The sequence below is a fragment of the Grus americana genome, chromosome 27, assembly GCF_028858705.1.
Source record: "Grus americana isolate bGruAme1 chromosome 27, bGruAme1.mat, whole genome shotgun sequence".
Lineage (NCBI taxonomy): Eukaryota > Metazoa > Chordata > Aves > Gruiformes > Gruidae > Grus > Grus americana.
In genome coordinates, this window is record NC_072878.1 from 3,843,016 (window position 1) to 3,913,869 (window position 70,854).

The 70,854-nt window shown below is 50.9% G+C and overlaps 3 protein-coding genes and 1 pseudogene across 3 annotated transcripts; 2 read left to right on the top strand and 2 right to left on the bottom strand.

The window, feature by feature from the left end:
• The first annotated feature begins 868 nt into the window (after positions 1–868).
• LOC129196976 (olfactory receptor 14A16-like) lies at positions 869–6,279 on the top strand (annotated as a pseudogene).
• A 7,973-nt stretch (positions 6,280–14,252) lies between these two features.
• On the bottom strand, positions 14,253–14,840 carry LOC129196977 (olfactory receptor 14J1-like; the record flags this gene model as incomplete). Its single annotated transcript, XM_054804943.1, has 1 exon — positions 14,253–14,840. A coding segment is annotated over one exon (588 nt), but the record flags the coding sequence as incomplete, so codon positions are not given.
• A 6,698-nt stretch (positions 14,841–21,538) lies between these two features.
• Positions 21,539–22,528, bottom strand: LOC129196978 (olfactory receptor 1013-like). The gene has a single exon (XM_054804944.1). It carries the CDS (start codon positions 22,526–22,528, stop codon positions 21,539–21,541), a length of 990 nt encoding a protein of 329 aa, XP_054660919.1.
• A 13,347-nt stretch (positions 22,529–35,875) lies between these two features.
• LOC129196980 (olfactory receptor 14J1-like) lies at positions 35,876–36,844 on the top strand. Its single transcript, XM_054804945.1, has one exon. It carries the CDS (start codon positions 35,876–35,878, stop codon positions 36,842–36,844), a length of 969 nt encoding a protein of 322 aa, XP_054660920.1.
• The last annotated feature ends 34,010 nt before the right edge of the window (positions 36,845–70,854 follow it).

Sequence of the window (70,854 nt, forward strand, 5' to 3'; positions counted from 1 at the left end):
AGCAGAGACATGGGCAGGGAGTGGGAGGAAACTGCAGCCAAGCCCTGGGCTAGGCTGCCTTCAGGCTGCTCTCTTGTGGTCCCTCACTCTAGATGTCTGCTGGGCGTTGTCTGCTGAGCAATGAGCTGACTCTGCCTTTAGGACATCCCACCTTCAGGACATCTGACTGTCTGCTTTGCCTGTGCTGCTGGGCTTGGGAGCTGCCCCAGAAGAACATGGCTGTGCTGTAGGATCCCAGGGAGTCCTGAGCTTTCCCTTGGAGGAAAGAGTTGTTTTGTTCTATTTTTTAGAGAGTAATTTATGTTTCTCGTCATCTTCAAGGCAACAGAATTAAAAGTGCAGGGTATTTCATTAGCAGTCTAATGGACACTGCAGCTCTTGTGACTCTGCACTAAGCTACAAAGACCTCAGCCCTTTTGCCTGAACTGTCTCAAGACTCTTCCCATTTTTGATCAGGAAATGAGTATTTCTACCCCTCAAAGGAAAAATCCCCTGATGTAATAGTCGAAAATGAAAAACACAGAAAACATCCCTATAAGGAGATGCTACGCTTCTCTTGTGCAGCCCGCACTCTTCCAAATCATGAGTGCAGAGATTTAATTTCTCCACTGAAGGTGGATTACATCCGACATCTGTTGTGAACATTGGAGCTGTCACAAACCAGCTCCATGTCCCCACTGCAGCTGAGCACAGCTGACTCCTCAGCTCCTCACAACACACTCAGCCAGCAGAAAACAGACAAAGGAAATGCATTTTGATTATTGGGTATTTCTATGAAAAAGTGAGTAGCTTTGCTCAGAGGAGACTATCCTAACTTTCCCCTGTCCTTTGCTTTTTTTCAACCAGCCCCCATGCCAAGAAATAGCACATGTCCAACAGCAGCTCCATCACTGAGTTCCTCCTCCTGGCATTCGCAGACACACGGGAGCTGCAGCTCTTGCACTTCTGGCTCTTCCTGGGCATCTACCTGGCTGCTCTCCTGGGCAATGGCCTCATCATCACTGCCATAGTCTGTGACCACCACCTCCACACCCCCATGTACTTCTTCCTCCTCAACCTCTCCCTCCTTGACCTGGGCTGCATCTCCACCACTGTCCCCAAAGCCATGGCCAATTCCCTCTGGGACACCAGGGCCATCTCCTACACAGGATGTGTTGCACAAGTCTTTCTCTTTGTCTTCCTGCTTGGAGCTGAGTATTCTCTCCTCACAGTCATGTCCTATGACCGCTACGTTGCCATCTGCCAACCCCTGCACTACGGGACCCTCATGGACAGCAGAGCTTGTGTCCACATGGCAGCAGCTGCCTGGGGCAGTGGGTTTCTCAATGCTGTGCTGCACACGGCCAATACATTTTCTATACCACTCTGCAAGGGCAATAACCTGGACCAGTTCTTCTGTGAAGTTCCCCAGATCCTCAAGCTCTCCTGCGCACACTCCTACCTCAGGGAAGTTGGGCTTCTTATATTAAGTTGTTTTTTAATTTTTGGGTGTTTTGTTTTCATTGTGCAGTCCTATGTGCAGATCTTCAGGGCCGTGCTGAGGATCCCCTCTGAGCAGGGACGGCACAAAGCCTTTTCCATGTGCCTCCCTCACCTGGCCGTGGTCTCCCTGTTTGTCAGCACTGGCCTATTTGCTCACCTGAAGCCCCCCTCCATCTCCTCCCCATCCGTGGACCTGGTGGTGGCAGTTCTGTACTCGGTGGTGCCTCCAGCAGTGAACCCCCTCATCTACAGCATGAGGAACCAGGAAATCAAGGATGCCCTGTGGAAACTATTTGAATACAATCTACTGCAGATTAATAAGGCATCCATTATCCCACTAGGGCTTCCTCTGTATTTCAGGAAGAGCCAGGACTAACTTTGCTTTATATGTGTCTGGTTTTTTGCTTTGTGTTTGTTTTTTAGGGGGTTTTTGGGTGTTTTTTTTTTTGTTTAGTTTTCTTTTTTTGTTTTATACCTGTGATATAATTTTTTCGTGACTCAAATACATCTTTGTACATATCCATCCAGGCTGCCTGTTTAGATAAACTCCATGGAGAAAGCAGTGGGAAGTTAATTCTCTCAGCTCCCATCTGTGCACATCTCCTCTGGAGCTGGGGGAGCAGCCCCAGCATGCAGGAGGGTTCAGGAGCCAAATGCCCAGCTGCCCCATGGAGTAGCAGCCTGGGTTGCCCTTGGGGCTGCCCCTCGCTGCCTCAGCGGGCACTCCCTCTCTGCTGCCTTCACGTCGGGGCTGCTGCTGCCCTGGAGCCATGGCCAAGGCCAGCAGCAGGAGACGGCCTGGACAGGGCTGCTCTCTCCTCCCTTCCACACTGTTCTGCTGTGTCCTGGCATTGCTGTTACCCCCAAGGTCTCGTGTAACTTGTGACAGTCCTGCTGTCTCTACAGTGGCATCCCTGTGCCTGAAGGCGGGAGCAGGCCATGTGGAGCAGCGTGCCAGAGCTGGCCTCTCTGCTAGCACCACCATAACCAGAAGGGCTCCTCAGGGCACGGCCAGAAGGCTGGACACCCCTTCCAAAGCTGCTGTCAGGAATACACCCAAGAAGCTGCTCCCTCCAAAGGACTTTTGCTCTTTGGGGTTCCTGATGGATTCAGGGGGACAAGCTCAGAGTCCCAGGGGGATCTGTTAAGGAGCAAGGGCTGGATGAAGACCTTCCTTCTTGGTTGCACATGTCCACTCAGACAGCAACTGGTCTTTGGCTTATCTACCTGGTGCTGTCCCACCTGCAGTGGGGCTGATGGCAGATGTCATCCTGGAGAAGAATGGAGATCTGCCAGGAGAAGTGAGGGGATCTCCAGGAATAGTGTGTGAGTCTGAGGTGGCAGTGAGTGGCACCTCATAAAATGAGTGACAATCCAAGGAGGAGCGTCCCAGAGGAGAAGGCAAACCTGAGGAGACCATGGGCTGACGAGGGCTCTGCAATGCCAGGAGAGGCTGTGAGGAGCCAGAAGGCAAAGGGACATAAGTCTAGACAGTGGGTCATCACACCATCACGGAAACCCTGTGGGCTGGACCTAGTGCAGCCCTCCCCTGCCCTTTGTGCCACTGGAGACACACCATGGTCCTACCAAGCACTGTCCTTGTGCTTAGAGGGCTCAAGGAGGAGGAGAGCAGGTATTGAGAGGAACCTCATGAAACCCCCCAAGGACAAGTGCCAGGTTCTGCCCCTGCAGGGGACTCACGCTGGCAATGGCACAGGCTGGGGGCTGCCTGGCTGGGGAGCAGCTCTGTGGGAAAGGTCTTGGTGGGCAGGGAGCTGGACAGGAGGCAGCCGTGTGCCCTGGCAGCAAGGGAGGACAGCAGTGCCCTGGGCTGTGTGACCAGCAGCATGGCCAGGAGATGGAAGGTAGGGATTTCCCCTCTCTATGCGGAACTTTCTAGTCCACATCCAGAACACTGTGTCCACTTTTGGGAATCCCAAGAATGGAAAGGTGTTGACCATCTGGAGTGGGTTTAGTGAAGGGCCTTGAGATGGTCAGGGGGCTGGATTAGTGTCTCTGTGAGGAAAGGCTGATGAAGCTGGGCTCCTTCAGCCTGGAGAAGGGATGGCTGAGGGACACCTCACAGCAAGGGGAGGCTCACCTTTTTCACCACGAGGCTAGCCAAGCATTAGAACAAGCATTGGTCACCCTGAGAGACTGTGAAGTCCTTCATCCTTGCAGGTTTTCCAAGACCCAGGTGGACCAAGGCCTGAGAAACCAGGTCTGACCATATACCTGACCCTGCTTTGGTTAGAGGGTTTTCCCATAGACCTCTCAATGTCTACTCTGAAGCTCAATGATTTTATCATCCTCAAATCTCTTGTCCAATATCTTATCAGCAGATGAGAGAACAGATGTTTGTAGGGTACTGCGGAGTAATTACCGGAGGTGGCTTATTGAGACCAAAGCAGTGCTGAGAAGACTTCCAGGGTGAATATGCAAAGAATCCATTCCATAAGCAACATGGCCTGCAACCTTAGATTCTGGCAAGCACCAGGGGAGCTTGGTGTGCTGCCGAGTCTGAGAAAAACAGCACGGAGGGTGGAGGGGAGTGGAGACACCTTGGCCAGGCTCTGTGATAACACCACAAGGACGGGAACTGATAAACTGCATAGTTGTTACCCTGAACCAGCCCTGAACCAGCAGTATTCCACTTTCTGTCCAAATCATGTCCTTTGGTTGAACCTTGTTCATTATAATCTCATTAGAATACTAAAACACGCCTCCACCCCAAAGGCTACCCGCCTCCAAGGTGCGACCACCCCTCCCTGAACATGCGCTCTGAATTTCTTTAAGTCTGTAACTTTAAAAGCAAAGCGAGAAGGTTTTACACCAATCATAACAAAGGTAGGTATGACTAGAGTCACTCAAGCTCCACCTGAAAGTACGAAAATAGTATAAAAATGGCTTAAGAGAAGGGGATGTTAGGGAAGATACCATCACAGACAAGTTGGGAGAGCATCACTGACTTCTGGGATCAGTCGATGGGCTTAATCTCTCTTCCCCCGCATAGGGATGTCTATTGGGTGAGATTCGAACACTCAGCTATACCAAGTGCTTCCCCGGGAAACTTAGAAAGTCTCTATAGAGTTGTTTCATAATTTAATATACTTGCAGTTCATAATTTAATATACTTAATATTCTTGGTACTTGCATGTGCTTTGCAGATGGTGTATTTATCACCGGCAATCCAAAAGAACTTGTACTTCTGTCGCTTCAATAAACTGCACCATTCATTAATCTAGCCGTGAGAGTTCTCATTGGACATGACCAAACTCCTTACGTATGGCCGTGCTAGTTCATTGAACGTGACTAGCCAGAGGGTGCCTTGCACTATTGATGTTTCTGTGATCATGATACTTCAATGTATTGAACGTGACCGGACCTATAGTGTAAAACTGGGTATCACTCAGAATCTAAGCCCAACCGCCCCTCTGATATCTGAGGACAAGCTGGAACTCAAGGGGGTTTATTTTCTGCCAAAACTCTTTAACCCTTTAAATGGAAGAGTTAGGTGTCTCCGTCCAGCCCATGCCAGTGGGATCAGGGAGACACAGGGCTGTCCAAAGCCATGCACAAGCAGCAAGGGCCAGGAGATGGTGCCTCAGCTGTTCCCCCACCAAAACCACCTGCAACCCAAATGGGACATGAGACATGGCCTTTTACTGCAGGGTGCCCAGTGCCCCCCAGCAATGGTGGGCCCAAATTCAAAGAAATAAGGTATAAAAGTGAAGTACAGAAGAAGGGCGGTGGGGTGGGGATATCTTCTGAACACAGGATGTTTGGTGCCAGTATGGACACTGAGCTGCGGACTCAAGCCGCCCCAGGTGGGGACCAGGGAGAAGAGCCCAGTGTCTGCCCCATGCCACCTCCCTGCCAGCTCTGCCCTCCCCCAGGGGTAATATTTCTCCCTTACTCTGGCACCTGGCAGAGCTTTGCCTCCTCCTCCTCCTCCGGGAGATGAGCCACAGAGCACAGGGGTGTGTGTGAGGGGGCAGCACACCTGAGCAGAAAGAGCCCGTTTCAGGGCATTTTGGGGCCTGAACAGTCTGGCCCTGAGGGCTGGGTCTGTTCTCTGCAGCAATGCGGGATCATCACTGTACTCCAGATCTGTGCTTGCTCCTGCAGCAGCTCCCCAAGACGCAGTATTCTCTCTCACTGTCATGTCTTATGACCGCTACGTTGCCATCTGCCAACCCCTGCACTACGGGACCCTCCTGGGCAGCAGAGCTTGTGTCCACATGGCAGCAGCTGCCTGGGGCAGTGGGTTTCTCAATGCTGTGCTGCACACGGCCAATACATTTTCTATACCACTCTGCCATGGCAATGCCCTGGACCAGTTCTTCTGTGAAATCCCCCAGATCCTCAAGCTCTCCTGCTCAGATGCCTACCTCAGGGAAGTTGGAGTCCTTGTGGCTGGTGCCTGTTTATACTTTGGTTGTTTTGTTTTCATTGTGCTGTCCTATGTGCAGATCTTCAGGGCCGTGCTGAGGATCCCCTCTGAGCAGGGACGGCACAAAGCCTTTTCCATGTGCCTCCCTCACCTGGCTGTGGTCTCCCTGTTTTTTCAGCACTGGCATGTTTGCCTACCTGAAACCCCCCTCCATCTCCTCCCCATCCCTGGACCTGGTGGTGGCAGTTCTGTACTCGGTGGTGCCTCCAGCAGTGAACCCCCTCATCTACAGCATGAGGAACCAGGAGCTCAAGGATGCTGTGAGGAAAATGATGACTGGATGTCTTTCAGCAGCCATAGACTGCCTACGTTCCTCTGCAACTGATTCCCTGTGTATGTCGTGACAGGCCAAGTCTGCCTTTCCTTCTTTACATTTTTTTTTCTTTATTCCACTTTTCATGATGTTGTCTTCAAATACTTATAATTATTCCTCCTCTTAAATACCCACAGCAACTTCTTTGTCTAAGATCCACCCTCAGCATAGCAGAAATGAAACACTTTTCTGGCTGTACCATCTTGGGGCTGGCTGCTTTGTCCCTGGGGGATTAGGAGCTCTTGAGGACCCCAAGGGCCAGGGCTCTTGTGCTAGCCTGGGGAGACAGGATGGCACGGAGGGGCTGCAGACCTCTCAGGATATGCTGGAGAGGAGAACAGGGGATACAGGGTGCCACTGACCTCCTTTCCCTTGTGCCCACCCATCTCTGCCCCCCAGCAGCTTCTCTGCCCTTCAGAGGGGCTGGGGCTCTGGGGTGAGTGCCCAGAGCTCTGCAGCAGCCTGCGGCAAGTACTGCTGAGGGGCCAGAGCAGACAGGGCTGGAGAGAGGGCAGGGAGGAATGTTTCTGGGAGAGAGAAACATCAGTGTATAGCTTGTTCTGCATGACCGTGCAGGGTGAGGGCTCGCATCAGGGGGACTGTAGTTCAGAGACAGGGCTCCTGGATGGGAGCTGAGACAGGCATGTGCAGGAGAGAGGAGGCCAGTCTAGGTCCTTGGTAGCATGGACAGACTGGGAAGGTGACCCAGGGCCTTTGTCACCCCCCAGCCTCTCTCACCAGCCATTTCCAGCCCTGGCCGTTCACCCAGGTTATGGGTAAGTCTCGCTGTGCGGCCATCTCCATCCTCCTGCTGGGCTGAGTGCCTGCATTGGGGAAAATGGCCAGCTCTGGCCAGCTTCTTCTGAAGAGTGAGTGGCCCTGAGCAGCAGTGACTGGCCGTGTGTAGACCTGGGACAGAGGGTCAGGGGATGTCAGTGAGAACAAGGTGATGGCTGATGCCTTTGGCAAGTCCTTACAGCCACATCTGAGCCCAGAAATGGAAAGCAGTGGATCTGTGTGGGTGGAGGAGGAGGAGGAGGAGGAGGAGGAGGAGGAGGAGGAGGAGGAGGAGGAGGAGGAGGAGGAGGAGGAGGAGGAGGAGGAGGAGGAGTTGTTTTTTGCTGGGAAGGTGGCAGGAAGAAAGTCCCTTCTTGCGCACATCAAAGATAAGGAAGATGTTTCCATCTTGTGTGCGTGCCTCAGCCTGGCAGATAGGGAATGCCTGCTGCTGGGGGTGGCTGTGCTCAGTCATGCCTCAGGAGCTGACCTTGCTCTCTTCCCCTCCTTCACTCCCCACACTTGGATGGACCACAGGAAACATCCATGATCCTGGAAAATGCATGACCCTCCTGGAGGGAGGTTCCACAACTGCAGGGGAAACGGGAAGGGCTTGAGAGATGCATGGGGGTGCAGGCAGAGAGAGGGGTATGCATAGCAGTGAGTGTGTTAAAGGCAGGAAGAAGACTTGAAGTAGTGGTGGGGCTGCGGGGGTGTCATGCTGATGGGAATCAGGCTGAATTTTGATTTGAAGGCAGCAGCAGCAGCAGCAGGAGGACATGCATTTCAGTGCTGGGATATGGCGATAAGTACAGGAGTCAAGCAAGTCTGGGACTGGGCTATTTTGGGTGCCAGAGGACATTAGCAGGGCATTGGAAGATGCCCGAGGGGTTGTGGGGAACTCACAGGCACTGTCAAGTCCTCAGTTAACCACAGCTTTGTCTTTGCAGGCACAGGCAGTGAGGCCAAAGTGGCACATACAAGTCCTTCATTTGCTGGCTGGGGAGGGAGACAAGGAAGCTTAGCATAGAATTACCAAGGTAATTTATTCTCTTATTCCAGCTGTGCAGGCAGTGGTGCCTCAGCCTAATGGCTGGAGGACCCCAGTACAGAGGAAAGCAGGGTTTGTATCTGTTACAGTACAGTTGTGTAGACCAATGCAATCACTCACATTAAGGGATGGGCTCATCAGTTCCTACATCCTTGTCCCACTCAGGTGGTGCAGACAAACGGTCAGTGGTATGTTAATTCTCTTTGTTCTAAAGCGATGTCCCGCTCAGGTGGGGGGATTATCCTGGATGCTGGTCGGTTGCTGTTCTGGCCGTGGTTATACACCCGGTTTTTTGAAAGGTAAATCTTCCATGGGTTTATCATTGACATGGGATGTTCTCAGCCAGTAAGAGCTGGCTTAGGTTGGGTCTTCAGGTCACATGGACCCTGAGGTAAAAGCTCATAGTCTCAATTAGTGTTCATACTTCTAAGCAAGTTGTACCGCAGTTAGCATCTTGTCTTTCACCGGCATCAGTAAAGCTTGGGAGATCCCAAGGTCAGAGTGAGATGAGGAAGCAGGAGGAGGTAGCTAAAGTCCTCAGGAAAGCTGGAACAGGCACAGGACAGTGTAGGACCATCTGTGGTGCAAACAGCTGACGGCCTTGGTGTGGCTGGGCCCTCCTCCAACACCAGGACAGAAGTCCTTGTGCTCTCCACAGTGGCTGCTGTCTCTTCCACTGAGTCTCATGAGAAGGCACCAGTCCCTTACAGTCCCAGGGCCTTGTTGCCTCCTCACCCACCCCCCATAGAGCCTAGGAGGTGTTCTACCACTGACCTGCACTTGGCATCATGCACCCCCCCATCACACTGCTCCCAGGAGGAGCTGTAAGCATCTCATGAGGGAAAGGATCCCCTCTTCAGGGAGTGGGGGTCAGGGCTTGGCCATCCTGCTTGGTGAAACACATTTAGGGCTTTCACAGCCACCTCCACATTTGACTTTCCACATGTGACCAGTGCCTCTGACTTCCTGTTTTACCATCTCCCAGGGACAACCACAGAATCATAGAATGGTTTGGGTTGGAAGGGACCTCAAAGATCATCTAGTTCCACCCCCCTGCCATGGGCAGGGACACCCTCCACTAGACCAGGTTGCCCAAAACTTCATCCAACCTGGCCTTGAACACTTGCAGGGAGGGGGAATCCACAACTTCTCTGGGCAATGTGTTCCAGTGACTCACCACCCCCATAGAGAAGAACTTTTTCCTAGTATCCAGTCTAAATCTACCCTCCTTCAGCTTACAGCCATTACCTCTTGGCCTATCATTACATGCCTTTGTAAATCTCCCTGTCTGGTCATTCCCTCCATGGTCTCTTGAGTGATGGTCCTCCCTGGGGCCCAGGAACACTCTCAGAAACTTGGAGGTTTGCTGCTGACTTTTACTTCTTTAGACACTTGTTCAATCTTTCAGGACCTGCAGTTCAGGAACTTGGCACCAGGGGGCTAATTAACATGCAAAACGCCCTAATGAGCCAACGCTCTGTGCATAATTTTCCTTTAGGTCTTCAATTCTTATGTGGTTAATTGGAGAGATTTCAGGAGTCTAGTCAAAGTCAAAAGATTTCAATACTAAATAGTAAGGAAGGATTCTTTTTTTTTTCCCCTACAGTTCTTAATTTTTCTGCTCACACATTACGTGATATGAGAAATCCTCAGTTCATATTGATCCTGAGTGTCTCCTAATGGAGTTTGAATGTATATTCTGTAAATTCTCATGAGTTTTTTCATAGGACAGGGACACGGACCAGCAAGATGATGACCCTTTCTCTCCCTCTGTGGAAAGAGAGACTTATACAGCCATTTCCAGAAATATATTTCCTGCCATCACTTTGAATGGGGAAACTGTGTTCTGGTGACACATTTATATCGTCATATGATACATCTGCATTTCATAGCTAAAGGGAGCTTGGAGCAAGGAAGGTAGGAGGAGTTGGATAGATCACCCTATATTTCTTTGCCATCAAGAAATGGCCACACCTGCTATCACTTCCTTCATGGCATCCCTTTCTCTGAGCTGGCCACATCTTTATGGGATGTCCCATGGCATAACACCATGACCCGCCAAGTGCCAGACCTCAGTCGATACACACAGCCCAGAGCCCAGCCAAATAAAGAGGCCCAGAGCACAGATGTGGAAAACAAATGTCACTCCTGTCTTCAAGCAGGGAAAGAAGGAAGACGCAGGGAACTACAGGCCAGTCAGACTCACCTCCCTTCCTGGGAAGATGATGGAGCAGCTAATGCTGGAAACCCTTTCCAGGCACAGGAACGATAAGGAAGTCATCAGGAGTCGTCAAGGCCCAGGGTCTTATGGATGTCCAGTTTGCCTGAGTATTCCCTGATCTGATCCTTTTCCAGCAAGGCACTTCTCCATGCTCCAGACTTTCCCCCTGGTCTCTGGCACCTGGGATTCCCGAAGGCCGATCTTGCTGGCAAATACTGAGGCAGTGACGGCATTCGGTGCCTCAGCCTTTCGCATGTCCTGCGTCACCAGGTCCCCAGTCTCACTGAGCAATGGGCCCACAGTTTCCCTAGTTTCCCTTTTGTTCTCTGTCTACTTACAGAAGCCCTTCTTGGTTTATTTGGCATCCCTTGCCAAATTCCATTCCATTTGGGCTTTAGCTTTCCTACCTTTCTCCCTCCCTGCATGCTCAATGTCTCTGTGTTCCTCCCAGGCTACCCGTCCTCACTTCCACCCTCTGTATTCTTCCTTCTTGTGTTTGAGTTTGGCCAGGAGCTCCTTGTTCATCCACACAGCTCTCCTGGCATTTTTTGCCTGACATCATATTTGATGGGATGTGCTTCTCTTGAGCTTGGAGGAGGTGATCCTGGAATATGAACCAGCTTTCTCGGGCCCCCCTTCCCTCCAGGGCCACATCCCATGGGACTCTTCCAAGCAGATCCTTGAAGAGACCAAAGTCTACTCTCCTTAAACCCAGGGCTCTGAGATTGTTTTTACCTTCCTGTCTGCCCTCAGGAACCTGAACTCCCCATCTCATGGTCACAAGGCTGCCTTTGACCTTCACATCCCCAAGAAGCCCCTCATTGTTGATGAGGATGAGGTCAGGCAGAGCACCTCTCCTCATTGGCTCCTTTGCCATTTGAGTGAGGAATTTCTCATCCAGGCACTCCACAAACCTCCTGGATTGCTTATGCCCTGCTGTGTTGTCCTTTGAGCAAATATCGAGGTGGTTGACATCCCCCATGAGGACCAGAGCCTGCCAATGTGAGGCTGCTCCTATCTGCCTGTTGAGGGCCTCATATACTTCTTCTTCCTGGTCGAGTGGCCGATAGCAGACATCCACTGTAATGCCACCCTTTCCTGGTCTCACTTTAATCCTCACCCTTAAGCTCTCTCTTGGCTCCCTACCCATCCCCAGACAGAGCTCCATGTACTCCAGATGTTCTGCCACATAAAAGGCATCTCCCCCTCCTTGTCATCCCATCCTCTCCTTCCTCAAGAGCCTGTATCCCTCCATTGCGACATCCAATCATGGGAGCCATCCCACCATGTCTCCATGATCCCAAGAAGATCATTGCCCTGCAACTGCACACCGATCTCTAAATCCTCATGTTTATGCCCCATGCTGCATGCATTAGAGTACAGACACTTTAGAGAGGAACCCCAGCATGTTGAGTTCTTGGAGAGGGTGTGAGAGATTTCTCCATCATGGTGCTTTGTAGGCATTTCCTTGCTTACATGCAAGTGCTGAACTTGAGCCCCATTTTGTTGATTTTGTGATCCCTTCCCACCACACCACCCCATGCCCTTGCTCATTGATCCTGTCACTCCCTTAGAGGACTGCTGGTTACTGTCTCCCTCCCCCATCATTCTTAGTTTAAAGCCCTCCTTATGAGGTCAGCCAGCCTGCTGGCAGAGATGGCTTTGCCCTGCTTAGTGAGGTGGATCCCACCTCTGCCAAGACGATGCTGGTCTGCAAACAGGGTCCCACACTCGTTGAACCCAAAACCCTACCCCAGTTCCGCAGTTAATTATTAACTTGTCCTAGTAGTGCCTTTCTCCTCACCAGCGAGATTGAGGAGAACACCACCTGGGCCCCCATGCCCTTCACTGCCACCCCCAGAGCTTTGTAGTCACTTCTGGTACTGTCCAGGTTGCCCCTGGTAGCGACATTTGTGCCCACATGGGTTAAGAGCAGGAGGCAGTAGTCAGAGAGCCAGATGAGCTTTGGACGTCCCACCACAACATCCTGGATCCTTGTCCCCAGCAAGCAGCAAACCTCTCTAGATGGTTGGTTGGCCCAACAGATGAGTGCCTCTGTCCCCCGCATCAGGTAGTCACCCATTATGATGAAAATCCCCCCATGGCACTACATCTGGTTGAGGCTTGGATATCTCCATTGTGGAGGTACCACAGCCTTTCGGAGTGCCTGTTCCTGGTGCCTGATGGACCTTATAGTGCAGCTTCTTTTCTCTTAAGTCTAGTCAGAATTTCCCACATCCCAACTTTTTCCCATGGCTTCTCATCCTTCCACTGTGCCTACATGGGAAGAGTCTGACTCCTTCTCCTCTGCACCATCCCATAAGACAGCTGTAGACAGTGACAGTATTGATATCTGTCAGGTAGAATTTTCCACTTGACAGGGTGAGGAATGTGTTTGGGTTAATGCTTAGACACTGTCTAATTCAGGGTTAAATACACTGCGTTGCTTTGCTAATGACTGGACCCTTGAAGAAGAGGGACAGACTGATAAATGCACGCCTTGCTAAGGACTGTCCTCGAAGAGGACCTGAAAGATTGATAACCTGATAATTTTTCTAATCCTGCAACAAGATAAATATGTTGTAGTTTCTGTGTGCAGGGTGCTAGCTTTGTGGCATTACCACCCTGCAACCATCTCTGTGCAGCCATGAAATAAATAAAATACCTCTGCTCTGTGTGTGTATTGGTGTACTGCACATGGGGTAAACGATCCCACTTTTGGGAAAACACCAGGACATCCCATGTCTCTAAAGAGCCTTTCCGCAAGGTGGGCACATCTGTGCTGGCCTGGACAGCCATTCCTACACCCCCTGCCCATGCTCTCCACAGCCCTTGAGCTGGGGGAGCTGCTCTGCAGAGCAAGTGGGCTGTGGGGCCTGGGGTCACAGGGGGACTCTGCAAGGGACGTGCTGGTCAGGCTGGGAGGCAGACCCAGCTCAGGGACATCACTGCCACTGACTGCCTCCCACAGAGGCTCTTATGTGGCCATGGAGGCTGCTCAGAGGTGACCTGCCTTATTGCCAATGCCATGAGATGTGTTTGGGTGCTGCACCGCATCCAGTCTATGGAAGTCCACTGATGGGAAAACGAACCACTCACCAGGCTCCTTTCCCTGTGCCTGCTGTGTCCCCTGGCCTTGCAGAACCCTCACTTGGTGGTTCACACCCACATTTAGCACTTGATCTCTGGGTCACTTCACCTTAGACAAGCTCGTGCTCAGTGGGCTCCATTCCCTGCTGACCTCCTGGCACGTGCTGTCCCTGCAGATCCCCTGTGCCCTCCTGGCAGCTCCTGATTCCTTCCAGAAAAACACTCATCTGCCATCAGCCCTACCACAGGCTGTTGAGCCCCAGGCAGCTTAGTTGGAGTCCATTCAGCATCTGTGTGGGTGCTGTCCACCCACAAGGAACACCTGAGCCATTCCTCAGTCCCTGGAAGAGCACACTGGGACCCTCATCTCATCCCTCTGCGCCCATGCAGAAACAAGCAAAGCAACAGTTTTCTTTAGAGTCTCTTCCTTGGGCATGTTCTTGAGAGCAAGATTGGAAAAAGACGTAAGCCTTTGGGCAGTGCCCTGAGGAGATTGCCTTTCCTGGTGGAAATGCTGTTACAGAGGCCAGCTCTGTCAGAGATCTGCTGTGCAGGGACTCTGTACACAGGAACGGCCTCTGCAGCTCCAGAGAAGGTCTTTGGGGATAAAATCTCAGTCAGAAATGTCACTGCAGGTTCTTTTTTAATGTTTAAATCCTCAGAGAGAGGATGTGGAAATGTATTTAGAATTCCTCTGGGTCAAATCAGAGAGGTAGATAATGAATTAGAATTGGTATGAATAATGAAAATTCTTTGTGAACAACATTATGAGAAGTTAAAAAAAGAAAATTAAAAAAAAAAATCAACAATAACATGAAGAACTAGAAAACATATGAAAGACAGGCTGGGCTTGCCATGAGTTCTGTTAGAAGTGATAGGTAGGAGGACATGGGCAGTATATTGCTTCTGAAAAACATCTAGTCATCAGTTTCCGAACTGCACCCTTGAGCTCCTGGTTCCTCATGCTGTAGATGAGGAGGTTCACTGATGGAGGCACCACCGAGTACAGAACTGCCACCACCAGGTCCAGGGATGGGGAGGAGATGGAGGGGGGCTTCAGGTGAGCAAATAGGCCAGTGCTGACAAACAGGGAGACCACGGCCAGGTGAGGGAGGCACATGGAAAAGGCTTTGTGCCGTCCCTGCTCAGAGGGGATCCTCAGCACGGCCCTGAAGATCTGCACATAGGACAGCACAATGAAAACAAAACACCCAAAGTATAAACAGGCACTAACCACAATAAGCCTAGCCTCCTTGAGATAGTCTGAGTCTGAGCAGGAGAGCTTGAGGATCTGGGGAACTTCACAGAAGAACTGGTCCACACCATTGCCCTGGCAGAGTGGTATAGAAAATGTATTGGCCGTGTGCAGCACAGCATTGAGAAACCCACTGCCCCAGGCAGCTGCTGCCATGTGGACACAAGCTCTGCTGCCCAGGAGGGTCCCGTAGTGCAGGGGCTGGCAGATGGCAACGTAGCGGTCATAGGCCATGACAGTGAGGAGGTAAAAATCTGCTGAGATCAGAAAGAAAAAGAAAAAGACCTGAGCAGCACATCCTGTGTAGGAGATGGCCCTGGTGTCCCAGAGGGAATTGACCATGGCTTTGGGCACAGTGGTGGAGATGGAGCCCAGGTCGAGGAGGGAGAGGTTGAGGAGGAAGAAGTACATGGGGGTGTGGAGGTGGTGGTCGCAGGCTATGGCAGTGATGATGAGGCCATTGGCCAGGAGAGCAGCGAGGTAGATGCCCAGGAAGAGCCAGAAGTGCAAGAGCTGCAGCTCCCATGTGTCTGTGAATGCCAGGAGGAGGAAATGGGTGATGGAACTGATGTTCCTGGTCATTTGCTGGTTCTTGGCAAGGGCTCTGGTTGAAAAAATGAAAGGACAGGGAACAATTGGGACAGATTTCTCTGAGCAAAGCCACTCCATTTTTCATAGAAATAATCCCTATTTGAAATGCGTTTCCTTGTCTGGTTTGTGCTGGCTGAGTGTGTTGTGAGGAGCTGAGGAGTCAGCTGTGCTCAGCTGCAGTGGGTACATGGAGCTGGTTTGTGACAGCTCCAATGTTCACAACCGATGTCAGATGTTATCCACCTTTAATGGAAAAGCACTCCTGATTCAGAAGAGCGCGGGATGCAGAAAAGAGGCTGAGCATGTCCTTAGAAGAATTTTGTCTGTGGTTTTTATTTTTCACCATCATTTCTGGGGAGTGTTCTTTGCAGGAATAGAAATACTCATTTTATGATGGAAAATAGGAAGAAACTTGCAATAGGACAGACAAAAGGGCTCAGCTCTTTCCAGCTTAGTGCAGAGTCAAGAAAGCTGCAGTGTCTGTTAGACTGTTACCCAGCTGCCCTGCACTGTTGCTTGTGCTGGCTTGATGATGACGACAAACAGAAATTACTCTCTAAAAGACACTACAAAACAAGACTGTGATGAGAGCAGAGGAGTCCTGTTTTAAAGGAGTCCAGATCTGCAAACTGTTCTGTTTCCCAGCCCAGAAGTGGAGTTGTGATGGAGAGAGAAGGACACAGCCCCTCTCAGAGAGAAGCAAAGGCCTCTGAGAGGAAAGAACTGACCTCCAAGGGAAAGCTCAGCACTCCCTGGGATCCTACAGCACAGCCATGTTCTTCTGGGGCAGCTCCCAAGCCCAGCAGCACAGGCAAAGCAGACAGTCCGATGTCCTGAAGATGGGATGTCCTAAAGGCAGAATCAGCTCATTGCTCAGCAGACAACGCCCAGCAGACATCTAGAGTGAGGGACCACAAGAGAGCAGCCTGAAGGCAGCCTAGCCCAGGGCTTGGCTGCAGTTTCCTCCCACTCCCTGCCCATGTCTCTGCTGCCTGGAGCTGTCCCTGCCAGGAGCTGGTGCTCTGCCCACACCTCTCCTCCCTGTCCCTGCTCACAGAGCCCATCCCACCCTCTGCGTGCTCAGCTCTGCCCTGCAGACACCTCCTGGCACCAGGGCACTGCCCAAGGGGATCTCAATGGTCCTTGAAAAGTGCCCCTGCAAATGTCCCAGGGGTGATCTGGAGCTGTGAACAGCCCTGACTCAGGCAGCACCCTCTCAAGAGCAGAAGGACCCTGCCCTGCCCTTCCAGGGGGTCGCTCCTTCCACCCACAGCTTCTCCCTGCAGTGCCCTGGGCAGCTCCCCGGGCAGGCTGAGGGCTGACCCTGGCAGGTGGCAGGGTCCCTGCCCCGGCACACAGCCCCTGGGCTGCAGGGACCCTGCTCTGAAGGGCACAACTGGGCACCCCTGCCTGCACACCTGCATTCCCAGCCACTCAAACTTGCCTCTGCACAGGGAGTCCACCTGGCACATCCCAGCAGCTGTGGGCTCTGCCAGCTTGAGGAGATGCCTCAAGGAACCGCAGCGGCATTGCCCTGCACCCAGAGACTTCCCGTGTCAAGGGCTCTCAAGATTTCTCCTTCCCTGAGCTCTCAGCAAGCCTCCCATTTCCAACTGCCTTTAAGCTCTCTCTGCCTCGCTGTTCTCCCCTCGGTGCCTGCAGGCAGAGCCCTCAGCCCTGCTGGGCTCTGCAGAGGAGCTGCTCCTGGCCAGAGATGTCTCTCTGCAGCACAGCCCACTTGCCATGAGCTCCCTTTGTCCCAGGAGCCTGGAGCAGCTCAGCAGCAGAGGCCCAGCCCAAGGCGGCATGTTAATGACCCCTCTGGTGGGTTTGGGGATGAGTCCATGAAGCTCCGACCCTGAGAGGAAGCTGATGAAACCTCTCCAGAAGTCACAGTCCGATGCAAACTCCACAGTTTCTTGGAGCATTAATGGGTCCCCCTGAGGGCCATCCCTGACAAAGCAACTCTGGGGCTGGTTAGAGCAGGCAAGTGGAGGCAGTGATGACAGGTAGGCAAAGGCAATGGCAAGGTGGCTCTGATGCTGAGTAAACCTCGATGTGTTTGATTAAGCCAAAGGGCCAAGCCCTGGTCCCCAGCCCCTGGGAAGGGAGGTCCTGTCCTGCACACACAGCTCAGGGCTCTTCCTCATGTCCAGTCTCAACTTCCAAAGCTTCACTTTGTGCCATTATTTCTTTCTTGTGTTGTTTCCCAGTGTTAGGAAAAACTCCACCATCTCTAATCCACACTAATCTCAAGATAATCTGAGTGGCCATGCTTGTCCTAATGCAGACCTGTATGTATGTGGCCTTGTTCATGGTGAGCGTGCACCACCGACTTGTATGCTGTCCCGCGTAGTGCCCGGGCCCTTCTCCTCAGGGTCACTGCACAACCAGTCAGTTGCAAGCCTGCCCTGATGAACAAGGTTATTTTTGCATCTAACGAAGGACTGGCCACTTCTCCTTGTAGACTTCAAGGGGGTTTGTGCTGGCCAGAATCCCAAAGTTTCTCAGGGTTCCCTCAACTGAATCTCCATTTGGTCATCTGGTAATTAATGCCTATTGCAGATAGCTGACCGTGATGGTCAAATCTTTCCCAAGATAAGAGCATGAGGAGTTTCAGGGCTCTATAGACCCAGGAAGGAATTATCATGAACACAATCTCCAAAACAGCACACAAGATTACAAACCCAGCATTTACTCGTCTCTGATTTTATTTGTAATAAATCAAATTAATTTTCCCAAGTTGAGTCTGCTTTGACTGTGAAGATAATTGTTTAATGATCTCTCCCTGTTCGTATCTCAACCCATGAGCCTTTTGTTATATTTTCTCTCCCCTGTCCAGGCGAGGAGGGGGAGTGACAGAGTGGCTTTGGTGGGCACCTGGCATCCAGCCAGGGTCAACCCTCCACAGTGGAGAAAGGGTAAATGAGGGTTGGGTGTTTGTATGGTAGGCTATGTTACGGGAAAATATATACGTATATAGACACTCAAACAGTAAGGATGTCTCCAGAAGCTAGTCTTAGGTCCTCCAGCTGTCTGGGCGTTGGCTCCAGGATCTCCTCATCCCCCCCAGCTCCCCCATGCACAGACAAACAGACACATGTGCAAATGGCTCCCTCCAGCACAGAACCACAGAACCATTGAGGCTGGAAGGCAGCCACCTTCCACCTTCTCTCTGCTTCCTCTTCACGCTTGGTTTCTGGCAGGAGCTCTGTTCTCATCCATGCCAGCCTCCTGCCACCCTTTCTTGAATTCCTGCATGTCCGGGTGGACCGTTCTGGAGATTGAAGAGGAGATTGTTAACCATCAGACAGCTCCCTGCACCCTTTTTCTCTTCAGGGCCATATCCCAGGGGATTCTTCCAAGCGGGGCACCCAGCAGGTCAAAGCCTGCTCTCCCGCTGTCCTGATGTCCTGCTCCTTGCTTTTTGGTCTCCTCTCAGAATCCTCCACTTCAGTCCTGCCTGCCTATGTTTCTGTGTTTCCTCCCTCAAAGGCTAGATCACACACACAAGCTCCAGGATTTAAAAAGAAACTAAAGGGTCAGAAGTGCAAGCCAGGCCAACAATATCTATTTTTCAATGTTCAAACCACACTGAACATGTCAAGCAGCAGTCATACACTGGGATCTAAGACATCCTAGATTGGTCGAGGGTATATCATATAAAGGATGTTTAGGGATTTGTATTGGGTTTACGTGGAAGGTATAGGTAGTGGGGAGGGTGGTGTGCAGGGGCGGCTTCTGTGAGAAGATGCCAGAAGCTGCCCCATCATGTGAGACAGAGCCAGTTCCAGCCGTCTCTAAGATGGACCCACCACAGTGATGGTGATAGCACCTCTGCAGTAACATAGTTAAGATGGGGAAACAACTGCTGCACAACAGCAGCTGGAAGAGAGGGGTGAGACTATATGAGAGAAAAACCTCTGCAGACACCAAGGTCAGTGAAGAAGGAGGGGGAGGAGGTGCTCGAGGTGCCGGAGCAGTGATTCCCTTGCAGCCCATGGTGAAGACCACGATGATGCAGGTTGTCCCGCTGCCACCCATGGAGGACCACAGTGGAGCAGATATCTGCCCTGCAGCCCATGGAGCACCCCACACTGTGGGAAGGACCCATGTTGGAGAAGTTCATGAAGGACTATCTCCTGTGGGAAGAGGAGTGTGAGGAGGAAGGAGTGACAGAGACAACATTTGATGAACTGACCGTGACCTCCATTTCCCTAACCCCTGTGCTGCTGCGGAGGAAAAGGCAGAGAAAATTGGGAGTGAATTTGAGCCTGGGAATAAGGGAGGTTTCCAGAGAAGGTGATTAAAGATTTGATTTTATTTCTCATTACTCCATTCTGATTTGATTGGCAATAAGTTAAATTAATCTCCCTGAGTTAAGTCTGTTTTGCCCATGACGGTAATTGGTGAGTGATCTCCCTGTCCTCATCCTGACCCACAAGCTTTTTGGTGTGTTTTCTCCCTCTGCCCTGTTGAGGAGGGGGAGTGGTAGAGCAGCTTGGTGGGCACCTGGTGGCTAGCCACGGTCCAAACACCACAGATGGATAGAGGCTTTCAGGAGACACGGGCTGGGAGGATCCAGAGTGAAGTTTCTTCAAAGTAAAGAGGCTACTTGGATGTATGGAGCTCCTCAATGGGGAAGGGGACACGTTGGGTCAGCCCTTGTGCATGAGGGTTGAAGGAGAGGCCAGTAAGGGTGGCATCATAAATGGATAGGATGGGATGGGATGGGATGGGATAGGATAGGATAGGATAGGATAGGATAGGATGGGATAGGATGGGATAGGATAGGATAGGATAGGATAGGATAGGATAGGATGGGATAGGATGGGATAGGATAGGATAGGATAGTTCAGTTTGGAAGCACCTACAATGATCATCTAGTCCAACTGCCTGACCACTTCAGGGCTGACCAAAAATGAAAGCCTATTAGGAAGGGTATCGTCCAAATGCCTCTTCAACACTGACAGGCTTGGGGCATTGACCACCTTTCAAGGAAGCCTGTTCCAGTGTTTGACCACCCTCTCTCTAAAGAAATGCTTCCTAATGTCTAGTCTAAACCTCCTCTGATGCAGCTTCGAACCATTCCAGGCATCCTGGCACCGGATCACAGGGATCGGCACCTCCCTCTCCATGTCCCCTCCTCAGGAAGCTGTAGAGAGCAATCAGGTCACCCCTCAGCCTTCTTTTCTCCAAACTAGACAATCCCAGAGACCTTAGCTGCTCCTCAGAGGACATGGCATCCAGCCCTGTCACCAGCTGTGTTGTCCTACTTTGGAAACATCCAAGAACCTTCACATCCTTCTTAAATTATAGCACCCAGAATTACACATAGGAAAGAGGAAGAAGGAAGAAGGAAAAACCCACCCAAAAACCCCAACCCCAAAATAATAAGTGATGCCAAAGCAATCACTCCCCAGCTTCCACAAGTACACTGGTGCCCAGCCAGTCCCCAAGCAATGGCTATCCACTGAAAAAAGCCCTCCCCTCCATTTTTGTTGCTGAGCATGATGCTATATGACATGGAAGATCTGGTAAGTTTGGATCAGTTGTCCTTGCTGTGTCCCCTCCCAATTTCTTGTGCACTCTCAGCCTGCTCACTCTAAGGGCAATGTGAGAAACAGAGACGGTCTCGATGCTGTGCAGACAATGCTCAGCAATAGCTACACATCTGGTGTGTTATCAACACGGTTTTGGTCCCCAGTCCAAAGCACAGCACCTTACAGACTGCCATGAAGAGAATGAGCCCCCCCCCAGCCCAGTACAATGGGTCACAGCTTTCTAGTGGGGAAGGAGGGCTGAGGTGGGAAGCCTGATCCTCCAAGGATGAAGAGACTGGGGCAAGGGAACGGCTGTCACGGTCTCTGTCCAAGATGTAGGGTGAAGACAGAAGAGAAGCTTGAGCTGGAGCCAGAAGGGAAAAGCTGGAGCAGGGACTTGCTCACTTCTGCCAGGAACAGGGGAGGGAAAGGTGTGTGTGTGTGGGGAGATCCAGGCGATGACCTTGTTTCAGCCCTCAGACAGAGGAACTGCTCCCCTCGCTCCAGCCTCTCCACCTCCCCTTGCAGCAGGATAAGCAAAGGCTTCTTATTCAATCCTGATACTTCAATAGTTCCCCACATAAGACCACCAAGGTGTTTATTTTCAAGGAAAAAGCAAACCCATGACATTTTCAACATTTTTTTTAAACAATGATATTTCTCTCCAAGGACCTTTTGCTTTCTTCCCTTTGCCACTTCACAAGAGGTCTCAGTGGCATGTGCTTTGGAAGAGCCAGCTGGTATCCAGAACTTCCAAAGGAGCTAGAAGCATCTTTTGCCTGCGTCACCAAGGGAGCATGAGCTCTGGGTGCAGGCCAGGGCTTTCCTGAGCACTTTCCTGATGGCCTCCTTGACCTCCCTGTTCCGCAGGCTGTAGATGAGGGGATTGACCAGGGGCGTCAGGATGGTGTAGAAAAAGGAGAACACTTTGTTGAGCTGCCTCAGCGGGCCTGTTCTAGGTAGCATGTAGACAACAAAGAGGGTGCCATAGTAAACAGTGACAATGGAGAGGTGAGAGGAGCAGGTAGAGAAGGCCTTCTGTCTGCCCGTGCTGGATGGGATCCTCAGGATGGCAGCTATGATGCACACGTAGGAGGCCAGCGTGAACAGGAATGGAAACATTAGGTCCAGAAAGGCAAAGACAAACCCAATGAGCGTGAACACCTTGGCGTTACTGCAGGCAAGCTCCAGCAATGGGGTAAACTCACAGAAGAAGTGGTCAATCGCCTTGGGGCCACAGAACTGCAACTGGGATAAGAACACTGTGACTACCACCAGCAGCAGTGAACCCCCTAGCCAAGATGCAGCTGCCAGGTGTAAAGAGACCTTCCAGGTCATGAGGCTGGCATAGAGCAGAGGCTGGCATATGGCCAAGTACCGATCGTAGGACATGGCCGCCAGAAGGTAACACTCAGTAGTTGCAAGGGAAGCAAAGAAGTAGAACTGAGCCATGCAGCCGTGAGCAGAGATGCTGCTGTCCCCAGACAAGAAGCTGGCCAGCAACCGTGGCAGGATGGTGGAGCTGTAGCAGGTCTCCAAGGAGGACAGATTGCCCAGGAAGAAGTACATGGGGGTGTGCAGATGCCGGTCTGCCACCACCAGCACAACAATGAGGATGTTCCCAATCATGGTGACTGAGTAGATCATAAGCAAGAGGAGAAAGAGCAGGTACTGGAGCGTGGGGACATCACGTATTCCCAGCAGCACAAAATCCATGGATGCTGTCCCATTGTCCCTTTCCCCTTCGGCCATGCAATGTTGTTTGTCTTTTATTTTCTCAGTTGTCACAAAGAGAGGCTACGAGAAAGAAACACATTTCAGCGTTTACCTTCCACATTTTTTTGTGTAGGACATTTTTCTGTTCACGCTAGCTTTATGTATGTCATGCCTAGTGAAAGCATAAAATAAATGTTCTTCCTGAAGGGTAAAGAACACTCATCCCACAGAGCCACTGCAGACTCTGGAGGTGAGCTGCTCAGTGGAAGTTCTTCTTTCTCACTACAGAATAAATCCATGAAGTGCATTTGCTCACACAGAAACAAACAACGGTCATATGCCGCTGGGTATGCCCTGGAAAACACGTTATAGTTGTTGAGGATCGACATCCTTCTGCTCTCAGGAAAGAGAAAGTGTGCCAGAGAAAAGGAACCCCTCTCTCCAAAAAAGCCCACTGTGTGAAACGTCACGCCAGACACCACCCTTCCTCCAAAGCAAGGGATGGGCACATCGCAGGGTGAGTGGCCACAGCTCTCTGAAGCACCCACATGAGAAGGAAAGGATTCCCGCCCCACTCCTTCCCATCTACCCAACAGGCCAATTTCTTCCAACTGAGAAAGGGCACATCAGGCGTTACTGGCTCAGATGACCAATGGACTGTGCTGTGGGACTGCCAGAGAGATGCTAAAAACCACACTGTAGGTCAAAATGCAGCATAAAAAGTTAAAAGGAAGTGATCAATAAAAAAAAAAAAGATAGGGAAGGGGTAACTGGGAGTCAACCAAGCCGCATGGGAGAGGTTGTGCAGAGGAGAATAATGGGAAGGTTTAAGGAGACCAATCCAGACATTTTTCAGTGGTGCCCTGAAGAAAGGACACACTGAAATACAGGAAATTCCATTGAAAGATAGGGTGGTCAAACACTGGAACAGTTGCCCAAAAAGGTTACGAAGGGTCCACCCTTGTGAATATTAAAATCTAGACGGGACATGGTCCTGAGCCACTTGCTCTAGCTGACCCTGCTTTTAGGAAGGGGGGAGGTGGACTGGATGATGTCCTGAAGTGGCTTCCAAGCCCAGCTGCTCTGTGATTCTGTGATTGAAAGCTGCTGGGCAGAAGTATTTGCTTCACATTTGTCCTTCATCAGCAGTGGTTCCTGAGGTCTTGGGGGCTGCCTCCCTGCAAATCCCAGCCCAGCAGCAGGACCTCAGCATGGCCAGCTGTGCCTGTGGGGCTCCCTGAGAAAGTAGGACACTGAGCAGGTCATCCCCAGGGTGCCACGGGGTGAGGTGGGAGAGGATCAGGGTCAGGGCCATGGCCAATGCCAGGGACATGCCTCAGCACATGACTGGAGAAAGCTCACGCCCGAGAAACACACCTCTCTGCACAAGCCGTTCCCTCTAAGTGTCTCACGCCCACCTCTGAGGCTGGAATGCGTTTCTTCCAGCAGTGGTAATCACAGGAAATGTCCTGAGAGTTTGCCCAAAGCTACTCAGAATAACTGACACTCCAGCCCTCTCCACCGCATGGGACTGAGGAAGCTGAGACTTGCAGAACAAAACCTACATGATTCTAATGCCGAGGGAGTGAGAAAACAAGCAAAACCCAGCAACAACTAAAAAGTAAAACAAACCCAGAGACAACCGAAATAGCCCCGTGAATGATGAAGTAAAGGGCACAGGCAGTCTGGCCCCATGCAGCTTGCCCAAATGCTCCCCCCAGCCAGCTCAGGTGGGAGAGTGTCCAGGGGCTGTCCCCGGGGTCTCACTGTGCCAGGGGCTCGGGGCTGTCTGGGAGAAGTGGGGAGCTGGGGTGGGAAGACGTGCAGGAAACGGCAAGGCTGAGACTCGGGTCTCTACACTCTCATATCTTCTGTTCAAAGACGCAGCAGATTGACTAATAAGGCCCAGCCTTCACTCCCCCTCAGCACATCCACACAAACCTGCAGTCCTTGTCATGAAGGGGTGGCATCTGCTCTGATGGATCATGGCAATGAAGCCCAGGGTCAAGGTCTTAGCTTCTGCCTTTTCCCTACCATTTCTTCACTTCTTGGACCTCACTGCAAGCCCCGAACCAGGGCTCATTCCTGACTCTGCCCTTGCCCTCTCCTCCCAGCAGCTCTGATGGTGAGTCTCCAGCAGCACCTGAAGGCTCCCAGCTCTCTGAAGCATCCCAGGGTTTATAGCAGAAAGGAGACTCTGAAGGTTCCTGCTGCCACGTGTCCCTCCTGAGGATCTGCAGGGAGTAAAAACAATGTAATTGACCCCCTGGTGGGATGGAAGCTCTGAGCTGGTGGAAACTGTCAACAGCTCCAGGCAGTGCTGACACCCCAACAGCATGACATAAACTGAGGCAGGGCAACTGAACCAGGGGCATCTCTGAATTTGGTGAACAGGAAAGTCCCCAGAAACGGCATTCGCCTCACTTCCCTTCAGATGACTGCATCTTCATCAGCTCACACAGAATTAGAAAGCCTCAGACCTTCTGAGGCAGAGGGGCCGGGCTTGTGTGGAGCTGAAGGCAGCAGAGCATTTGGCATGTCCCTCAGATAGGATTCCTCTCTCCAGCACGAGAGGTGCACAGGGGCCTCCCTTGCTCCTTTGCTAGCCAAGGGGAGCAAGCAGGCATGACTCCTTCCAGTCCTGTTGGACATGCAGTGTGGGAGAACCATCTCCTCTGCCTCTGCCTGGGCTGGAAAGGCAGGAGAGGGAGGCCCAGTGGACACAGACATTTGTGCTGTTGCTCCTACGGACAAGAGATCCCAGCGTATCCTGGGAGCCTCACACTGAAATGTAAGTGCTGGGGATCCAAGTCTAAGCTGCACAGATGCACTCCTCATCCTGTTGGTGATGGTCAAGGAAGAGGGGGAACGGTCTTGCCAGCACAGTTTATCTTCTTTCTTTGGACACTGAATGCTTTCGGTATGTTTCTCTGCTCCATGAAGAGACTGCAGATACCCAAAGGCATCAGCAGTGGCCCCAGGAACCCATGCCCAGGCTATCCCACCCCACTCCTGTCTGGCGACTCCCCTCTGTATGGTGTTTTGGTGTTTACCCTCCAGCTGGACCCCTCCCTTCCCATCTAATTCAGTTGCCGAGGAAGCCCTCGGTGGGCCGCGTCAGCTCACTGCTTTGGCAACGTGGCTGCACCGGTTGCACTCATTGTGCATGGTGGCAATGGGGACAAGCTTCTTTCCTGCTCTCGCCTCCCACCTGGCTGTCTCCTCTGCAGGAAAGTCCACCTGATGAGCTACAGGCCTCAGAAACTGGCATCTGCTCCCACTCAGCAAACCAGGTTCTTTGCCAGGAACACTCTGACCGCATGATGCATGGAAACAAGTTTTGTTTAATCACACCTGTAATTTTGATTTGAGGTACTCATTTAAGGTGACACTTGTTCCTTCAGTGTCAGAATACTTTTTTTTTTTTGCTATACTTGACATGTTATAGCAAATAATATATATATATACACACACACATACATATTTATAAAGAATATACTTGGTTATGTTATATTCTTTGTTATGTTTCTGGTCTCTAAATATTCACTGTCATGACACCAGGCATCCCCAGCTGTCAGGAGGAAACACAAGGACTGAAGCCAGCTCTGACCTCTCACAGTCTTTCAACTCTTTTAAGAGAGCCTTGATCTTTAATAGCCCAAAGTTGGGCTAAGCCACACATGCACCTCCTGGTTAGTCTGTCAGGTGCCCAGGAGCTGCACAAAATGATTTGTTGTGTTAAAACATTCTCAAGGTATTTGACACACACCCATGATTATTTTATGTAGCTGATGGGGAGGGATGGGGAGGAGGAAATTCAGCCCTCCTGCTCCCCAGTTTCTCTTGAATAAACTATAATTCTGTGCCCTTGCACATCACTACTGACATGCAAAAGAGCAGCTCAGCTCCCTCCCTCACACGGACACAGGGTGTGGGATGTCGCCGAGTGCTCACGGATGCTTGGACAGACTTGAGGCTGTAGCTCCAGCCTTTCCCATCTCCACACTCAGAGATTTGTCTCTGGGAGATACTACAGCTGGGAAGAGCGCTGTGCTCCAGGATGGCCAGACTGCAGGAGACACAAACATTGACAATGCCACTCGTCCCTGCTTCCATCCCCTTCCCATCACTGGCAGTGTAAGGGATTTGTCTTGGTGGACATCCCCAGAGGTGTGTGTGGCCTTTGAAAGGCCACGAGCCATCACTGAATCCCTGTGGAAATGCCTGAGGCCTGGGGGGGTGTTAGCTCACATCCCCTGCACCACCGAAAATGGAGGGATCAGCCACAAGCTGTTGCTGGGAGCTTCCTCCGGACCTTGCTTCAGAGAGGCTGGATCCCTCAGGGAGTGACTCCTCCTCAGACAAACAGATCAAAGCTGAAAGAGGAATTCACTCACTGCTTCCCATTGCCAGCCAGATGTCCAGTCACTTTCTAAGGAAGTAGGGCTTCAGCATGCGTGACTGTTATTTGGGCACAGGATCATCATAACCATGAACTACTTCTCCTTCCTTCCTTCCTTCCTTCCCCTGAGCTTTTCTTGCTGAGCATGATGTCATATGGTACGGAACATCCCTTTGGTCAGTTTTGGTCAGCTTCCCAGCTGGGTCCCCTCCAAGGGGATCTATGAATCAAGCTGGCCCTACCCAATCAAAACTTTTCCGTACTGTAGAAGGGGATAAAGTCCCCGTAGTGCACATAAAAAATATGCTGTGGAAGACAGTCGGGGTTACTCCTGCCTCGGGCAAAGGCAAACCCATCCGTAGGATTGCTTTTGCTCAACGACCTGGGTGTACTTGGTGGGTGATGCAGGAGGATCGAGAATTCTGATGTATACCTCAAGGGGATTTGATTTTGGGTGAGAATAACCAATGTCTGGAATTGCATGATGCTAATTGCTGTATAATACCAGATGTCACCACTACTATGGTGGCTCTATGCCCTATCAACAGGATTACAGTAACAATCACCCAGATTAATGAAGAATGAATTTTGATGAAACTGAGCAAAGTGCCATGATGATAGATCCGGACAAGTGCAGTGGTGATGGAACCAGAACTGGCTTCAGCATGCAACAATCTCTGCCGCTGTGAAGGATGACAGAGGGAGCCTGAAGTCATGGTCTAAATGAACTCTATGGACATCTAATGAACATTTATGGACATTTTACAGATATTTCACAGGAGTCGTCCATTGACTAATGATATCTGTGTGTACATCTCAAAGGACAGGAAAAGTGGTGGTGATTAATTGCAGCATATTGGAAAGTGTGAGACCTGGGCATGATGTAAATGGTATAGCATAAGCGGTGGATACTGTCCTGGTTTTGCAGGGATAGAGATAATTTTCTTTCTAGCAGCTGGTGTAGAGCTGTGTTTAGGTTTAGGATGAGAACAATGTTGATAACACACCAATATTTTAGTTGTTGCCAAGCAGTCAAGGACTTTTCAGCTTCTCATAGTGGCCTGCCAACAAGATGGCAGGGGACACTCAAGAAGCTGCGAGGGGGTGCAGCCAGGACAGCTGACCCAAACTGGCCAAAGGGATATTCCATACTGTATGATGTCACGCTCTGTATATAACGGGGGGGGGTGGGCCAGGAGGCAGCGTGGCTCGGGAACTAGCTGAGCATTGGTCCGGGTGGTGAGAAATTGTGCTGTGCATCACTTGTTTGTATATTTGTCTATAATTATTGTTCTTGTAGTTGTCGTTATGACTACTACTATTATTATTGTCATTCTTTTATGTCCTATTAAACTGACTTTATCTCAACTCACAAGTTTTACCTTTTTTCTTTTCCATTCTCTCCCCATCCTAGTGGGGGGAGTGAGCAACTGGCTGCGTGGTTGTTTCAGCTGTTTGCCAGGTTAAACCACGACAATCCCATAGTATGTGATCCCAGCCTTTTTTTTTTTTTTTTAATCATCATAATTGTCATTATTGCTGTTTGACTCTTCTTCATGGTTATTATGTTTTATGGAGAAATGTTTGCATAGGCGTCACTACATGTGAGGCACATAATACTTTGTGTCGCCCGGCGCCCTTATGAAAGTGTGTCTAAGACTGGCTCAGAGCTGGCCTATCTCATGGCATCTCTGTAATAAAACGGGATCTGCTGGTGCAGTGCTTTCAGGCTGGGTTCTTCCTCCAAAGAGGCCTGAGGAACTGCACCCCTCAAGTCCCTCTTCCTCCATGTGTTGGGGAGTACAAAGCTCAATGGTTGTGAGCTTCTGGAGACCTAGGACTGGATTTAGGAGTCACCAGTTGGTGTCTGGTGACAGTGAAGATGGTGAGTGTCAATGAGGGATGTAGCCAGGGCTTTCCCACAGGTGACCTTGAAGACACCAGTCCTCCAGGAGGGACATCTGGAGCTGCCCGGAGAGCATGGTGGTTCTCTAGGGACAGCATGTTCCTGAGGTGGTGTGGAGGTGGAAGAAGGCTGCAAAGAGAGGGTTTGGGGCCTAAACTAGAGGGGATGTGCAGACCTCCTCTGGGCACTCTCCAGATACTCCCCACCTGTCTCCAGCAGGGATTCCCACAGAGGGACACAGTGGTCCAGATGTGGTCACACCAGGGCTCGGTGAAGCCAGGCAAAAACTCAAGATGTCTGGGTGGCCATGCTCCTCTTAATGCAGCCCCACATGCAGCTGGCCTTGGTCGTGGTGAGCACGTACCACTGGCTTGTAGGATGTTCCTCGTAGCACCCAGGCCCTTCTCCCTGTGGTGAGTGCTCAGCGCCAGGACCCAGCCTGCCCTGATGTGTGGGGTTACTCCTCTCCCCAGTGCAGAAATGGCCATTTCTCCTGGTATACTTTAAGAGGTTTCTGTTAGCGTATCTCTCCCAGAGTTCCTCAAGGTGCCCCTGGACTGAAGTTCCATTTGGTCAGCTGTTCATGTTTGTTTGCAGGTGGCTCACCCTGATGGTGGTGTCTATCACTAGGTAACAGCATGAGGAGTTGCAGGGCTCTACAGACAATGAAAGGAGTTGCTGGGTTTAATTGCTGAGCCAGGTGGGACTTACCATGACAACCATCTCTGAAACACCAAAGGAGGGTACAAAGCCAGCAAAGCCAGGGCCAGTGGAGAAAGAGTGAATGAGGGTTGGGCTGTTTCTGTGCTAGGCTGTGTTAGTGGAAAATGTATACCTGTACAGGCACACAGACAACATGGATCCCTCCAGGAACTGGTCTTAGACCCCTCTGTCTATCGAGAAGGTGACTCCAGGATACCCTCACCCCCACGCACAGACAAGTACACATGCACACCAATGGCTCTCTGCAGCACAGAATCACAGAACCACTGAGGCTGGAAGGCAGCCACCTTCCACCTTCTCTGTCCTTCCTCTTCAGGCTTGACTTTAGGCAGAAGCTCCTTTCTCGTCCATGCCAGCTTCCTGCCACCTTTTCTTGACTTCCTGCATGTCAGGGTGGACAGTTCTGGAGCCTGAAGAGGAGATTCTTGACCATCGAACAGCTCACGGCACCCCCTCTTCTCTGCAGGGCCATATCCTATGGGATTCTTCCAAGTAGGTTCCTCACCAGGCCAAAACCTGCTCTCTTGAAGTCCTGTTCTTTGCCTTGTTCCCATCTTTCAGGAGCCACAACTCTTCCTTCTCACCCTTGACTTTTTACATCCTGACCAGCTCTTCCTTGTTTGTAAGTGGTGTGGGTTAACACCAGTAAGAAATTAGGCACCACACTGCAGCTCACTCACCATCCTCCCCCACAGCCAGGGGGATGGAGCAAAAGGGAAGGGAAAGTAAAAGCAAGAAAACTTGGGGGTGAAGATAAAAATTGTTTAATAAGAGCATGGGAAGTGTAAGAAGGACAACAAAATAAAAAAAGTGATGCAAAGGCAATTACTCCCCACCTCACGCAGGTAGACAGATGTCCAACGGTTCCAGAGCAAAAGATGGTAGCAATCACTAAACGCCATGCCTCTCCCTTTTTAGAATCATAGAATCATAGAATCTTTAAGGTTGGAAAAGACCTCTAAGATCATCAAGTCCAACCATCGGCCCAACACCACCATGTCTACTAAACCATGTCCTGAAGTGCCACGTCTACGCGGAATTTGAACACCTCCAGGGATGGGGACTCCACCACCTCTCTGGGCAGCCAGTTCCAATGCCTAACCACTCCTTCAGTGAAGAAATTTTTCCTAATATCCAATCTAAACCTCCCCTGACACAACTTGAGACCATTTCCTCTTGTCCTATCGCTAGTTACTTGGGAGAAGAGACCAACACCCACCTGGTTACAACCTCCTTTGAGGTAGCTGTAGAGAGCAATCAGGTCTCCCCTCAGCCTCCTCTTCTCCAGGCTAAACACCTCCAGTTCCCTCAGCCGCTCCTCATAAGACTTTGCTCCAGTCTCTCTACCAGCTTTGCTGCCCTTCTCTGGACGTGCTCCAGCTCCTCAATGTCCTTCGTGTACTGAGAGGCACAAAAATGAACATGTGCACTCGAGGTGCAGCCTCACCAGAGCTGCGTACAGGGGCACAATCACTTCCCTACTCCTGCTGGCCACACTATTTCTGATACAAGCCAGGATGCACTTGGCCTTCTTGCACACCTGGGCACACTGCTGGCTCATGTTCAGCCGGATGTCAACCAGCACACCCAGGTCCTTCTCCGCCAGGCAGCTTTCCAGCCCCTCTTCCCCAAGCCTGTAGTGTTGCCTGGGGTTGTTGTGACCCAAGTGCAGGACCCGGCACTTGGCCTTGTTGAACCTCATACAGATGGCCTCTGCTCATTGATCCAGCCTGTCCAGATCCCTCTGCAGAGCCTTTATACCCTCAAGCAGATCAACACTCCCACCCAACTTGGTGTCATCTGCAAACTTACTGGGGGTCCACTTGATCCCCTCGTCCAGATCATTCATGAAGACATTAAGGAGAACTGGCGCCAGTACTGAGCCCTGGCGAATACCGCCAACTGGTATGAACTCCATTCACCACAACTCTTTAGGCCGTGCCATCCAGGCAGTTTTTTACCCAGTGAAGCACATACCCACAAACTCCATGAGCAGCCAGTTTCTCCAGGACAATGCTCTGGGATATGGTGTCAAAGGCTTTACTAAAGTCTAGGTAGACAACATCCACTGTCTTGCCCTCATCCACTAAGTGGGTCACCTTGTCATACAAGGAGATGAGGGTAATCAAGAAGGACCTGCCTTTCATCAACACATGGTGACTGAGCCTGATTGCTTATCTTGTATGTGCTATGGGAGGGCACTCAAGATGATTTCATCCATAAATATAACAGGGATAAAAGGAGCCTTCGCATATAAACCTTTGTCTGGTCAATATGATGGTCTGGACATGCCCTGCGCCTGAACTCAACCATCTGATGTGTCTCCTCATTCAGCTCCATTTCTAACTCTGTTCCTGGCTGGGGGGCTCTCTATGCTCTGTGCGGGCATGTGCCAGGAGCAGCTCTACGTGCCAGCAAGGGGAGTCAGACCAGCTGTCACAGAAGCCCATGTGTCTGTGCTGCCAGCTGTGGAGTGAGTGAGGTTACACGCGTCAGTGTGCAATTGGTGGTGAAGATCAAGCTGGAGTCGGTGGTGCAAAGGTGAAGTGACCTGGGAGCCAAGGCTGTGTGAGCCACTCCGATGGTGAGACCATGGAGAGGCTGGTTCTGGAGGAGCAGGGGAGTTCAGTGCCAGCTGCTGCAGAGTCTGCGAGTTGACTGAGAGACTTCATTCTGAGTGTGTGTGTGGGGGGGGTGTGCACGTGCACATGTGAGGGCATTTCTGTGTGCACATGTGTGTGTGTGGGATGGGGGAGCATGGAGCTGCAGCAGTCTCACCTCTGTCAGGCTGCTGGATTTGGCTCCTGGAGGGATCCATGTTGTCTGTGTGTCTACACAGGTATACATTTTCCACTAATATCACCATGCGTCAAACAGCCCCACCCTCATTTCTACTTTCTCCGCTGACCCTGGTTTGGCTTGCTTTGCACCCTCCTTTGGTGTTTTGCAGACTCTCTTCATGGCAATTCCTACCTGGGTCTGTAGAGATCTGCAACTCCTCATGCTGTTCTCTTGTGAGACTACACCACCGTCAGGGTGAGCCACCCACACACAAACAGTAACCGCTGACCAAATGGAGCTTCAGTCCAGAGGGACCTGGAGAACCTCGGGGATTTGGCCAAAAGAAACCTCGTGACGTTGACAAGGAGAATTGGCCAGTCTGGCCTCAGGGAGAAGAACCAACCTGTACATCAGGGCCAGCTGGGACCTGCTGTGCTGAGGAGGGACTCTGAGGAGGAGAAGGGCCTGGCAACTGCGAGGGACACCATCCGAGCCAGGGGTTTCTGCTCACTGTGAAGAAGGCCACTTGCATACGGGGCTGCGTTAGGATGAGCGTGGTCCCCCAGAGCAGGGCAGTTCTTCTGGCCCTTGACACCGCACTGGTAGGGACCCCCACACATGGCTTTGTCCCAGTTCTCGGCTCCCTCTTTTGCTGGAGCTGGGAGGAGCTGGAGAGTGGCCAGAGGAGATGTGGCCGGGTGGAGTTTGGGGCCTTAAGCAGATGGGCTGTGTGGAGGGGCTGAGAGACCTGGGCTTCTTTGGCCCCTTTGCCCATTGGTGGAGAGGCTCAGGGCAGTCTAGGAGTAGCCTGAGACTGCTTGAGAGGTGGTTTCAGAGATGGTGGAGCTTTTCTGAAAACTGGGAAACATCATGATGAGAAAGAAAAGATGCCACCAAGTGCATCTTGGGAGGTTGAGATGGGACACGAGGAGAAAGAAATGTCCCTGCAAGTGCAGTTCTGTGGTACAAGAGGCCACCCAGCAAGAGTCTGGATCAGCCAGAGCTTTGCCTTTCAATGAAGAGTCTGTGAGGATGGAGAGATATCAGTAAGGGTAGGAAGACGCTCAGGTGAGACCCAAGTTGGTAAGCAGGCTGGGTGTCAAGAGCCTGCAGGGAAAGAGGTGCAGGTGTGGGACACCATAGGACATGCTGTGGTGGAGACATCTGGGGGCAGTGGCAAGACTGAAAGCCCCCAACACAGCCAAGGTCTTGGTCTGCTGGGCTGTGGCTGTTCTCTCTGCAGGTGATGCCTGTGAGGAGACATCTTCTCATTAGAGCACCAGGACTTCATCGCCCCCTTGTCACAACCTGTGAGCCTGAGAAAGAGTGTGTGGTAGTCCTGCTCTAGGCATTGCACATCCCCACATCACAGTGGCCCAGGAAGAGCCCTGAGCCCTGTGTGTGGACAGGGTCTCCCCTCCCAGGGGCTGGGGGTCACAGCTTGGCCCTTTGGCTTGATCAAACACACCCAGGATTACTCAGCATCAGAGCCACCTTGCCATTGCCTTTGCCTACCTGTCATCACTGCCTCCACTTGCCTGCTCTAACCAGCCCCAGAGCTGCTTTGTCAGTGATGGCACTCAGGGGGACCCATTAATGCTCCAAGAAACTGTGGAGCTTGCATCGGACTGTGACTTCTGGAGAGGTTTCATCAGCTTCCTCTCAGGGTCTGAGCTTCATGGACTCATCCCCAAACCCACCAGAGGGGTCATTAACATGCCGCCTTGGGCTGGGCCTCTGCTGCTGAGCTGCTCCAGGCTCCTGGGACAAAGGGAGCTCATGGCAAGTGGGCTGTGCTGCAGAGAGACATCTCTGGCCAGGAGCAGCTCCTCTGCAGAGCCCAGCAGGGCTGAGGGCTCTGCCTGCAGGCACCGAGGGGAGAACAGCGAGGCAGAGAGAGCTTAAAGGCAGTTGGAAATGGGAGGCTTGCTGAGAGCTCAGGGAAGGAGAAATCTTCAGAGCCCTTGACACGGTAAGTCTCTGGGCGCAGGGCAATGCCGATGCGGTTCCTGGAGGCATCTCCTCAAGCTGGCAGAGCCCACAGCTGCTGGGATGTGCCAGGTGGACTCCCTGTGCAGAGGCAAGTTTGAGTGGCTGGGAATGCAGGTGTGCAGGCAGGGGTGCCCAGTTGTGTCCTTCAGAGCAGGGTCCCTGCAGCCCAGGGGCTGTGTGCCGGGGCAGGGACTCTGCCGCCTGCCAGGGTCAGCCCTCAGCCTGCCCGGGGAGCTGCCCAGGGCACTGCAGGGAGAAGCTGTGGGTGGAAGGAGCGACCCCCTGGAAGGGCAGGGCAGGGTCCTTCTGCTCTTGAGAGGGTGCTGTGTGGGTCAGGGCTGTTCACAGCTCCAGATCACCCCTGGGACATTTCCCAGGGCACTTCTCAAGGAGCATTGGGATCCCCTTGGGCAGTGCCCTGGTGCCAGGAGGTGTCTGCAGGGCAGAGCTGAGCACGCAGAGGGTGGGATGGGCTCTGTGAGCAGGGACAGGGAGGAGAGGTGTGGGCAGAGCACCAGCTCCTGGCAGGGACAGCTCCAGGCAGCAGAGACATGGGCAGGGAGTGGGAGGAAACTGCAGCCAAGCCCTGGGCTAGGCTGCCTTCAGGCTGCTCTCTTGTGGTCCCTCACTCTAGATGTCTGCTGGGCGCTGTCTGCTGAGCAATGAGCTGACTCTGCCTTTAGGACATCCCATCTTCAGGACATCTGACTGTCTGCTTTGCCTGTGCTGCTGGGCTTGGGAGCTGCCCCAGAAGAGCACGGCTGTGCTGTAGGATCCCAGGGAGTGCTGAGCTTTCCCTTGGAGGTCAGTTCTCTCCTCTCAGATTCCTTTGCTTCTTTCTGAGAGGCCATGTCCTTCCCTCTCCATCACAGCTTCACTTCTGTGCTGCAAAAAGAAGAGTTTCCAGATCTGCCCTTTGAAACAGCACCCTCCTGATTTCATTAGAGTCCTGTTGCTTTTTTTTTTTTTTTTAAGAGTAATTTAATGCACAGTCATCCTTGAGGTACCAGAAGTTAAGCACAGGGCATGTGGGAACAAGACTGATGGGCAATGCAGCTCTCCTGACTCTGCCCTGAGACACAGAGAGCTGAGCCCTTTTGCCTGTCTTGTCTGAAGACTCCACACTTTCAGTCGTAAAAAGGAGTATTTCTTCCTTAAAAATAGTACTAAACCGGATGTGATGGTAGAAAGAGAAAAACAGAGAAAAATCACCATAAAGACATGCTCAGCCTCTCTTCTGCAGCCCACACTCTCTGGAGTGGTGAGTGCAGATATTGAACATTTCCATGAAGGGTGAATTGCATCTGACAGCCCTTGTGACCATCGGGGGTGTCAAGAACCAGCTCCCATGTACTCACTGCAGCAGGGCAGAGCTGACTCCTTGGCAGCACAGGGGCAGAGGTCCTGCTCCTCACAGCACACTCAGCCAGCACAAAGCAAAGAGAGGAAATGCCTTGGAATTGGGGGACATGGGGTGGGATCTCTGTGAAAAATGGAGTGGCTTTGCTCAGAGAACTCTGTCATAGCTTTCCCTGTCCTTTCCTTTTTAGGACAATGGCCCCATATTAAGAACCAGCAAATGACCAACAACAGCAGCTCCATCACTGAGTTCCTCCTCCTGGCATTGGCAGACACACGGGAGCTGCAGCTCTTGCACTTCTGGCTCTTCCTGGGCATCTACCTGGCTGCTCTCCTGGCCAATGGCCTCATCATCACTGCCATAGCCTGCGACCACCACCTCCACACCCCCATGTACTTCTTCCTCCTCAACCTCTCCCTCCTCGACCTGGGCTCCATCTCCACCACTGTCCCTAAAGCCATGGCCAATTCCCTCTGGGATACCAGGGCCATCTCCTACACAGGATGTGCTACTCAGGTCTTTTTCTTTTTCTTTCTGATGTCAGCAGAGTTTTATCTTCTCACTATCATGTCTTATGACCGCTACGTTGCCATCTGCCAACCCCTGCACTACGGGACCCTCCTGGGCAGCAGAGCTTGTGTCCACATGGCAGCAGCTGCCTGGGGCAGTGGGTTTCTCAATGCTGTGCTGCACACGGCCAATACATTTTCTATACCACTCTGCCATGGCAATGCTCTGGACCAGTTCTTCTGTGAAGTTCCCCGGATCCTCAAGCTCTCTTGCTCAGACACCTACCTCAGGGAGGCTGGACTGCTTGTGGTTAGTGTCTGTGTAGCATTTGGGTGTTTTGTTTTCATTGTGGTGTCCTATGTGCAGATCTTCAGGGCCGTGCTGAGGATCCCCTCTGAGCAGGGACGGCACAAAGCCTTTTCCACGTGCCTCCCTCACCTGGCCATGGTCTCCCTGTTTATCAGCACTGCCATATTTGCTCACCTGAAGCTCCCCTCCATCTCCTCCCCATCCCTGGACCTGGTGGTGGCCTTTCTGTATGTGGTGGTTCCTCCAGCAGTGAACCCCCTCATCTACAACATGAGAAACCAGGAGCTCAAGGGTGCAGTTTGGAAACTGAGGACTAGATGGTTTTTAGAAGCAATATACTGCACATGTCCTTCAACATATCACTTGTAACAGAATTCATGGCAGGCCCAGTCTCCTTTGATGTGTTTTGTCAATCTTAATGTCATTGTTGATTTATTTTATTTTTCTTTTTTTCAATTGTCATAATGTTGTCCACAAAGAATTTTCATTATTCATTCTAATTCGAATTCATTATCTACCTGTCTGGTTTTTACCCGGAGGCAGGGTAAATGAATTTCCATACCCTCTCTGTATTGCAACATCAAAAAGGACACTGCAGTGACATTTCTGACTGAGATTTTATACCCCAAGACCTTCTCTGGAGCTGCAGAGGCAGTTCCTGTGTACAGAGTCCCTGCACAGCAGATCTCTGACAGAGCTGGCCTCTGTAACAGCATTTCCACCAGGAAAGGCAATCTCCTCAGGGCACTGCCCAAAGGCTTACGTCTTTTTCCAGTCTTGCTCTCAAGAACATGCCCAAGGAAGAGGCTCTAAAGAAAACTGTTGCTTTGCTTGTTTCTGCATGGGCGCAGAGGGATGAGATGAGGGTCCCAGTGTGCTCTTCCAGGGACTGAGGAATGGCTCAGGTGTTCCTTGTGGGTGGACAGCACCCACACAGATGCTGAATGGACTCCAACTAAGCTGCCTGGGGCTCAACAGCCTGTGGTAGGGCTGATGGCAGATGAGTGTTTTTCTGGAAGGAATCAGGAGCTGCCAGGAGGGCACAGGGGATCTGCAGGGACAGCACGTGCCAGGAGGTCAGCAGGGAATGGAGCCCACTGAGCACGAGCTTGTCTAAGGTGAAGTGACCCAGCGATCAAGTGCTAAATGTGGGTGTGAACCACCAAGTGAGGGTTCTGCAAGGCCAGGGGACACAGCAGGCACAGGGAAAGGAGCCTGGTGAGTGGTTCGTTTTCCCATCAGTGGACTTCCATAGACTGGATGCGGTGCAGCACCCAAACACATCTCATGGCATTGGCAATAAGGCAGGTCACCTCTGAGCAGCCTCCATGGCCACATAAGAGCCTCTGTGGGAGGCAGTCAGTTGCAGTGATGTCCCTGAGCTGGGTCTGCCTCCCAGCCTGACCAGCACGTCCCTTGCAGAGTGCCCCTGTGACCCCAGGCCCCACAGCCCACTTGCTCTGCAGAGCAGCTCCCCCAGCTCAAGGGCTGTGGAGAGCATGGGCAGGGGGTGTAGGAATGGCTGTCCAGGCCAGCACAGATGTGCCCACCTTGCGGAAAGGCTCTGTGGGGAGATGGGATGTCCTGGGAGAAGAGCAGGGCACCATGTGTGTGCAGGGCAGACATGGAAAGAGAAAGCCTTGGCTGCGGGTGCCAGCTTGGGGCAGGCTGCCCTGCCACTGGGGCAGCGGGAGCTGCCAGAGGAGCCCCAGGGCCAGGACTCTGTGCTGTCCTGGGGAGCGGGACTGGCAGGGGGGCTGCAGGCTGCCTGGCGTGGAGATCTCCTCAGCATGCCAGCCAGAGAGACACTGTCACTCACCTCCATCTTCTCCATTTCCTGCTGAGGGACCAGCACAGACTGGGATGCTCTGCTCACCTGGGGAGAGGGCAGGGGAGTGGTGAGAGCTGGGAAGGGGCTGGGATGTCTGGGCTGGGAAGTGCCAGCGAGAGGGAAACACCGGTGTCCACCTCAGCTGCGTGAGTGTGCAGGGTGGGGGCACACAGCCAGGCCTCCTGGCAGAGCCATGAAGCACCAGCAGAGCAGGACCTGCTCTGTGCCCATGTGTGCTGGGCACCCCGGGAAAGCTGCCCCGCGGTCATCGTCACACAGCAGCCAAGAACAACCACCATTGCCAGCACTGGCCTCCCACCCCAGCTCAGAGGGGTTGTTTGTGCCTCCACGGAGGGACACCGAGTGACCAGGTCACAAGTCCGTCTTGGCATCGTACAGACGAGTCGTAAGCATGCACATGATTTGCGAGTGGTGGGAGGAACCTGAGTGAGCACAAATGCCCACAGCTGTTCCTGGGGACACCATGAAGGTGCGTGGGACACACAGTGTCCCCAGGTCGCTTGACTTAGAGAGTAATGTCCCCTGGGAAACCACCTGCATGCAGCACTGGGGTGGGCTTCCTTGAACCCAGGTCCCCGTGTCCATTCCTCCTGCCTTGGGGCACCTCCGGCGAGTGCAGAGTAGGGCGATACAGCGCAGGGCTGAGGTGCCTCCCAGCCTCCTGACGTGGCAACAGGAGCCCAGCGAGACACTGTGACTGCTGCCATGTGCTGCCTCTGCGTCTGCAAGGGAAGGACTCGTGTCTCTGAACACCCCGTGTGCATGAGGAGTGCATGAGGACAGACAGCTCAGGTGTGGGCACCTCACAGGGCCAAACCTGCTGAACCTTGTCAAACCACTGTTGAATCCACTTTGTTAAATTCCAGCCAACTTATGGAACTCTGTCAAATTATTGGTTTACCTCAACACAACATATTGCTGCTTCTCTCTTTTGAGTAAGGTGCATTCCACTGATCTGCAATACATAAACCGTCCTGGGCAAGGAAAGTTTTGGGAGCAGGCATGGGGTTCTGTGCAAGACACTTTTTTTTTTTTAATGCTGTAGCTTCACACATGCTAATTAATATATTCCCTGCCCTTGAAATAAAAAAAAGAAATGAAGAAGGAAATAATCTAAAGAAAAGAAAATGTGTCAACACACTTTTCAGCATTTACAATTCTTCATACTTCTTTCCTTTTAATATTCTGGTCTTTCATGGGATTTGGTGTTCTTTTTCCTTTTTGAAAAGGAATTTGTTTTCCAGAACTGGGGTCACTTGTAGGACACAAATGTCTTCAGTCTCAGGGACACAGAAGCTCGGTGACAGTGTAGATGCCCTGGGATGTGGTGTATGATAGGCACGGACTCCATAGGGTTCAAGTACAGAATCCACTTTATTACAGAATTTTCTGATTATATATTATTTCTTGTTAAAAGGGGAGGCTCTTTTATTCCCCAATCATCACCCGATTTGTGTTCCCCACAAGATCTGTTATTCTGTTTTTCTCTTGCACCTGGCAGGTGCCTGGCTGTCTGTTCTCAGCTCCTTATCTCCTGGATTCGGCCAGTCACATGTTATTTACGAGCTACTGAAGAATGCAAGGCCTGTTTTGTGCATATCTTTGAACCCCTGTTTTTCGCTGCTTTAGCGCACAGGTCGAAATCGCACATTTCCCATGCCGTCTTTATTCGCTAAAGGGTTGTTCTCCACATCTCCCCCTTTTTTGTTTATGACAATCCCATTGAGCAACAGTGTGTCCATAACACATGCCTCTACCTTCTGCGCTCGTCAGATAGCCAACCGTAGAATCTGTAAAAAAACCACCAAGAACAAGAAAAACAACACAGTGCCTATGCCAATAAAAACCCACATTCGAAAATTTAAACCACTAAACCAAGTTTTCAGATTTAGCCATGATAAGTCATTTTTTAATGTGTTGAATACACTTTGACTCATTAGTTCCCGTAATTTTTTAATTTGGTCCCCCAATTGATCATGTAAAGATTGAATATTATGTTGAAGAGATAAATCAAATGTCCTTGTAAATGTTGTTTCACAATTCCAATCATGCTGTGTCATTCCATAGAACAGATGTGACACACAAGGCCTTATATTTATGTTAGTCGAGATAAGACTTATTTTATAAATCGCTAAAAGTTATACAACTCCTAAAGTCTGGTGAAGACAGAGTAATACAAAAAGATCCATTACATGATAGAATAATAGCATTGGAGGTTAGAGCAAAAGATGAGTTGTGCAGACCATGATTTTGCTTCAGACAAAAGCGTTACATTAGCCTTAGTTGCGTTCTCCGTCATTAGTACTTGATATAATTGTCACTTAAAAAAGGAAAGGCCCATCTGCCAAATATTTGAATGAGCCAGGAAAAAGGATATCTGATGTGTTAAAACTATCATTATGATACATCTGCAATTCTATAGGCCACCATATCTTAATTGTAAGGTTGATCGATCCCAGATGCAACACCATCTTGGTGTTTCTTATCGTCCTGTTCATCTTCAGTATGCATTTTCACTTGCGCTGGCTTTACGTATCTTGCAGGGATCCAACAGGGACCTGAGGGAAGAGAAACACAAGCATATCCCCGTCCCCAGGTAAGCAAGGGGACCGGTCCTTCCCATTGACCAGATTCCAAATTTTTATAAAACACCTGAGGCTTCACGGTAGAGGATTCCTCAGTTCTAAAATGTCTATCTACTGCGGAACTATATTGCTTAGATCCAGATAGATTAAGAAAATTTAAAACATAAGTAGCTTTGTCTAATATTTCCTGTGCTGTTGTCCCTACTGGATTCCCCCTTTTTTGTTTATCAATAATAGATTTCAAAGAACGGTGAGCATGTTCTATTATTGCTTGACCAGTAGGGGAACATGGAATTCCAGTAACATGTTCAATTCCCCAATCCTGTAAGAATAACAGAAAACGTCGAGAAACATAAGCTGGGCCATTGTCTGTTTTAACTTTCCGTGGGACCCCCATGGTCGCAAAACATCTTAAAAAATGCTTCACAACGTCTCTGGCACGTTCTCTGGAATGGGCAGTGGCTACCAGAAAACCAGAGAAGGTGTCAATAGAAACATGAACATACTTAAGGCGTCCAAAAGAAGACGTCTGTGACGTCTGATTGCCACAAATCATTAGCATTTAAACCTCTGGGATTAGTCCCTGGCAAAACTGGCAAAGGGGACAGGCACTGACAATCCGAGCATGCTCGAATTATATCTTGAGCCTGTGCGGTAGTTAAAGAGAAGTGCTTTCATAATGAGTGTGCGTTTTGGTGGAAAAATTCATGAGCTAATTTTGCCTGATCAAAACGTCGAGGAAAAACCGCAGCCATTGTAAATTGGTCTGCTATTGTATTACCTTCAGCAAGGGGTCCTGGCAAGTTAGTGTGAGAACGAATATGGACAATGAAATAAGAATGCTGTCTTATTTTTAAAAGTTGGTCTAGCTTTAACAATAAATCAAACAACTGTTTGTTGTCTACTTCTCATATAAAAGCGGATTCTAAGCGCTGAACAATACCTGTAACATATGCAGAATCTGCAACGATATTAAGAGGTTCCTTAGAAAATAACTCAAAGGCACGGACTGCTGCAGCTAACTACAATCTGCGTCGATCCAGATAAGTGAGAAACATCTGAAGCCCACTCCTCGCAGTTTGCTTGACGCCATACAACTGCAGCCTTACCTGTTTTACCAGAACCATCAATAAACACAGTACGAGCATTTTGTAGAGGAACAGAACTCAACAAAGACTGTGGTTGAAGAGGTAAACAGTGCAGAGAACCTAATAAACGATGGCGTGGCAAAGAATACAAAACAACATTAGTATAATCAGCCAATGCAGCCTGAAAAGTCAAACTATTACACAATACAACATGAAATTCTTCTTTGGTTAATGGTAGATGAAGGAAGGTAGGATCTTGTCCTGTCAATTGTTGACATTTCAAACGACCCTGCGAAAGAAGTCTAGCAATCATTTCTAGGGCAGTGGTCAATGTTTTCGCAAAAGAATGTGGCAAAAATAACCCCTCCAAAACGCGTAAAGCATGCTCTTCCTTCTGCACCTTCTCGTCCCACTGACCTAGGAGAGCATATGGTTGAAAGGAATGATAAATGATAAACAATCGAACTGGTAATTGCAGAGAAATTCGATGAGCAAATGTAAAATTAATTTTATCCACCACTGTCTGCAGCGCCAATTGGGCTGCTTCTGTCAATTGTCTAGGAGAAGTTAGTTCAGGATTCCCCTTCAATAACGAAAACAAGGGCGACAGTTCGTGTGTCGTTATTCCCAACAGTGGTCGAAGCCAGTTAATTGTCCCCAACAACTTCTGTAAGTCATTTAGAGTACTCACTGTAGTAGCAAGTCGTATAGACTGTGGATATACATGTGGATCAAGAAGTTTCCAGCCGAGATACTTCCATGGAGGGAGTGATTGTACCTTTTCCGTCGCAATTTCGAGACCGTATCGCCGAAGCTCAGCTACTAAACTGTCGAAAACTTGGGAAAGAGATGATTCAGTTTCCACAGCCAACAAAATATCGTCCATGTAATGCTATAACATGATTGCATCATATGTTTTGCGAATATTTGACAAGGCCTCACTAACGACAATTTGACATATAGTCGGGCTATTTTTCATTCCTTGTGGTAAAACCACCCAATGAAACCGTTGCATGGGTCTATCATTATTAATCACAGGAACCGAAAAGGCAAAACGAACACAATCTTCAGGATGTAAATGAATGGTGAAAAAGCAATCTTTTAAATCAATAACCTTCAAATGCCAATTGTCTGGAATCATAGTGGGATTAGGAGTTCCTGGTTGCAAGGCCCCCATAGGTGCCATCACTGCATTAATAGCTCGGAGGTCCTGCAACAATCTCCATTTGCCAGATTTTTTAGGAATAACAAATATAGGAGTATTCCAAGGGCTCGTGGAAGGAACAATATGGCCTAATTGTAGCTGCTCTTGCACCAATTCATGAGCCCTTTCTAGCCGCTCACCTTTCAAAGGCCACTGATCTACCCATACTGGCTTATCTGATAACCAAGTCAGTTTGAGTCGCGGCTGAACGTCAGTGGCCTGTGTTAAAAATGTGTTGTTATTGTCATGTTCCATTGTTGCAAGAGATCGCGACCCCATAAAGTACATGGCACAGTTAAAACATATGGTTTTAAAACTGCTTGTTTGTTGTCAGGACCTTCCACAATCAAGGAATGCATACTCTGCCAAGGTATTTGTGTCCTTCCAATTCCAGTAACAGCAGCAAATGCCTGTACTAATGGCCATTCCTGTGGCCAGTCCGATTGTTGAATAATAGAAACATCCGCTCCGGATGTTCACTAAGCCAGTGAACACCCGACTGTTTACAAGTCAACATCGGTTGTCCCGTGGTAATCTTCCGTGTCCAAAAAATGCGAGGCAGACCTGTACTACCAAACCCAGAGGACCCCCTTTCACCAACATGGGTGGAACTTTCAGTTTGAACTTGTGTGTTGGGCAGCAAAAGCAATTGTGCAATTCGCTCTCCAATAGGTATAGTACAAGGTGGTGTTGGGGTCCAAACCATAATTTTTATTTCCCCAGTATAATCAGAGTCTATGACCCCAGGCAAAACAAATAAACCTGCTCTGGAAGTGGAGGAACGACCAAGCAATAAGGCACATAAACCCTTAGGCAAAGGACCATACACTCCTCTAGGCACTAGATGTACTGACTGATCTCGAATTACTGTGGATTGACTGGTGGCCAGGTCCAACCTGGCGCTGCCTGCTGTGTCTGGTCTGAGAGACTCGACTGTAGTGAGTTGCCAGCGTTCATCTTGCTTATTTGTGCCGGCCATGTCAAGGACTGTGCCTGAGGGGGCTGGGTCTGGGTCCTGTTGTATAGTCTCGGGGCACCGGACCTCGCGCCCCTCATCCCGTTTCCCGAGGTATTCTCAGGGAGTGAATTGCCCTGTTTATCAAACCTAGAGCAACATTGATTACCCCAATGGCATCCTTTTTGACAACGAGGGCATAATCGAGCAAGTTGTCTTCCCTGCCCTCCTTGTCCTCGTCCTCCTCTTCTCGCTTTCGGACGATCTTTCTTTACATGCCCTTCCTGACCACAGGAGAAACATTTAGTAGCAGCTCGTGCAACTGCCAACTGTTGAGCTAAGGCAGCAGCTAGCATATCTGCCTTATGTTGCTCAGAGCCCACGTTTTGGCATGCCTTAATAAGATCATTCAAAGTTTTTGCGTGATTACGAATAGGATCAATGGCTCGCCTGCAGTCCGTGTTTGCATTCTCAATAGCGAGCTGAAGCAATAACAATTCTGCTGCTTCAGAAGAGTCTATCTGTCTCTGTATAACAGTTTGTAAACGATCCAAAAATTGTATGTACGGCTCCTGAGGTCCCTGACGAATGGAAGCAAATGACAACTCTCGCTTGCCGCAATCCGGCACCCGTCGGAGTGCCCTCAAGGCTAATCCTGTGGCTTGGGTAAGAACATTCCGTGATAGTCCAACCTGTGTTATCCCGGTAGCATAATGACCTTCTCCCATTAATTCATCAAGACCAATAGCAATTCCTGCCGTTAAATTGTTCATCACCTGAATTTGCACCAGCTCACAGTATTCTGAAAACCACACAGAGTACTGTGCTGCAGACAACACAAGACGTGGGATGGATTTCCAATCTAAGGGTGTCAGTACGTAAGATTCCCCTATAACCTGTAACAAGTTCATTGTGAATGATGCCTGCAAACCATACTCCTTTATCGATTTGCGAACCTCCTTTATTACATCATATGGTAAATGAACATATTCGGGGGGTCTATTCGGTTGATACAACACAGGCATGGCTTGAAGAAGCGATATGTCCCCTCTTCTTAGTGCCTCTGTCCGGCACTCGTCAAGTAGTCCACCTGAGATTCTAGACTGAACAGTTCCTTGTAATGGGTAACTCGAGGGGGGGGGGTGGGGGTGCAGAAGGGGGCGGGCGTGCGCCGAGTGGGGGGGGTGGGGGGGTGGGTGTCAGGGATATCTGTGAGAGAGTCTTTTGTCTCTGTTGTTGCAAAATGTCTTCTGCCGTGGGGGCAGAAGCAGCCATCGCTTTTACAGGAGTAAGCGGGGGATATAAATCCGGCTCTCGTTCGGGGTCAACGGGACCTGGATCAAAAGGATCCCCAGGGTCTGCTCCACCCTCCGACATCGGGGGTTCAGTCACCACCTCAGCATAGTCTGACTCCAACTCAGGATCTATTGAACAAGATTCTTTTCTCGTATTTGTCTCAGTGGGTGGTAATACGGAGTCATTCACTTTCTGCAATACCTGTTCAGCAGGTAGCAGAGTCCTGAGAGCAGTATAAACCACACGCCAAGTAATCAATATATCATCGGGGAGCTCCAACTGCAAAAGCTGCTTAGCTTGCACCTCCTCTCCAACCTTCTGCCATTGAGTGAGATCATATGAGCCTTTAACAGGGAACCACGGACAATAGTCCCGAATCCATACAAGCAACCTCACCAAATGCAGCGGAGCGACCTTAAAACCTTGCTCTCGTAAAATACGTTGTAAATTCTCTGTATGCAACTTCTGTTCTCGAGTCACTGACTGTCCCATAATGAAAAAATGACAGTCTAAAAAACTTCCCCGCGGCTGCTCACCTGTATCGTCCAGCGATTGGTGATGAATATGAGCGCTCGGTGCAGTGCAATTTCCTCCGTCCAGCTACGCAGGGGTACACCACTGGTAATTATCCGCACTGCCTTTCCTTCTTCGGTTTTTCAAGTCCTTCTTCTATTCTTCAAGTCCTTGTTCTATTCTTCAAGTCCCTGTTCGGGCGCCATTTGTGGTGTATGATAGGCACGGACTCCATAGGGTTCAAGTACAGAATCCACTTTATTACAGAATTTTCTGATTATATATTATTTCTTGTTAAAAGGGGAGGCTCTTTTATTCCCCAATCATCACCCGATTTGTGTTCCCCACAAGATCTGTTATTCTGTTTTTCTCTTGCACCTGGCAGGTGCCTGGCTGTCTGTTCTCAGCTCCTTATCTCCTGGATTCGGCCAGTCACATGTTATTTACGAGCTACTGAAGAATGCAAGGCCTGTTTTGTGCATATCTTTGAACCCCTGTTTTTCGCTGCTTTAGCGCACAGGTCGAAATCGCACATTTCCCATGCCGTCTTTATTCGCTAAAGGGTTGTTCTCCACACTGGGACCCCTTGCCCAGCCTCCACCTGCAGCTCCCCAGGGGTTCTGCTCTCCCACAGCTCCTCTCTGACAGCTGCCAGTCCCAGGCAAGCCCCTCAGCTACTCTGGGGCCCCTACAAGTGGCCGTGGGTGGTTCTGGTCAGACGGCTGAGATCTGCCTGGAAAGGTGAACAACGGGTTTAGACATTCAAAGAGATGTCAGCACATTTTTATCAGCTGAAACATTTGAATACTTTTCATGAAATGACAATGTTTCCCCACCATGCCCGCAATGGGGATTTCCAAGAATTGCATTAATCATGGGAGAAGAAATACTGATCTTTGCTCATTCTTGCCTTACCACTACTCTATTTCACTGTGTGTTTAACCTCCCTCCCCTTCCGGGTGTTGCAGCTCTCCTGGTTAAAGGACCGTGTCTAAGGGCATCTTTTCCGCAAAGTAAGTGGACATAGGCCCTTCCCATGGCTCTCCAGGCTTCCCTCTCCCCTTGCTTTTTGGTCATTCAGATTCCTCCCAACCATCCGGTGGCTGCTTTGAGCTTCAGGCAGTTAGAAACTTGCCCTTTCTTTCAGAGGTCTTATTAACTCTTTATTCAACTCCTGAATTGTATTTCATCTCTCCTATCTCTCTGTCTAAATCATTTCTTGTATGACTATGCCTTGTGGAAGGTGGACATCACTAGGTGCAGCTTGGCCGTGGCATACAGTGCGGGAGAGTGTTTTCATACAAGCATAGAATCATAGAATGATTTGAGTTGGAAGGGATCTCAAAGATCAGATGCCCTTCACTAGACCAGATTGCCCAAAGCCTCATCCACCTGACCTTGAAGACTTCCAGGGATGGGGCATCCACAGCTTCTCTGGGCAACCTGTGCCAGTGCCTCACCACCCTCACAGGGAAGAATTTCTTCCTAATATCTACCCTCTTTTAGTTTAAACACATTACCCCTTGTCCTATCACTACACTCCCTGGGAAACAGTCCCTCTCAAGCCTTCCTTTAGGCCACCTTTAGGTACTGGAAGGCTGCAATAAGGTTTCCTCAGAGCCTTCTCTTCTCCAGGCCAAACAACCCCAACTGTCTCAGCCTGTCTTCACAGGACAGGCGTTCCAGCCCTCTGATTATCTTTATGATGTCCTCTGGACTCACTCCAACGGCTCCATGTCTTTCTTGTACTGAGGACGGCAAAGCTGAACACAGTACTCTACGTGGGCTCTCACCAGAGCAGAGGGGCAGAATCATCTCCCTTGACCTGCTGGCCATGGTTCTTTTGATGCAGCCCAGGATACAGTTGGATTGCTGGGCTGCAAGTGCACATTGACAGCTCATGTCCAGTTTTTCATCGACCAGTACCCTCACGTCCTGCTGCACAGGGCTGCTCTCAATCCCTTCATCGCCCAGAAGGTATTGATACCAGGGGCTGCCTGACCCAGGTGTCGGACCTTGTACTCGGCCTTGCTGAATTTCATGAGGATCACATGGACCCACTTCTCGAGCTCGTCCAGATCCCTCTGAATGGCATCCTGTCCCTCAGGCATGTCAAATGCACCACACAGCTTGGTGTCACCTGCACATTTGCTAAGAGTGCACTCATGTTGTTCAGCCTGGAGAAAAGGCGGCTCCGGGGAGATCATATTGCAGCTTACCAGTACCTGAAGGGGCCTACAGGAAAGATGGTGAGGGACTGTTTATCAGGGAGTGTAGTGACAGGACAAGGGGTAATGGGTTCAAGCTGAAGGAGGGTCGCTTTAGATTAGATGTTAGAAAGAAATTCTTTACTGTTAGAGTGGTGAGGCCCTGGAACAGGTTGCCCAGAGAGGTTGTGGATGCCTCATCCCTGGAAGTGCTTAAGACCAGGTTGGATGAGGCTTTGGGCAATGAGGTCTAGTGGAGGGTGTCCCTGCCCATGGCAGGGGGGTTGGAACTACATGATCTTTAAGGTCCCTTCCAACCCAAACCATTCTATGATTCTATGATTCTATGTTGGACCTGAAACCTTCAAAAAACAGAGATAGCACCAAGTCCCTGGGAAACCACCTCATTGCTCATTGGCCCCCATCCTCCCATCATGCATTCACAACAGTGAAGCGCCTGTCTCTCCCTGATTCCCTCCTGGTGGGTGTTTGAAGGCTCTCTATGGTCTTCCCCAAAGCCACCTTTTCTCCTCACTGAACAAACCCAGCTGCCTCACCCTCCCAGAGTGAGAAAGTTGACCTTAGACATGCATGCTGGAGAAGTGTCAGTCCTTGCAGTCCTGCTGGATTCTCTTGCATCTGCAAAGGACTTCAGAGTTGTGAGAATATCATCACCTACCTGCCTTCCTACATTGGTCACTCTCACTTGTGCATGTCATCATGATGTCATGCACAGATGTTGCAAGCTCTGAGGAGAACCCAATCTGAATAAGCAGTCATTCCCAATTGAACTTTGAACTTGACTCCCAGCAAGCTGCTAGCAACCTCAAGCAGCTTCTAACAAAATCTGTCCACCGTCCTTGATCAAAAGGTGCATTGCTGAGAGGCTGATGAAGCTTTTCTGGCCTTTGGACTATTACCCCCTGCTGCTCTTCCATGTAGGAACCAATGATGCATCCAAACTGAGAAAGTATTGAGCATGACTACATGGCTCTGGGGGTGATGGTCAAGGGCTTGGTGGCCCAGGTGGTTTTCTCCTTGATCCTGCCAGTCAGGATGAGGAACCTGAGGCCTGGACGTATCCTGTTGGTCAACAGTTGGTTGCAGAGCTGGTATCAGCAACAGGGGTTTAGTTTCCATGACCACGAGACCCTCGCTGAGGATCAGCACCTGCTTGGACTAGATGGGGAGATTTATCCCCTGATGAAGTGGGGTAAAATTATCTTTGCTAACAGACTGGTGTATTGGGTCTGGCTGAGATGGAGTTAATTCTCCCCACAGCAGTCCTCATGGTGCTGTGCTGTTGTCCTGGTTTTAGCTGAGAGGGTTGATTTTCTTCATAGTAGCTAGTGTGGGGATATGTTTTGGATTTGTGCTGGAGACAGTGTTGATAATATAGAGATGTTTTTGTTCTATGGACTTATTTTTGAGCAGTGTTTACACGGGGCCAAGGCCTTTTCTGCTTCCTGCACTGCCCTGCCAGCGGGATGGCTGGGGGTGCACAAGAAGTTGGGAGGAGACACAGACAGGACAGGTGACCCAAACTGACCAAAGGGATATTCCATACCATATGACGTCATGCTCAGTTTATAAGGAGCTTGGGGGAAGAGGGCAGGGGGGCGGCGGCGTTCGGAGCAATGGCGTTTGTCTTCCCAAGTAACCGTTACGCGTGACAGAGCCCTGCTTTCCTAGAGATGGCTGAACACTTGCCTGCCCATGGGAAGTGAGGAATGAATTCCTTGCTTTGCTTTGCTTGTGCACGCGGCTTTTGCTTTACCTATTAAAATGTCTTTATTTCAACCCACGAGTTTTCTCACTTTAACTTTTCCAATTCTCTCCCCCATCCCGATGGGGAGGAGCGAGTAAGCGGCTGCGTGGTGCTTAGCTGCCGGCTGGGGTAAAACCACGACAGCTGTGGATTGGTAGCTAGCAAACTGTTCATAACACACCAGAGTTGTGGCTACTACTGAGCAGTGCCAGCACACATCAAGGCTGTCTTTCCAACATTTCTTTTTCCCCAGCAGCAGGCTGGGGGTAGGCAAGATCTTGGGAGGGGACACAGCCAGGGCAGCTGACCCAAACTGACCAAAGGGATATTCCATACCATGTGACATCTGCTCAGCAATAAGAAACTGAGAATAGGGGGAAGAACAGGGCAGGGGCATTCGCTGTTGTTTTTTTTTAACAATGTTTGTCTTCTGGAGTAAGGGGTACGCATACTGAAGCCCTACTTCCCGGGAAGTGGCCGGACATCGCCTGCTGATGGGAAGTAGAGAATAATCTTTTGCTTTTTGCTTTGCTTCTGCACGCGGCTTTTTGCTTTAGCTACATTAAACTACCTTTATCTCGACCCACGAGTTTGGGGTTGTTTTTTCCATCCTCCTTTCTCCCCTCCCTGCCTTACTGAAGAGGGGAGTGATCGAGCGGCTCTGGTGGGCACCTGGCCCCCAGCCAGGGTCAACCCACCACAACTGGCAAACCTGGTAAGAAGACCTTTAAACTGGGAACGTTGGAGCAGTGAGAATAGCCAACAGTCATGTGAGGCAGTGATGGATGGAATAGGCCAGCAAAGTGTTTGTTATGTGAACAAAAGGAAGATAACCATCAGGAAATCAGGGCTGGAGTGGAATCACCTCAAGCGAATGCACCCAAGTCAGACAGTGCCATTGGGACAGCCTTGTGGTGAACGATCTCATTCCCTTTCTGGACAATCAGCACGGCTGGGCACCTCTCTGAAGTGCCTGTGCACTAATGAGCACAGCGTGGGGAACCAAGAAGAGGAATTAGAAGTTTGTGGGCAGTTATGGAGCTGTGATCCCATTGGGAAAAGAGACATTCTGGGATACCTCACACAGCTGGAGTGCTAAGAGGGAGGGAGGGTGAATGACACCTCTTCAGAATGACCAGGACAGTTTTTTGCAGAGAAGAAGTTCCCCTTTAAGTGAGAGAACAGTGGGAAGGCATGGACCTCTGCCTTGGGATAAATGATGAGCCAGTCGAGAGCTTATGGGTCAGGATTAGCAGGCAGACCAACATGAGTGACCTTTTAGTGGGCGGCTGCTATTGAGTGCTTGATCAGGAAGAAGTGGACAAGGCCTTCCTCAGACCACTGGAAGAAGCCTCATGTTCTCACACGCTGGTCCTCATGGGGGAATGGAACCACCTTGGTAGTTGCCTGAGGGGCAACATAGCAGGGCACAAGCCATCCAGAAGGCTTCTGGAGGACATGAGTGACAACTTCCTAAGCATGCAGAGATGCATTTGGAGTGATGGCGTTTGTCTTCCCAAGTCACCGTTACGCATGATGGAGCCCTGCTTTCCTGGAGATGGCTGAACACCTGCCTGCTGATGGGAAGTGGGGAATGAATTCCTTGTCTTGCTTTGCTTGCACGTGTGGCTTTTGCTTTACTTATTGAACTGTCTTTATCGCAACCCATGAGTTTTTACGCTGACGCTTCCAATTCTTTCCCACATCCTGCTGTGGGGGAGCGAGCGAGCTGCTGTGAGGTGCTCAGCTGCCGGCTGGGTTAAAGCAATGACATCTGGTCAGGGACCTGAAGAAAAACAAGAAAAGGCTTCTACAGGTACAGAGAGAACAGATGCAAGACCAGGGAAAATGTGGGCCCACTGGTACATGGGCCACAGGCCCTGATGACAAAGGATATGGAAAAGCCCGAGACACTCAGTGCTTTCCTCATCTTAGTCTTCACTGCAAAAAGTAGCCATCAGGCATCCCGGGGCCCTGAGACCAGAGGGGAATCTGGAGCAAGGAAGATTTAACGCTTGGTACAGGAGTCTCAGGGTAGGGACCAGTTAAACAAACCAGACACACATAAGTCCACGGGTCCTGGCTGTGTTGGGGGCTTTCAGCCTTGCCAGTGCCCCCAGATGTCTCCACCACAGCATGTCCTACGGTGTCCCACACCTGCACCTCTTTCCCTGCAGGCTCTCGACACCCAGCCTGCTTTTCCAGGAGCGTCTTCCCACCCTTACTGATATCTCTCCATCCTCACAGACTCTTCATTGAAATGCAAAGCTCTGGCTAATCCAGACTCTTGCTGGGTGGCCTCTTGTACCACAGAACTGCACTTGCAGGGACATTTCTTTCTCCTCATGTCCCATCTCAACCTCCCAAGATGCACTTGGTGCCATCTTCTCTTTCTCATCATGATGTTTCCCAGTTTTCAGAAAAGCTCCACCATCTCTGAAACCACCTTTCAAGCAGTCTCAGGCTACTCCTAGACTGCCCTGAGCCTCTCCACCACTGGGCAAAGGGGCCAAAGAAGCCCAGGTCTCTCAGCCCCTCCACACAGCCCATCTGCTTAAGGCCCCAAACTCCACCTGGCCACATCTCCTCTGGCCACTCTCCAGCTCCTCCCAGCTCCAGCAAAAGAGGGAGCCGAGAACTGGGACAAAGCCATGTGTGGGGGTCCCTACCAGTGCGGTGTCAAGGGCCAGAAGAACTGCCCTGCTCTGGGGGACCATGCTCATCCTAACGCAGCCCCGTATGCAATTGGCCTTCCTCACAGTGAGCAGAAACCCCTGGCTCGGATGGTGTCCCTCGCAGTTGCCAGGCCCTTCTCCTCCTCAGAGTCCCTCCTCAGCACAGCAGGTCCCAGCTGGCCCTGATGTACAGGTTGGTTCTTCTCCCTGAGGCCAGACTGGCCAATTCTCCTTGTCAACGTCACGAGGTTTCTTTTGGCCAAATTCCGGAGTTTCTCCAGGTCTCTCTCACAAGAGAACAGCATGAGGAGTTGCAGATCTGTACAGACCCAGGTAGGAATTGCCATGAAGAGAGTCTGCAAAACACCAAAGGAGGGTACAAAGCAAGCCAAACCAGGGTCAGTGGAGAAAGGAGAAATGAGGGTGGGGCTGTTTGACGCATGGTGATATTAGTGGAAAATGTATAGCTGTGTAGACACACAGAAAACATGGATCCCTCCAGGAGCTGGTCTTAGACCTTCCATCTATCCAGGCGCTGGCCCCAGGGTCACCTCAGCTCCCCAGTTCCCCCATGTACAGAGAGACACTCACGTACAAATGTCTCTCTCCAGCCCAGCAGCACAGCACCATTGAGGCTGGAAGGCAGCCACCTTCCACCTTCTCTGTGCTTCCTCTGCATGCCTGATTTTTCGTCAGCAGCTCCTTTCTCATCCATGCCTTCCCCCGGCCACCTTTTCTTGACTTTCTGCATTAGGCGCATCAAACAGCTCTCTGCAACTCTCTTCTCTGCAGGGCCATATCCCATGGGATTCTTCCAAGCATGGCGGCCAGGAGGTCAGCTTCTGCTCTCCTTAAGTCCTGCTCTTGGCCTTCTTCCCTTCTCTCAGGATCCTACACTCTACTTTCTCACCCCTGACTGTTACATCTCTGACCAGCTCTTCCTTCTTTGTAAGCATGAAGTCCTGTAGGGCATCTCATCTTTTCTTTTCTCCACTCTGCTCCCACCAGCGAGTAGCTTTGGGGGCAGCAAGGGAACTTGCTAAAACTCCCGTGTGAACTGGAGTCAAATGGACAGTGACCTGTGGATAAGTTCACACTGGAGGTACATCAGCTGAGGTGATGGTTGCCTTTGGAAAAGCCCCTGCCAGAACATGTACACACCAGTGACCGCACACCCAATAATCCAAAGCCCCTTTGATCTTTAATGGCTTGAGTGATATCAGCCCTGTTCTGCAATTGGAGTAGATGGTCCCTTCCAGCTTGAACTATTCTGTTCTATTCTGTTCTGTTCTGTTCTGTTCTGTTCTGTTCTATTCAGATGTTTCCTCCCTGTTTCAAATCTTTCACTTTTTCATAATCTTCCGAGATTCTTTCTGTTATACGCACTCTGTATGCACCCTCTCACCAGACAGAACAGGAATGACAATAAAAATTCTCCACCAGTTCTACCTGCCAAGGAAATGACTGTGATTATAACACTGAATTTACCCCACTCTGTTCTATCACTGGAATACCAAATCTTACCTGGGACAGATGGGATCACTTCCCTCCACATCACTTAAATCTCTGCTCATCTGTTGTTTAAGTCTAAACTGGTGTTGGGGGGGGGTTGTTTTTTTGTTTGTTTCTTTTTCCTTCACAAAAGGAGATTTTGACCAGCATTCTGAATATCTCCTTCTGTTAGAATCATCATAGAATCATCATAGAATGGCTTGGGTTGGAAGGGACCTCAAAGGTCATCTAATTCCAGCCCCTCTGCCATGGCCAGGGATACCCTCCACTAGACCAGGCTGCCCAAAGCTCCATCCAACCTGGCCTTCAAACCACCCAGGGATGGGGCATCCACAGCTTCTCTGGGCAACCTGTTCCAGTGCCTCACCACCCTCACAATGAAGAATTTCTTCCAAACATCTAGTGTCAATCTACCCTCTTTTAGATTAAACCCAATTCCCCTTTGTCCTATCATGACACTCCCTGAGAAACAGTCCCTCTCCAGCTTTCCTGTAGGCCCCATTCAGGTACTGGAAGACCTAGAAAGAATTAGGTCTCCCCAGAACCTTCTCTTCTCCATGCTAAACACCCCCAACTCTCTCACTATGTCTTCACAGGAGACATGCTCCAGCCCTCTGATCATCTTCCTGGCCTCCTCTGGACTCACACCAACAGCTCCGTGTCTTTCTTGTACTGGGGACCCCAGAGCTGGAGGCAGTACTGCAGGTGGGGTCTCATGAGAGCAGAGAAGAGTGATAGAGTCCCCTCCCTCGACCTGCTGGTCACACTGCTTTTGATGCAGCCCAGGACACGGTTGGCTTTCTGGGCTGCAGGCGCTCATTGCCGGCTCATGTTGAGATTTTCATCAATCAACACCCCCAAATCCTTCTCCTCAGGGCTGCTCTCAATCCATTCTGCACCCAGCCTGTAGTTGTGCTTGGGATTGCCCCGACCCATGTGCAGGACCTTGCACTTGGCCTTGTTGAGCTTCATGAGGTTTGCATGTGCCCACCTCTCCAGCTGTCAAGGTCCCTCTGGATGGCATCCCTTCCCTCCAGCGTGTCAACCACACCACACAGCTTGGTGTTGTTGGCAAACTTGCTGAGGGCGCACTCGATCCAGCTGTCCATGTCACTGACAAAGATGTTAAACAATTCCGGTCCAAATACCAACCCCTGAGGAACACCACTCGTCACTGGTCTCCACTTGGACACTGAGCTGTTGACCACAAGTCTCTGAGTGTGACCATCCAGCCAATTCCTTATCCACTGAGTGGTCCCTCCGTCAAATCCATGTCTCTCCAATTTAGAGACAAGGATGTCGTGCAGGACAGTGTCGAATGCCTTGCACAAGTCCAAGTAGGTGACGTCAGTCACTCGTCCCTTATCCACCAACGCTGTAACCCCATGGTAGAAGGCCACCAAATTTGTCAGGCAGGATTTGCCCTTAGTGAAGCCATGGTGGCTGTCACCAATCACCTCCTGGTTTTCCATGTGCCTGAGCACAGTTCCCAGGAGGATCCGCTCCATGATCTTGCCAGGCACAGAGGTGAGAAGTCCTCCCAGTGACACTCCAGTGCTGCCAGTGAGGATCAGAGTGCTGCCCTGGTTCTCCCAGTGCTGCCCCAGTACTCCCAGAGCAGCTCCCTGGCTCCCTGCAGTGCTCCCAGTTCCACACCAGTGCTCCCAGTGCCAATTACTGGCTCCTCCAAGTTCTCCCAGTATCTCCCCAGTACTCTCAGTACAGCTCCCAGTGCCACCCCAGAGCTCCCAGTGCAGCCATAGTGCTCCCAGTGTTTCCTCAGTGCTCCCAGCGTGGCTCCCTGGTCCTACCAGTTCTCCTAGATCTGCCCCAGTGCTCCCAGTGTGGTTTCCTGGCTCATTCCGGTGCTCCCAGTTCTGCCCCAGTGCTGCCAGTGTGGATCACAGTGCCGCTCCAGTGCTGTCGGTGCTGCTCCCTAGCTCACCGCAGGGCTCCCACTGCCACTCCAGTGCTCCCAGTGTGGATTCCTGGCTCCTCACAGTGAACCTGGTGGGGCTCTTTGCCCCCCTCCCCCCCGACCTCCAGTTCTCCCAGAGCCACCCCAGTGCTCCCAGTCCAATTCCCAGGCTCCCCGCAGTGCTCCTAGTTGCACTCCAGTTCTCCCCGTGCCATTCACTGGCTTCCCCTAGTGCTCCCAGTAAGGCCCCAGTACTTGCAGAGCAATTCCCTCGGTCCCCCTAGTCCCCCCAGTTCTGCCCCAGTGCTCCCAGTTCGGCTCCCTGGCTCAGCCCAGTGCTCCCAGTGCCACTCCAGTGCAGCCAGTGCCACTCCTTGGTTCTCCCAGTGCTTCTTCAGTTCTCCCAGTGGGGGTCCTTGGCTCCCCTCCCAGTTCTGCCACTGCCACCTCAGTGCACCCAGGGTGGCTCCCTGTCTCCCCCACTGGTCCCAGTGCCACCCCAGTTCTCCCACTATGGCTCCCTGGCTCCTCCCAGTGCCCCCAGAGCCGCTCCCAGGCTCCCCGCGGTGCTTCTAGTCTCCATTTCTACTCCATTTCTAGTCTACATTTCTAGGCTCCATTTCTACTAGAGCTGCTCACAGGCTCCCTCCAGTGCTCCCAGTGCCACACCAGTGCTCCCAGTTGTGGTGGGTTGACCCTGGCTGGACGTCAGGTGCCCACCAAAGCCGCTCTATCACTGCCCTCTTCAGCTGGACAGGGGAGAGAAAATATAATGAAAGGCTTGTGGATCGAGATAAGGACAAGGCGAGATCATTCACTAATTACTGTCACTGGCATCTTCTCACAGAAGACATCCCTGTAGCCTCCCCTCCTCCTGCTACCAAAACCTTGCCACACAAACCAAACACATCTGCTGGCCCTCGTTTTGCTGGTTTTGTAATCTCATTGGTGTTTTGGAGGTGGTGTTCATGGCAATTCCTACCTGGGTCTGTAGAGCCCTGCAACTCCTCATGCTGTTCTCTTGTGAGACTACACCACCATCAGGGTGAGCCACCCGCACACAGACATTAACCGCTGACCAAATGGGGCTGCAGTCCAGAGGGACCTGAGATACTTTGAGATGCTAGTCAACACAAACCTCTTGAGGGTTACAAGGAGAAGTGGCCAGTCCTGCATTAGAAGGAAGAGTAACCTCGGTCATCAGGGCAGGCTTGCACCTGACCAGCTGAGCAGTGACCCTGAGGAGAAGGGTCTGGGCGCTACATGGGACACCATACAAGCCAGTGGTGCATGTTCAATATGAACAAGGCCACCTGCATACAGGTCTGCATTAGGATGACCATGGCCACCCAGACCATCTTGAGACTGGTTGAAGTGTGCTTTCAGAGATGGTGGAGTTTTTCTCAACATTGGAAAGCAAAACAAGAAAGAAATAACGGCACAAAGGGAAGCTTTGGAAGTTGAGACTGGGCATGAGGATTTCATGTCACATTGAGTTACATGAAACATCACTCCAAGTGCAGTTCTGTGGTACAAGAGGCCACCCAGCAAGAGTCTGGATTAGCCAAAGCTTTGTATTTCAACACACAGCCCATGAGGATGGAGAGATATCAGTAAGGGTAGGAAGATTCTCAAGTGAGAGCACGGATGGCAAGCACAGTGGATGTCCACAGCCTTCAAGGAAGCAGGTGAAGGCATAGGACACCATAGGACAAGCTGTGGTGGAGATGGTCAAGGGAGATGACAAAGTTGAAAGCCCCCAACAGAGCTGAGGTCTTGCTCCCATTGGCTGTGGCTGTTGTCTGTGTCACCAAGGCCTACCAGGAGACGCCTAATCCTTACAGCACGAGGGCCTCATGGCCTCCTTGTCTCCACTCAAAGGCCTGGGAGGTGTCGTACCATCCTCCTGCAATTTACGTTGCACATCCCCACAACACCCTGCCCCAGGAAGAGCTCTGAGCCCTGTGTGTGCAGGACAGGACCTCCCTTCCAAGGGGCTGGGGGCCCTTGGGCTTGGCCCTTTGGCTTGATGAAACACACCCAGGACTACTCAGCATCAGAGCCACCTTGCCATTGCCTTTGCCTACCTGTCATCACTGCCTCCACTTGCCTGCTCTAACCAGCCCCAGAGTTGCTTTGTCAGGGATGGCCCTCAGGGGGACCCATTAATGCTCCAAGAAACTGTGGAGTTTGCATCGGACTGTGACTTCTGGAGAGGTTTCATCAGCTTCCTCTCAGGGCCTGAGCTTCATGGACTCATCCCCAAACCCACCAGAGGGGTCATTAACATGCCGCCTTGGGCTGGGCCTCTGCTGCTGCTCTCCTGGGACAAAGGGAGCTCATGGCAAGTGGGCTGTGCTGCAGAGAGACATCTCTGGCCAGGAGCAGCTCCTCTGCAGAGCCCAGCAGGGCTGAGGGCTCTGCCTGCAGGCACCGAGGGGAGAACAGCGAGGCAGAGAGAGCTTAAAGGCAGTTGGAAATGGGAGGCTTGCTGAGAGCTCACGGAAGGAGAAATCTTCAGAGCCCTTGACACGGTAAGTCTCTGGGTGCAGGGCAATGCCGATGCGGTTCCTGGAGGCATCTCCTCAAGCTGGCAGAGCCCACAGCTCACAGTTTGAGTGGCTGTGAATGCAGGTGTGCAGGCAGGGGTGCCCAATTGTGTCCTTCAGAGCAAGGTCCCTGCAGCCCAGGGGCTGTGTGCCGGGGCAGGGACTCTGCCGCCTGCCAGGGTCAGCCCTCAGCCTGCCCAGGGAGCTGCCCAGGGCACTGCAGGGAGAAGCTGTGGGTGGAAGGAGCGACCCCCTGGAAGGGCAGGGCAGGGTCCTTCTGCTCTTGAGAGGGTTCTTTGTTTGTGAGCCCTGATTACAGCTCCAGATCGCCCCCGGGATATTTCACAGGGAACTTTTTAATAAGATTATGAAGGAAGAAGGTACCTGTGAGTGAAGGTGCTTCCCAGGGTTGGTGCTTTCAATTCCCTGCTGTGATCATACGAGGAAACAGTGATGGAGCTGTCAGGTTTGCACAGGAGACCAAGACTCCTACAGCATTACAGTGAGTGATGAACAGGTTTTTCAAGGCACCTGATAAAGTCACTTCACCCTTTCCTCTGCCTACAGAAAGCATCAACATCACCTTTGTGGTGTCTTCAGGGTTGATCTGCTCTTCTCCTTAAGACCTGCCAACACAGAGGTGCCCTTGGGCAGTTCCCTGGTGCCAGGAGGGGTCTGCAGGGCAGAGCTGAGCACACAGAGGGTGGGATGGGCTCTGTGAGCAGGGACAGGGAGGAGAGGTGTGGGCAGAGCACCAGCTCCTGGCAGGGACAGCTCCAGGCAGCAGAGACATGGGCAGGGAGTGGGAGGAAACTGCAGGCAAGCCCTGGGCTAGGCTGCCTTCAGGCTGCTCTCTTGTGGTCCCTCACTCTAGATGTCTGCTGGGCGTTGTCTGCTGAGCCATGAGCTGACTCTGCCTTTAGGACAGCCCATCTTCAGGATTCCTGAATGTCTTCTTTGTCCGTCCCACCGAGCTTCTGTGCTGCCCCCCGAGAAAGGCACAGCTCTCCTGTAGGATCCCAGGGAGTTCTGAGCCATCCCTCGTGGGTTACCAGTCTCTTGTCAGATTCCTTTGCTTCTTATTGAGAGAGGCCATGTCCAGTTCTAAGATCCAGTTCTAAGATCTGTCCTTTAAAATCGGACTCTCCTGCTTTCATCAAACTCTAGTTGCGCTTCCTTTTTTTCTTTTTTTTAACACTAATCAGTATATGCTGTCATCATCTTCTACCTCGAGGTAGCAGAAGCAAAAGCACGGAGCAAGACCTTTTGCGTCTCTTTTTCTAACAATCCACCCTTTCAGTCGTAAAAAAGAGGATCTTTGGCCCTAAAGCTAATACTCACCAGATGTGATGATGGAAACAAAAGAACTACAGAGCAACAACAAACATTCTCAGCCTCTCTTCTGCCACCCACTCTCTTTGGAGTGGTGAGTGCAGATATTGAACATTTCCATGAAGGGTGAATTGCATCTGACATCCCTTGTGACCATCGGGGGTGTCAAGAACCAGCTCCCATGTACTCACTGCAGCAGGGCAGAGCTGACTCCTTGGCAGCACAGGGGCAGAGGTCCTGCTCCTCACAGCGCACACAGCCAGCTCAAAGCAAAGAAAGGAAATGCCTTGGAATTGGGGGAGGGGGCGGGATTTCTGTGAAAAATGGAGTGGCTTTGCTCAGAGAAGTCTGTCATAGCTTTCCCTGTCTTTTCCTTTTTAGGACAATGGCCCCATATTAAGAACCAGCAAATGTCCAACAGCAGCTCCATCACCGAGTTCCTCCTCCTGGCATTCGCAGACACACGGGAGCTGCAGCTCTCGCACTTCTGGCTCTTCCTGGGCATCTACCTGGCTGCTCTCCTGGCCAATGGCCTCATCATCACTGCCATAGCCTGCGACCACCACCTCCACACCCCCATGTACTTCTTCCTCCTCAGCCTCTCCATCCTCGACCTGGGCTCCATCTCCACCACTGTCCCTAAAGCCATGGCCAATTCCATCTGGGACACCCAGGGCCATCTCCTATCATGGGTATGCTTCTCAGGTCTTTTTTTATTTCTTTCTAATGTCAGCAGAATATTTCCTTCTCACCGTCATGGCCTACGACCGCTATGTTGCCATCTGCCAACCCCTGCACTACGGGACCCTCCTGGGCAGCAGAGCTTGTGTCCACATGGCAGCAGCTGCCTGGGGCAGTGGGTTTCTCTATGCTGTGCTGCACACGGCCAATATATTTTCTATACCACTCTGCCATGGCAATGCCCTGGACCAATTCTTCTGTGAAGTTCCCCAGATCCTCAAACTTTCCTGCTCACACTCAGACTATCTCAGGGAAGCTGGGCTTATTGTGGTTAGTTCCTCTTTATTCTTTGGTTGTTTTGTTTTCATTGTGCTGTCCTATGTGCAGATCTTCAGGGCTGTGCTGAGGATCCCCTCTGAGCAGGGACAGCACAAAGCATTTTCCACATGCCTCCCTCACCTGGCTGTGGTCTCCCTGTTTATCAGCACTGCCATATTTGCCTACTTCAAGCCCCCCTCCATCTCCTCCCCATCCCTGGACCTGGTGGTGGCCGTTCTGTATTCCGTGGTACCTCCAGCAGTGAACCCCCTCATCTACAGCATGAGGAACCAGGAGCTCAAGGATTCGCTATGGAAACATGTTTAATGGTTTTTGTTTCACCAACAATAACCTGTCTCTCTTTCTCTGCACATGTCCCAGAGTTCATTTTAGACCAGGAGTCAGCACTTTTCCCTTGTAAAAATCCTGCTTATATTTACTTTTCTGGTTTATATTACTTGTCTGGAGGTTTGATTGTGTTGTGTCTGACCCTTGTGCAGCACTGTGTCAGATGTGAGATGTTCAATAGCAGCTCTTCAAGATCAAGAGGATCTCTTGGTGCAGTACCTGAAGCCTGGGCTCTTCCCCTAGAGTACTGCCAGTGAAATATCCAAAGAATTGATCTTTTAAAGAGTCTGTTCTCCTTGTGTTCTCCCTGTGTTTGGGGTTAAGCTCACAGTACCATGGGGTTCCATTGGCCCAAAAGTTCTGGTTTTAAAGGTGTCCATTTGCTGTTGAGATGGTCCATCAGCTCTCCATTACATCCTCAGGCTTCTTGACATATGACAGGCCCGATGGCATATAGCAGTGTATCTGGATATGAGTTTGGAGGAGTCAGGAGAGGATGGGGACTCACCTTGTGCCCTGGGGTGGGAATGAATGGAGACACACAAAGTGGAACACCCTTAAAGGAGAATTGCCCCCAAAGTAAAGCACTAAGTTGATGTATCCACAAACAAGGACTCTACAGTGCCATGGGAGTCAGTGGGGCACCAGCGGGCACGGGGAGGGGAGAGTGGAGAGATCCATGAGCTGCCTGAGGATCCCCAGGGCCAGGACTCTTGTGTTGTGCTGGGGAGTGGGGCTGGTGAGGGCAGAGAAGGGGCAAAGGCTGTTGGGGTTAGGGATCCCCTAGAATATGAATGCAGGAGAGCCAGAGATTGAGTGGCCTCTGTTTGCTCATGCGCTCAGAGCCAGCACCAGCCCTGGGCTGATGGGGAGGCTGAACTGCCTCTCTGCCCCCCAGGAGCTGCTGTGTCCTTCAGAGGGGCCGGGGCTCTGGTGTGAGTGCCCAGAGCTCTGCAGCAGCACCCTGCGGTGGGAACTGCCACGGGGCCAGGGGAGGTGGCTGATGGCCTTTGCCACGATGGTGCACTGCTGGCTCCTGCTCAGCTTGTCATCCTCTGGGACCCCAAGGCCCTTCTCTGCAGCACTGCTCTCTAGCCAGTCAGCCCCCCACATGATGTCCACAGTGTGGCTGGACTGTCCTCCCCTAGGGACTTTCTCAGCAGCAGCTTGTCCTTCTTGGAGATCGGCTTCACCTCTGCCACAGGCCCCACGCTGCTGCAGGGTCACCGGGGACAGCAACCCCCTCTCCTGCCAGGGCTGCACAGCCCAGGCCTGTTTCTCTCTGGCCTTGGGGGCTGCAGCCATTGCTCTCTTGGTGGGAACCTCATTCATCCTTAAGTTGCCACCTGCCACCCACCCCAGTATCTCTCTGCTATGAAGCAAAGCCATTCCACACAAGGGGGCCAGTCTCTTGGTACCAGGTTTCCACGTGACAAGTCTGGAAAGGTCCCAGTGGACTGGAAGCTGGCAAATGTGGTCCCAATTTCCAAGAAGGGTGAAAAGGTCTGCCTTTGCCTGAAGCAGGGATAACCCAGGCTGTCTTCACTAGTGTATTTTTTATGTGCACTACAGGAACTTTATCCCCTTCTGCAGGGCGTGGGAGTTTTGACTGGGCAGGGCCAGCTCGATTGGCAGATCCCCTAGTGTTGACTAACCAGGTGGCCTTTGCTAGATGTGTATCCCAATATTTGAGGGTCCCACCACCCATTGCTCTCAAGGTAGTCTTTAAGAGCCCATTGAATCGTTCAGTTTTCCCAGAGGCTGGTGCATGGTAGGGGATGTGATACACCCACTCAGTACCATGCTCTTTGGCCCAGGGGTCTATGAGGTTGTTTCTGAAATGAGTCCCGTTGTCTGACTCAATTCTCTCTGGGGTGCCATGTCACCACAGGACTTGCTTTTCAAGGCCCAGGATAGTGTTCTGGGCATTGGCATGGGGCACGGGATATATTTCCAGACATCCAGTGGTTGCTCCCACCATTGTAAGTACATAGCGCTTGCCTTGGTGGGCTTGTACGAGTGTGATGTAATCAATCTGCCAGGCCTCCTCATATTTATATTTCAGCCATTGTCCTCCATACCAAACAGGCTTTTGCTGTTCAGCTTCCTTGATTGCAGCGCATGTTTCACATTCATGGATGACCTCTGCAATAGCATCCATGGTTAAGTCCACCCCTCAATCATGAACCCAACTATATGTTGCATCTCTTCCTTGATGGCCTGAGGTGTCATGGGCCCACCAAGATATAAATAATTCACCCTTATGCTGCCAGCGCAGATCCACCTGAGCCACTTCAATCTTAGCAACCTGATCCACCTGCTGGTTGTTCTGATGTTCCTCAGTGGCCCAACTCTTGGGTACGTGGGCATCTAAGTGATGTGCTTTTCCAATGAGGTTCTCTAGCCGGGCAGCAATATCTTGCCACAATGGGGCAGCCCAGATGGGTTTGCCTCTGCGTTGCCAGTTGCTCTGCTTCCACTGCTGTAACCACCCCCACAGGGCATTGGCCACCATCCATGAGTCAGTATCGAGGTAGAGTGTTGGCCACATGCTGAACGAGAAGTTCAGCAATGTGTAAAGGCAGCTGGATGGCTTTCACCTCTGCAAACTGGCTCGATTCACCTTCTCCTTCAGAAACTTCTGCGACTCATCATGTAGGAACTCCATACAGCAACGTTTCACCTCTGATGCTTTCCCACAGTGTGACAGGACACATCAGTGAACAGGGCAGATTGCTTCTCATTTTCTGGTAGTTTATTATACGGTGAGACCTCTTCAGCACACGTCACCTCCTCTGGTGAAATTCCGAAATCTTGGCCTACTGTCCAGTCCGTGATCGCTTCCAGAATTCCTGGGTGACTGGAGATTTCTCTTTGAGCCTGCTGTGTAGTCAATGCAACCCACTTACTCCATGTAGCATCAGTTGCATGATGTGTAGAGGGGACCTTCGCTTTGAACATCCAGCCCAGCACTGGCAGTCAGGGTGCCAGGAGGAGCTGTGCTTCAGTGCCAATCACCTCTGAAGCAGCTCGAACCCCTTCATAGGCTGCCAATATCTCCTCTTCCGTCGGAGCGTAGTGGGCCTCGGATCCTCTGTATCCCCGACTCCAAAACCCCAGCGGTCGACCTCGAGTCTCCCTTGGTGCTTTCTGCCAGAGACTCCAGGTAGGGCCGTTCTCCCCGGCTGCACTGTAGAGCATGTTTTTGACATCTGGTCCTGACCAAGAGCTACTGCATAAACTGTTTCTTGTTTAATTTGTTCAAAGGCTTGTCATTGTTCAGGGCCCCATTTGAAATCCTTCTTCTTCTGGGTCACTTGATAGAGAGGGCTTAAACCAGACTGTAATTTCGGATATGCATTCTCCAGAAACCCACAACATCTAAGAAAGCTTGTGTCTCCTTTTTGCTAGTCAGTGGAGACACGGCTGCTATTCTTTAGATCACATCCATTGGGATCTGATGGTGTCCATCTTGCCATTTTATTCCTAAAAATTGGATCTCGGGTGCAGATCCTTTGACCTTACTTTGTTTAATGGTGAAACCAGATATCAGAAGGATTTAGACTATTTTCTTCCCTTTCTCAAAGACTTCTTCCGCTGTGTTGTCCCATATGATGTTGTCGTCAACGTATTGCAGGTGTTCTGAAGCCTCACCCTGTTCCAGTGCAGTCTGGATCAGTCCGTGGCCAGTGGTAGGACTCTGTTTCCACCTCTGGGGTGCACTGGCTGCCCCTCCAGGTGAAAACAAACTGTGGCCTGCGCTCCACTGCCAAAGGGATTGAGAACAATGCATTGGTGATATCAGTTGTGGTGTACCACTTGTCTGCCTTTGACTCCAGTTCATATTAGAGCTCTGACACATCTTGATAAACTACATCAAGGCGTTACTCAGCATCAGATCCACCTGCACAGCGCCTTTGCCTACCTGTAATCACAGCCTCCAATTTTCTGCTCTAACAAATCCATGGGGAGGCTTTGTCAGCAATGGCCCTCACTGGGGCCAATTAACACTCCAAGATACTTGGGTGGTTGCTTCTGATTTTAACTCCTTGAGTGATTGGTTCAATCTCCTCACAGTATCTGAAGTTCAAGGGTTCAGCACCAAATATACCATGGGGCTAATTAAAATACAAAAAGCCCTAACGAGCTATGTGTCTTCCCATAATTTTCTTCAGGGTTTCCAGACTTGTACAGCTAATTGGAGAGGTTTCAGGAGTCTACTTAAAGTGGAAGAATTCAATGAGCACTTAATTAAAAAAAGGAGTTTTGATATTTTAGGGCTTTTTCGCGTTTCAGTTTACAGAAGTGACAGCAGCTTTCTCCAATTGATGCTGAACCAGAGGATCTTCTAAGGAGGTGTGGAAAGGTCACTCCAGCTGTCTCCCTGAGTTCCCACACCGCCTGGACAACCTTCCTCCACACCTCCCCAGCCCCACCATTTCTCTCAGGGACCACTCGGGACTGGCATTCTTTTCCTACATCAGGCTTCTGCACCGAGTCTGCAGCTGAATGTTACAGCTCCTTTGCAGCAATTCCCACCCAATTTACCCTGAGTACTGGCTCTAAATAGAAACAGGAACCTTTCTAAATTTGAAAAATTGAATAAAAAATAAAACACATTCCTCAAGTGTATCTGAGTAAAAAGTTGTAAGGGGAGGAGTAAATCCTGAGAGCAAAGGAAAGTCTGCTGAAAAGGTGTCTTTAGACACAGTCCATTTCATTAGGACAGGTGGAAAGACCTGAAAGATGAGTGAGTTTCAGTGCACAGTGTAACAGAGTACTGACACCACAAGTACTCAGGAGGATCCTTATTTCTTCTAGTAATTGTAATACACATCCCCAAAAATCTCATTATCATAGAATCATTATGGCATGACTTGGGAAAAAAAAACAGTTGCTTTCTTGGAAATATTCAATCATTTCAGCCAGTGAAAAAGTGCTCATGTCTTTTTAAATGTGAAGAAATCTCTCAATTATTTTTTTTTTTTTTTTTTTTTTTTTTGGCAGAGGTTCAGCATCCACTTTGCCTTATTCTTGGCCAAATGTCCTGCCCAGAGCCTTGTCACCAACTCAGGCCTCTAGTGACCTCCCTGACCATCTTCCTGTGGTCACATCTACCTGACTGGCTGTGTCTCCTGATGCCATGCCCATCTCTAGCAAATGGGGCTGGCGTGTTGTGTGGGAACATTTTACAGTCAAATGAAAAATCATTTGTCAATCTTGAAAGTATTAGGGAGTTATGACTGAGAAGGAAATGGACTTGTGTTATATGATGTGCTTGTTGACATTAGCAAAACTCTTCCTAGAAGACAGTCTCTCCTAAAAGTCCCCCTGCAACTGTGCAGAAATTGAGAGGCAAGAATAAACTCATTACAGTGGCTGCACACTAACAAGCTCCCAGGGGAAAGGCACTGAGTGTGGAGCGCCATGGCAGGAATAAAGATTCCTGGAGGTTTAGCAGAGGCTGCCGAGGGCTGTGGGTGATGAAACTGCTTCAGAAAATTGAAGCATGGCTCCCTGGGGGCTGATTAGAGCAGAAAATCAGAGGCAGCGATTTCAGGATGACAAAGAAAGGAGACAGAGACCTCCTGTCCCGTGTAGCCCCTTGGATGTGCCTTGTCATGTGCCCAGCACTAATCCCCAGCCCATTGCAATGGGGATGCTTTTGGTCATCACCAGCTGAGGTTTCCCTCCGGTCACCATGAGGGTGGAAGCACGCAGAGTGCCCACACACCCTGGCCCCTCCGACCTGGCATTGCCCAGCTCACCCTCAACCTTTGCTGTACCCTCACCCTAATGCCTAACCTGGAGCTCTCATCCTTCGCCCTACTCTGAGCACCAATGCCAAAGCTGAAACCCTCACCAGATGCCTGAAGCTTAATCCTAACCCCAGTCCTTAATCCTGTCCCATGCCCCTGTCCCCCCCACCTTGAACCCCTCTCCTAAGCCTAACTCATGTTTCCCAGGAGCTAGAAGGAGGGCAGGGATTGTGAGGGAAGGCCAGGGAGATCAGGTGAGAGCGGAGATGAGGTGAGAGGTTAGGGGCAAGAGGAAGATGAAGGCAAAGGTGACATTGCTGGAGAGCAGCTTGTGATGTCCTTTCTGCTGGAGGAAGCTGGTTGGTGAAGGAGCAGCATTGTGAGGTGCTCGAGATGCCTGAGAGTTTCATCAGAGAGAGAAGGGAGCGTGGGGAGGTCAAAGGACGCGCATGTGAAAGGGACAGCACACGATTGTTGTCTGTGATGTCCCTACTCTGGAAATGCTAGCCTTAACCCTGGCCCTCACCTCTAGCCCTAACCCAACCCCCTATCCCACAAAGCTGACCAGTCCTGAAATCAATTACGGGAAGCTCTAAGCAGAATCACAAACCCTCACCCTGAGCCTCACCATGATCCCGAACCCTAAAGGGGGACCTCTTACCCTTAGCCCTACCCTGAGCACAAAGTAGAAACTCTCACCAGAGTTTTGGGTTTGCCTGAACCCAAACTGCCAACACAAACCTGCAACCCCTGAGCTCTAGCACCCTTGAAGGCCCCAACCTTCCACCTGTCCTCTAACCCTCACTCTAAGCTGTTTTTCCCCCAGGAGGCAGAGTGAATGCAGAGACTGTGAGGTCATTGACCAGCTGGAAGATGAACGTGAGGTGACATGTGTGTGATGAGGTTGTAGGCCACAAGGCGAGGGATGGGTGGGGAAGTTACTATTAGTTCATCTGTGCCTCAGAATCTCATTGGTGAGTAAGAGGCAGGTGGCTGTGAAGGTGACTGTGAAGTCATTTCCGTGTGAGTACCCGACAGGCCAGAAGCAGGGAAAAGACTTGGGTGTGGATTGTGAGGTCACATCTGTCTCTGCAGGTGATAGGCCAGAGAAGGCTCACAGCTGAGTCTCGTGAGGTCACTTCTGCCTGAGGACATTGAAAGGCCAGCAGGCACTTGGCTTGGATGTTCATGATGACATCACTTCTGCCTCAATACCAGATAGGCCAGCAGCAGGATCATCACTTGGACATTGATTATGATGTCCTTTTGTCTCTGCAGGTGAGACTCTGCTTGCAGCAGGCTCATGGCTGGGGTCGATGCATGTGAAGTCACTTCTGCGGGACTACCCGAGAGGACAGCAGTAGGCACAGGACATGGGCATGTTCTTCTGATGTCACTTCTGCCTGACTACCCAACATCTGATTGGATGCATCACTCTCGCAGGCTCTCATCATGCTGGGGGACTTCAACCACCCTGTAAAAGTAGCATGGCGCGCTGTAGGCAATCCAGAAGTATCCTGGAGTGCATCAAGGATAACTTCTTAGGGCAGGTAATAGACAGCCCTACCAGAGGGGACATGTTACTGGACCTGTTGGTCATCAACGCAAGTGAGCTAATGGGAGACATCAAGATTGGAGGCAGCCTGGGCTGCAGCGATCATGCACTTGGTGGAGTTTGCCTCCTGAGGGATATGGGACAGGTGAAGGGTAAAGTCAAGACCCGGAATTTTAGGAAAGCAAACTTCCAGCTGTTCAAGGAGTTAGTCAATAGGACCCCCGGGGAAATGTCCCTCAGGGACAAGGGAGCAGAACAGAGCTGGCAGATCTTTACAGACACTTTCCATAGAGAGCAAGAGCTCTCGATCCCCAGGTGTAAGAAATCAGGAAAGGAAGGCAAGAGACCAGCATGGATGAGCTGAGACTTGCTGGTTAAACTAAAGGGCAAGAAGGAAGGGCACAGGCAGTGGAAGCAGGGACAGGTATCCTGGGACAAATATAGGGACGCTGCTCAGTTGTGTAGGGATGGGATCAGGAAGGCCAAGGCGCAGCTAGAGCTGAACTTGGCAAGGGACACAAAGAATAATAAGAAGGGCTTCCATAGGTATGTCAGCCAGAAAAGGAAGGTCAAAGAAAGTGCACCCTGCTGATGAACACAACTGGCAAACTGGCAACAACAGATGAGGAGAAGGCTGAGGTACTCAACAACATTTTTTGCCTCAGTCTTTGCTGGCAACCTCTCTTGCCACACCTCTCAAGAGGGTGGGCCTCAAGGCAGGGACTGGAGGAGCAAAGTCCCTCCCACTGGAAGGGAAGATCTGGTTTGAGACCACCTGAGGAACCTGGACATACATATGTCTGTGGGACCCAACAAGATGCATCGCAGAGTCCTGAAGTAGTTGCCAAGCCAGTCTCCATGAGATTGGAAAAGTCATGGCAGTCAGGGGAAGTCCCCGGTGACTGGAAAAAGGGAAACATTGCACCAATTATTAAAAAGAGTCAAAAGGAGGACCCTGGGAACTAGTGACCTGTCAGCCTCCCCTCTGTGCCTGGCAAGATCTTGGGACAGATCCTCCTGGAAGCTATGCTAAGGCACACGGAGGACGGGGAGGTGATTCGAGACAGCCAGCATGGCTTCACCAAGGGCAAATCTTGCCAAGCTGAGTGGTGTGGCTGACATGCCTGAGGGACAGGATGCCATTCAGAGGGACCTGGACAAGCTGGAGAAGTGGGCCCATGTGATCCTCATGAAATTCAGCAAGGCCAAGTGTAAGGTCCTGCACCTGGGTTGGGGCAGTCCCTGATATTAATACAGGCTGGGTGATGAAGGGATTGAGAGCAGCCCTGCGCAGAAGGACTTGGAGGATGAAAAAATGGACATGAGCCAGCAATGTGCACTTGCAGCCGAGAAAGCCACCCGTATCCTGGGCTGCATCAGAAGGATCATGGCCGGATTGCTGAGGGAGGTAATTCTGCCCCTCTGCTCTGCTCTGCCCTGGGGACACCCCACCTGGAGTATTGTGTTCAGCTCTGGAGTCCTCAGCACAGGAAAGACATGGAGCTGTTAGAATGGGTCCAGAAGAAGGCCACAAAAAATGATCAGAGGGCTGGAACACTTCTGCTATGAAGACAGACTAAGAAAGTTAGGGTCGCTCAGCCTGGAGAAGAGAAGGCTCTAGGGTGACCTTCTTGCAGTCTTTCCATACTTGAAGGGGGCTTATAAGAAAGATGGGGATAGGCTTTTTAGTAGGGCCTGTAGAGATAGGACAAAGGGTAATGGTTTTAAAGTAAAAGAGGCTAAATTCAGACCAGAAATAAGGAAGAAATTTTTTATGATGAGGGTGGTGAAACACTGGAACAGGTTTCCCAGAGAGGTGATTGATGCCCCATCCTTGGAAACTTTCAAGGTCAGGTTGGACGGGGCTCTGAGCAACCTGATCTAGTTGAAGATGTGCCTGCTCATTGCAGGGGGGGTTGGACTAGATGACCTCTAAATGTCCTTTGCAACCCAAACCATTCTATAATTCTATGTGATTCTTGAGGACAAATATGGCCAAGGACAGCTGAAGAAACATCACAACCTTGGTCTTTCTGTGCCCCTTGGCATGGAAAACTGAGCCAATGGAAATATTGACTTTAACCTGAGATGAATTGTTTGTTGGATGCCCTGTCTGTGTTGAGCATATCTGTGGTTCATGAGGGGTGATGTTGTGGTTGTTGGACTTCTGTAGCCTAAACAGAGGATGCTGAAACTACTTTCAGTGTTGGCGTCACCCTGGATGGTACTCCAGACGAGTGTGATGTTTCCTACACTAGGTCCTA

Bases quoted from the DNA above. Each gene is read 5' to 3' on its own strand.
- LOC129196978 (XM_054804944.1), bottom strand. From the start codon at position 22,528: ATGGCCGAAGGGGAAAGGGACAATGGGACAGCATCCATGGATTTTGTG.
- LOC129196980 (XM_054804945.1), top strand. From the start codon at position 35,876: ATGACCAACAACAGCAGCTCCATCACTGAGTTCCTCCTCCTGGCATTG.